Source organism: Oncorhynchus clarkii, chromosome 8 (assembly GCF_045791955.1).
Source record: "Oncorhynchus clarkii lewisi isolate Uvic-CL-2024 chromosome 8, UVic_Ocla_1.0, whole genome shotgun sequence".
Taxonomy (NCBI): domain Eukaryota; kingdom Metazoa; phylum Chordata; class Actinopteri; order Salmoniformes; family Salmonidae; genus Oncorhynchus; species Oncorhynchus clarkii.
In genome coordinates, this window is record NC_092154.1 from 12,411,401 (window position 1) to 12,483,489 (window position 72,089).

The following is a 72,089-nucleotide window of genomic DNA, read 5'->3' on the forward strand; positions in this document are numbered from 1 at the left end:
ACAACAATAAAATCAAGTGGACAAAGACATTCGATCAGGACGACGGGTTAATTTGTCCACAGCAGCACGTCTGAAGACAGAGAAAGACGAGGATGACAATGGCTGTTCCGTCGCTCACAGGTTAGTGAATGATCTTTCGGAATATACATTGGTAGACCTTATATCTCTCTGTCATGGTGAACACACCTGTTCAACACGGCAACAGTTGGGTATAATCAGACTCAATGTGGTCGATATTGTCACCACTTGGAAATGCCATTCCATTGTCCTCTACAGGAATTGTTAGCATATTTAACATTGAACTTCTTGTTTTAGTTAACTAGAAAACAAGATGCATTATTGGGTAGTCCTATCAAATAGGCTATGCATTCTATTCTCAGATCAAACTGTTCCGGTTCAAGCTAGTTTAAAACCAAAATGCATGTATTTTTCCATGCATTTGGCTTTTTTTGTTAGGTACCTGAAGGAATTAATGAAAACATTAAAATCAAACAAGCTAGCGCGGTTTAGCCTATTTCTAAACAAACGTGGCCATAGGAAAACAATTACTGACCATACCTATATTTTTACAATAAAATAACGAGAATTCGTGCACAGGCGCTATTCTTTGTTCTATGCCAGTTTTCTGTAAATAGTTTGGCTTTCCCAAGCCAATTGCGTCTTTCTTGCCGGGGGCGGAGAGAGGCGCTTCTCACTCATGTTACCCTCTGACGTCACTGATATTTCATTCAAGTATTTGTAGGCTTTGTGTTCTCCTATTTAACATTTATCTCAAATCACAGAGCAGCATATGTCGTTGAATGACTAACTCTTAAATAAACAACAGAAAATGTAGGCCATGTGATTCTTATAGTTCACACCACTTTCTAGAATGAATTTGCCAATGGGAATTTTCAGATATCTCTTAAATGTTTTGGGCGTTAGTCTACTCAAAGTAAAGATGTATCAGTTCAAAACTTTGATTTGAATTGTGGAAGCCTACAATTTATTAATTTAGGCTATTCAAGGAATTTCCGTTAAATCCTAATCCTAATACAGGAAATAGTTCAATTTGATTGAATTTCAAATAAATAACTATTATTAGAAAGAAAAGCTCGTTTAAAAACATTTTATTTAATCTAGATAGCTAGGGTTGGTTTGCTCAAACAAAACACCTACAAGTATGGGGGTTTTACAATCCTTATACTTTACATTTTCGTTTAATATAAATGTATCTTAACGAATGTTACAAGTAAGACAAGAAGGGACTTTCTTACATGAAACCAAGTAAAAATGTGCATATGATTGAAATGTTTCCCAGGTAGACAAAAGTAAATCACAATCTCATTGAAATAAACGCATGATTAGCTGGTAGGCCTATTGTCCTAAACAAATTAAATGAATTCAAATAGAAAAAAACAAAAAACATTTACCTTTTGCTTGTAAAATGCTGTTAGACTCCCCAACACACATTTCCTTCCAACAGCATGGCATGGCCTGACCTATAACTATGTCAACAATGTTACGTATTTCCTAGCAGTGGATATATAAAAGTGAGATATTGCTGTCTGGAATACATGTTAAAACGTCGAAATAAATCCCCCGCACTAAAAGAAGGGAGAAAAGGAGAGAGGAATTGAATAACCCCTTTGAACTCTATTGACAGAAATGCAGGGTATAGAGGAGGCAAACTTCCTTCCCTTTGGGAGCCTGGTTGGTGAGGTGTGGGGGTTGGGTGGGGTTGGCTAGGGTGAAGGAGTCCACCAAATCTCGGGTTGGTATGTTACTATTGAAAAAAAGCTGAGAAAGCTCTGGAATCTCGATTTGGGACTTGTTTACCTCCTGTGAATGTGTCAGTAAATGTAGGATAATTTTGAGCGGTGTAGGCTACTTCTGATCTGTTGGTTTGGCTATGGTTACATTCTTATTTCTCCGTTGACTTTAACTGGTTAAATGTCTTATTAATCACTTTGTTTATGTCCATAAGCCTTTATTTATGGTGAGAATCAGCTTTATTCGCAAATGACATTTACATGTTGCCTATACCAGGAATTTGACCTGTTGGAATGGTGCTGACAACAACAAGAATATATACAAAATAATTGACACAATCTACAGATTATATTTCTACTCTTTTATGCAGAATTGTAGCTTTTGTAATGTTGGCCTTATCAGGGTTTGTGAACCATATAGAATCCTAATGTTATTATTGTAGTCTTCAAATGATTGTCTATAGGTTAGCTCAGATATATCAAATACAGTGCGAGCAGGCCTATTAGCCTAGGATTGTGGGTGATAACATAGCTCTGTCCGATCAGAAAAAGCCATACTCGGGATGTGAGTGAGTCGATAACATCCGACACAAGTGGCCGGCCCTGTGACCCAAGCCATAATTTATGTTGCCACTGTGGAGGACTCCTCACCAGATTTTCAAAAACAGAATTTGCGCGGGGGTTGGGCGGGGACGGTCTGGGTGGGGGTAGGGGTAAACTCATGAATTCCGGAGGGTGGGCTCTTTGGGGTTGCTATGCTATTGGGTGGGTGGGGATGGGTTGTTGTTGATTCATTCCTTCCCAACGCGTTTTCCCCCTTTCACAAATGCTACCCGCCCCCTTCATTTTTATCAATGGAAATATTTGCAGTGTATTAACCATATTGATAGGTTACTACTCCAAATTAAATAAATATCCTATTTACATTTTAGTTATTTAGCAGAAGCTCTTATCAAAAGCGACTTATAGGAACAATTAGGGTTAAGTGCCTTGCTCAAGGGCACATAAACAGATTTTTCACCTACTCGGTTTGTGGATTTGATCGAGCGACCTTTCGGTTACTGGCCCAAAGCTCTTAATGGCCCCGCTAGGCTACCTGCCTTTACTTGACTCTAAATGTATCTTCCATTTATTTTGTATTCTAGATATTCAATTGAAGGCCTCCACTTGTTTGGTGTTTGCGTTCTACTACTCAATCTCATTCCAAAGGCCTGACATTGTCCTGGTTTACCACATTGGAGCATAGTAGTTTACGCAAGAGGAGGAACAGGGGGTTGGCCATGTGAACAAGCACTCAACCTAAATAAATTGTCTAAAATGCATATGTAACATTCTATCTTATTTTAATACTCAACGGCTAGAACTGACTTGCCTAGTTAAATAAAGTAAAAAAAAAAAAAAATGTTGGACTATAATCTGTATTAATTAACGATATGTTGAACGAATTAATTTTCCACCTTAGTAAACGTAGCAAAATATGTGTCCAGCAAACAAATGTAATCTATCAATTCAAATAAACGCCTCAATTCAATCTCAAAGAGATTTTCTATAGGTCTATTTTACCACATGCATCTCAGTGAATCGTAAGGGTTTAGGAACGTAGAAAATAAAATGTAGTACTAGTGTATAAAATAAGCAGAACAACAGATTTAATATTTACTACACCAAATGTTTGTTTGCATTCATTAGTTGTTTCACAGTCTTTATAGTTCCAATTTAGTGCATTCGCTGCTGTTATTCAAATGTCAGTTATTGCATTTTAGAAACCGATTTGGCTATTAAAAATTGTATGAAGCAGGCGAAAACCAGGCTGACCATTAGGCAGAAGGCTACTTGCCTTTCACACAACTCTTGGCCGAAGTTGTTACATTTGAAGCAAGATAACGCATCCTTCTTTAATAAAGGTGTGTTATTGTGAGGACACGGCTGACCACTTGGACCTAATCGGTTCCGAGCCAGTTTTCTTCGCTGCTCTACCGTCCCTAGATCAGTGGTAAAATTAGTAGCAAGAAAGCATGTAATTGACAAAGTCACGTGTCTAGTACTGGCAGAGGCACAGCCAGTAAGCGAGCGAATGAGAGAGAGAGCAAGCGCTCGAAGTGGAGTGAACGAGGAAAGGATTGAAGGAGAGAGACATGACAAAATATCAAAAGAGGGAAAGCACACTGTACCATGCGAGCTAAATTTGTGACCGCTGGAATTGAGGATGTCGGATTAATGGTGACTATCATAACCCGTTTTCGCAGAGGAAGCTTTTCGATTGGAACTTTCGAACAGAAGGTCCGCGGGGAAACATGGCCGAAGGTTATTCTCCAATTATTTGTAAAAAAAAAAAATTGTCCTTACTTTTTGGTATAGAGGGGGGCTGCGACGGGCTATTGTTACATATAACGTGTTATGTAGCCTACCGCCCACGATTATTGCCATGTGAAAATACATATTGGGGTCTTGTTGGAGCGGTTTGTCAACGATAAAGAGCGTATTGTGCCCAACATGGGCTTGCATGGTGAACCATGTGTGTACACCTGCCCTTGGAGTTCCATACAATGCTGGTTATTAACAGTGGTAGATGTAAGTAAATATGCTCCAGAAGTTACATCAGTGAGCATGCACGTGCAAGGGGGAATCGACCAAATCAATCGCATATCGCTGTGCGCCATGCAGTTAGAAGCCCCATAAGTATCCTGTTTTACACCGATTTGCGTGATGTTCAAATCATTCTACCATGCGCTAAAATCGTTACGTGGAGACGAATTATAGCAAAGATGAACATCACATCGTCAAGTGGCGGGGATTCCCCATCGCTTAGGCTATGGAGATTTCCAACCAACTGGGCTCCATAAAAGTTGTGTAAAGGTTACTACTAGGCCTAATAACTGCGCAGGCACGGCTATAGGTTAAATACATATGCCACATCCACACTCGTCTATCAATACACAGCCTACTGTAGCTTACTACTTTCATATGCCTTTTAGGAGGGGCGGGTAAAGGTGGCGGAGAAGACGAAGCCAAGTCGACGGAGCAAGAAGAGCGAATTCGGCCCCAGCTTCTGTCAGGAACAGGCCACTGCAAGTGGTTTAATGTTCGAATGGGGTTCGGATTTATATCAATGACCAGCAGCGAGGGGAGCCCCGTAGATCCCCCTCTGGACGTATTTGTTCACCAAGTAAGTTCCCCGAACGAGAAAACCCGTGTAGGTTGACATTGTGCTGCTATGGGCATTGGGCATCTATCTCCCTCTTTGGTGCAGTCCTTTACCCTGTACGCTGTAGTCTACTCCATCCACCCTGTTGATGGAAAGCAAGGAGTCAGTAGGCTTGATCAAGCAGCCTAGGCCAATTATTTCTAAATGAGAAATGACTCAATTGTATAGTTGTATTAACCTTTGTCCTTGCTTGGCAATAACATCACGTGTTATTGCGAAAGTGACTTTTTTTTGTAGGCCAGAGTTTTGGTTGCAACATGTGTAGCTTATCTTTTAATTGACCATTTGTCCAAATGTGTTCTTTTGTATCATCATGATGTTTCCCCACCATGTAGGTTACAGGGCACACAACAACATGCTGTGGTGTTTCCTTAGTGGCACTATCCCTCTCCGAACCCGCACTCTCCCTTGAACTGCACAGTACAATGCTTGTATGACACAGTTTGTAGTTTTTTTAATTGCCTCATTGACAGGGAGAATATGGTTGATGGCACCACCATATTGGAAACCATGCAAAAAGACACTTTTGACAGTTAAAAACACTCAGTTGATCACGTGTTCGTACAACTGTTTCTTTGAAAGATACTTTTGGTAGTGTATGAGGATACCTGCTTGTCAAACATCTCGTTCCAAAATCATGGGCATTGGTATGGAGTTTGTCCCCCCCTTGCTGCTATAACAGCCTCCACTCATCTGGGAGGGCTTTCCATTAGATGTTAGAACATTGCTGCAGGGATTTGCTTTCATTCAGCCACGAGCATTAGTGAGTTCGGGCTCTGATGTTGGGCGATTAGGCCTGGCTCGCTGTCGGCGTTCCAATTCATCCCAGAGGGAAGGGGTTGAGGTCAGAGCTTGGTGCAGGCCAGTCAAGTTCTTCCACACCGATCTTGAAAAAACATTTCTGTATGGATCTCGCTTTGTGCACGGGGGCATTGTCAAGCTGAAATGGGAAAGGGCCTTCCCCCAACCTGTTGCCACAAAATTGGAACCACAGAATCATCTAGAATGTAGTTGTATGCTGTAGGGATCTAGCCCGAACCATGAAAAACAGCCCCAGACCATTATTCCTCCTTCACCAAACTTTACAGTTGGCACTATACATTGGGGCAGGTAGCGTTCTCCTGGCATCCGCCAAACCCAGATTTGTCTGTCGGACTGTCAGATGGTGAAGTGTAGCAGTTTAACTTTAGTCTTTAGACTTTAGTCCGTCCCCTCGCCCCTACCTGGGCTCGAACCAGGGGCTCGAAACAGGGACCCTCCGCACACATCAACTAGCGAGTGACGTCACCGATTGAAACGCTATTAGCGCGCACCACCACTAACTAGCTAGCCATTTCACGGTTACAGAAGCATGACACATCATTCCAGAGAACGTGTTTCCACTGGTCATGAGAACAATGGCAGCGAGGTTAACACCACTCCAGCTGATGCTTGGTATTGTGTATGGTGATCTTAGGCTTGTGTGCAGCTGCTCGGCCATGGAAACCCATTTCATGAAGCTCCAGACGAGCAGTTCATGTGCTGACGTTGCTTCCAGAGGCAGTTTGGAACTCGGTAGTGAGTGTTGCAACCGAGGACACTTCAGCACTAGGCTGTTCCATTCTGTGAGCTTGTGTGGCCTACCACTTCGTGGCTAAGCTGTTGTTGCTCCTAGACGTTTCCACTTCACAATAACAGCGCTTACAGTTGACCTGGGGGGGTTGGGGGTTGTAGAGGAGAGTTGAGGAGAGAGTTGGGGGGTGGGGTGGGAGAGAGTGGGGGAGCTGGAGGGGAGAGTTGAGGGAGGGAGTAGTTGGGGAGTTGTGGGGGAGAGAGAGAGGGGGCTCAGTTGGGGGGAGTTGAAAAGGGGAGATTTGAGGGGAGAGAGGGTTGTTGGGGTGGAAAAAGAGGGAGGGAGTTGTGGGCGAGGGAGTTGTGGGGGATGGAGGGAGTTGGGGGGGAAAGAGGAAGGGAGTTGGCGGGAAGGAAGTTGAGGGAGGGAGTTGAGAAGGGGAGATTTCAGGGGAGAGAGGGTGTTGGGGTGGAAAAAGAGGGAGGGAGTTGGGGTGGGGGGGGGTTTGAGGGGAGAATTGAGGGGGAGAAAGAGAGGGGGCCGAGTTGGGGGGAGTTGAGAAGGGGACAGTTGAGGGTGTTGGGGTGGAAAAGGAGAGAAGGAGTTGGGGGGGATGGAGGGTGTTGGGGGGGGGAGGGAGGGAGTTGTGGGGGATAGAGGGAGGGAGTTGAGGGGGAGTTGTGGGGGATAGAGGGAGGGAGTTGAGGGGGGGTTGTGGGGGATAGAGGGAGGGAGTTGGGGAGGAGGAAGTTGAGGGGGGGGGTTGTGGGGGATAGAGGGAGGGAGTTGAGAAGGGGAGAGAGGGTATTGGGGTGGAAAAAGAGGGGGGGAAGAAGGAGGGAGTTTGGGGGATAGGGGGAGGGAGTTGAGGGGAGAGAGGGTGTTGGGGGGAGGGGGAGGGAGTTGGGGGGGTTTGGGGGATAGAGGGAGTGAGTGGGGGGGAAGAGGGAGGGAGTGGGGGGGTGAGGGAGGGAGTGGAGGGGAGGAAGTTTAAGGGGGTTGTGGGGGATAGAGGGAGGGAGTTGGGAGGGGGGAGAGAAGAGAGAGAAAGAGTTGGTGAGAGAGGGAGACAGAAATAATGAGCTGCTTCCATGTCGACCTTGGAGAAATCTTCCTGGGGGGGCCCAGGCATCGGGGTTCCTGTCCAATCACTTCCTCTGTGTGTGCATGTGTAATTCTTCATCAGCTGCTACTCTATCAATGAACGGCACACTCCTACACAGCCTTCTGTATGCAGTGTGTGTTATTTACATTTCCTATTTTATAGATGCAGCTTTTAGTAAAAAGAAACGGAAATGAGTCAGCTTTCTCTACTTCAGAAGGGATGCTACAAAGCAGGATCAAGGAGTAAACCAGCGAACTTGCATACATATTCTGTTCTAACTTCTTATATTGCAGAAAACTAAGCTTGAAATGGGCATCATCTAACTGATTTGACAAACAAAAATTCAGGTTTACTGTTTTTAATGAACCAGAAAATCTGTAGTCATTTCTGTTTGCTTATCAAAGGTATCTTGCTAACTTATTGATCCTGCTTTGTAGTACACCTGGTTCGTTGGCCATTCTTATGGGGGTAAGAATGGGGTTTTGGGATAAATGCTGAAAATAAGGTCTGAGGTTAACACAGGTTTAGGAGATCTTAAATGTTTTGTTCTATGAGATAATCTGTCAGTTTACCTGACATTTATGAATTATGACCTTTATGTACTTGTGTTGGATACATAAGTGCTTAGCTGATGAAGATTATCTCATGTCGCAACTCTTGCCGTGTTTACAGACATCCCCCAAACAAACAAAAACCGACCCTTGGAGAATGAGTTCCCCAACTGGTTGGGGATGGGCATGTGACACATTTAGACTGTTTGATGACTCGTGATTTTTTTGTTGTTGAGTACTCTAATAATGTTTTATTTTTCAAACACGAGGCCCTTACTGGAAAAAATGTGCACATTTACCTATATACACTGAACACATATATAAAAGCAAGATGTAAAGTGTTGAACCTGTTTCATGAGCTGAAATAAAAGATCCCAGAAATGTAGCATGTGCACAAAAAGCTTATTTCTCTCAAATGTTGTGCAAAAATGTGTTAACATCCCTGTTAGTGAGCATTTCTCCTTTTCCAAGATAATCCATCCACTTGACAGGTGTGGCATATCAAGAAGCTGATTAAACAGCTTGATCATTACACAGGTGCACCAATAAAAGGCCACTCTAAAATGTGCAGTTTTGTCACACAACACAATGCCACGGATGTCTCAAGTTTTGCAGGAATGTCCACCAGAGCGGTTGCCAGAGAATTTAAGATAATTTCTCTACCATAAACCGGCTCCAACATCATTTAAGAGAATTTGGCAGTACTTCCAACCAGCCTCAGACCACGTGTATGGCCTTGTGTGGGTGAGCGGTTTTCTAATGTCAATGTGAACAGAGTGCCCCATTGTAGGGTTATGGTATGGGCAGGCATAAGCTACGGATAACGAACACAATTGCATTTTAGCGATGGCAATTTGAATGCACGAAAATACAGTGACGAGGTCCTGAGTCCCATTTAAAAAAAACTGTCTGTGAACAACAGATGCATATCTGTATTCCCAGTCATGTTAAATCCATAGATTAGGGCCTAATTAATTTATTTCAATTGACTGATTTCCTCATATGAACTGTAACTCAGTAAAATCTATGAAATTATTGCATTGCGTTTTATTTTTGTTCAATATAGATTGCAACAATGTCTAATTTATCATAACCATTACAGATGACAAATCCTCATTGCTAAATTGCCCCATATTCGGTACCATTCAGAAGTTTGGACACACCTACTCATTCCAGGGTTTTTCTTTATTTTTCCTATTTTCTACATTGTGGAATAATAGTGAATGCTTAACTATGAAATAGCACATATGGAATCATGTAGTAACCAAAAAAGTGTTAAACAAGATTATTCAAAGTAACCACCTGAAGGTGTGTTGGGTCATTGTCCTGTTGAAAAACAAATGATTGTCCCACTAATCGCAAACCAGATGGGAAGGTGTAATGCTGCAGAATGCTGTGGCAGCCATATGATGGTTAAGTGTGCCTTAAATTCTAAATAAATCACTGACAGTGTCACCAGCAAAGCACCATCACACCACCACCTCCATGCTTCATAGTGGGAACCACACATGCGGAGATCATCCATTCACCTACTCTGCATCTCACAATGACTTGCTGATTGGAACCAAAAATGTAAAATTTTGACTCCTCAGACCAATAGACAGATTTCCACCGGTTTAATGTCCATTGCCTGTGTTTTTTTGGCCCATGCAAGTCGTCTTCTTATTGGTGTCCTTTAGTAGTGGTTTCTTTGCAGCAATTTGACCAGGAAGACCTGACTCATGCAGTCTCCTTTTAGCAGTTTCATTACAGCGCTTGATGGTGTTTGCAACTGCTCTTGAAGAAACTTTTGACATTTTCCGGATTGACTGACCTTCATGTCTTAAAGTAATGATGGACTATGGTTTCTCTTTGCTTATTTGAGCTGTTCTTGTCATTTTATGGACTTGGTTTTTTACCAAATAGGGCTATCTTCTGCATACCACCCCTACCTTGTCACAATACAACTGATTGAACTGATTGGCTCAAACTCATTAAGAAGGAAAGCAACTCCACAAATGAAGTTTTAACAAGGCACACCTGTTAATTGAAATGCATTCCAGGTGACTACCTCATGAAGCTGGTTGAGAGAATGCCAAGGGTGGCTACTTTGAAGAGTTTTAAATATAAAATATTGTTTGATTTTTAACACTTCTTTGTCAACACATGATTCCATGTGTGTTATTTCATACTTTTGATGTCTTCATTATTATTCCACAAAGTAGAAAATATTAAAAATTAAGAAAACCCCGGAATGAGTAGGTGTCCAAACTTTTGACTGCTACTGTATATTCCCTCAATAAAAAAGCAAGTGCAGGACTTCTAATGTAGTAACGTTGAAGCGATCTGACTAGTGTTACTTAGCTTCTTACTTCTGGTTGGCTAACGTTAAATGGAGCCTACCTCAGCAGGAGCACATTTTTTTTGTTGACTAAGTTCTCCTAACTTTGCTTTACACAGAGTAGGCTACTGAGACAGACGGTGATGTGGCGCTCAGTGGTGAGGCTGAGGCAGGCTGCAATGCATGCAGAGGAGAGAGAGGTTAATACACTGGTTCCCAAACTTGGGGTCCCCTAAGAGAATTTGTACTAGTTTTTATCAAGCATCTGTTTCAATATGAGATTTCCACATGGTCTGTCATCTGATCTCGATCGTCCCCTGGAGTTTGTTTACTCTTTACCCACCTTTTTTCTTTTATCACGACAAATCAAATCACAGTTTTATTGGTCACATACACGTGTTTAGCAGATGTTATTATGGGTGTAGCGAAATGCTTGTAAAACTACATTGCTGATATTAATATAGAATCGTAAATAAGATTGAAATAATTCATGTGAATGTGATTATACGATCATCTGTGTGCTCCTTTGATGTCTGTCTGTGCGGCGCTTGATTAGTAATGCCTAGTAATACAAGTGTGAACATTGTCATTCGATAAAAGAGATCTATTTACAGAGTTGATGATTTGATCCAATTCATCATTACAACTGATTGAACAGTCGCTGATGCTACACATTTCTCATATTTCCCCCCTTTCAGGGGTATAACATTACACTTGTACAGCTAATAGGCTAGGTGTTTGTAGATGGACTGAGGTGAATGAACCTACAGCAGCCAAGGTGATAATGGCTGGGGTCATTTTGGCTTGTTTTTGCTGTTCTCCAAATTAGCATTTTAAAGTGTTTTAATTCTATAGAAATGCAGTAAATGAGCTTCAACTTAAAACTTAAAAAAAATAATTGCCCAGTTCCGGACCTTACTGAAAGCCTACTTATGCCCCTGTGTGTGTGTGTGTGTGTGTGTGCGCGTGTCAGCGTTCCAACCCTTCGTAGCAACTATGTCATAAAACTCAAGTCAGGCAAGTGTGTGTGTGTGTTCTCGCGTGGGGGTTGTTCCATCCTCAGGCATTCTTTTTAAAAGAGGAATTTGTTTAAAGACAAAAAAGGGAAGGGGCCTGATTTGCTGTTCTCCCTCTGCTGGGGATCAAGTCTAAACGTTGAGCATGGTGTGCTGCTGTACTGGCCCTTCCTCCATCGGAAACCTCCAAGATTGTGTGTTTGCACGAGTGCATGTGTGTTTTTTTTGGTTAGTTGTTGCCTTTTCTGCTGTTCCTGCCTGTTCCACTACGTAATAATAGTTGAGCACTTTGAGATTTTTGGTTGTGTGTGTGTGTGTTTGCATGTGTTTGTGGCATAGCAGAGGTTAAAATGGGCCCCTAGTGAGATTAACCTCTGACCCATGTCACCGTTTGGCATTCAAGCTCCACCTCTCCCCAGTCCCTGCCACCCCTCCCCAGTCCCTGCCTCTAGATAGCCAGTATCAGGCTTTGTCTCTAGTGCCACAGCCACACACCATCCTCCTTCTCACCTCCCCCCTCTTTACTTCAACGCTTCAAAAAAACGCAGAAGAAGAAAGCAGGGAGGTCATGTGACTTCCTCTTGAGGGGTCGTCCATATATGGGGAATGTGATTGGTAATTGGAAGGATGGATTGTGGGAGTTAGATTAGAAATGGTGCTAAAAATGATTTTCTATTGACATGACAAACAGGAAAGTTGAAGAACAGACGGATTCCATTTTTTAGTAGGGGATCTGTGTTTGTATTGTCTAGAACACAGAGATGCTCCAATGATGGTTTGGTTTTGGCATTGCTTCTGAAGAAGCTTGGTGGATTTGAATGCGTATTTTATGTAACTATGTTTCTGTGAAATTGTATAAAAGGGACATTTTGAATTTCAATGTAATAATGTTTACTTTAGTTTGTTTACTTCAGGATAATATTTTTTTTATATGTGTATTTGAACACATGAAAATATATTTTGTTCTCAATGATCTAAGACCCTGGATCAAATGCTCTTTAACAGAATAGAGTTCTTGGTTTGGTTATTTTGTCATTGTCAAGTTGCATTTCCCTTGAAGTTATGGAAAGAAAATGGAGCAACAAACTGTTAAGACCATTCCATTTCCCAGCTTAGTTAGCAAGTAGCCACAGTATACTTTTTCTCTGCTTTTATTACCAATAGTTTGTTTACAGGGCTTACATTGATAATTCGTTTTGGTCATACATTTACTTATTGCTGAACCTGAGTACTAAATGCTGTTTTAATGCAACCAAAGCTAGCATTTAACTAGCATTCACGTTGCATTTAGCTAGCATTCACCTAGCATTTGGCTAGCATTTAGCTAGCATTCACCTTGCATTTGCCTAGCATTTAGCTAGCACTGATCACAAGCCTTTATGATTATGATCTCAACCCATCTGGTGGGTTTTATTTTTTTTGAAACAGAAAATAAATGATATACCAAAGGGCTAAAGATAATCAATGAGGAATATTAAACAGAAAGGGAAACCACAGCTTTTATAATTGTGTGTAAAAAGGTCAAGCCAGTAATTTTTCAATAGTTCTGAAATTTGATTTGATAATAGGCAACTTGTTTCCTAAACCATCTCTTGTCATACAAATCCAGTCGCTGTCTAAAGTTTGCTTTATGTGCTCAGATTGAATGGATCCAGCAGTAGGTTTAATTCGGGTTATTTCCAAGTTTTTAATCGTGAACATTGATCCATCTTAGTTTATAAACCGATGGTATTTAACTTTGTTTTATGAACACAAAGTATTGTCAATGAAACCAAATGAAAATTGTGATAGGACAGCTACAGGTAGCATGCTAACAGTCATTTGATTTCATTTTCCTAGTGGTTTTTGAAGAATACTCTTCAGAAATATCTGAATGTCTTCACTGCTTTATTTTATAATAATCAATATCGATATGTGTGTGTGCTGCATGGACCTGAAGTTGTTATTGTTAACGCTGTAAACCAGTCATGATGTAACCGGCTCAATCACCAGTCAAAAAGCAACCTTTTAGTGTTTAAAAACGTATATAGTTGAAATCGGAAGTTTACATACACTTAGGTTGGAATCATTAAAACTAGTTTTTCAACCACTCCACAAATTTCTTGTTAACAAACTATCGTTTTGTCAAGTCGGTTAGGACATCTACTTTGTGCATGACACAAGTCATTTGTCCAACAATTGTTTACAGATGGATTATTTCACTTATAATTCACAGAATCACAATTCCAGGGGTCAGAAGTTTTCATACACTAAATTGACTGTGCCTTTTAAACAGCCTGGGAAATTCCAGAAATTATGTCATGGCTTTAGAAGCTTCTGATAGGCTAATTGACATTATTTGAGTCAATTGGAGGTGTAACGGTGGATATATTTCAAGGCCTACCTTCAAACTCAGTGCCTCTTTGCTTGAAATCACAGGAAAATCAAAAGAAAATCGGCGAAGACCTCAGAATTTTTTTTGTAGACCTCCACAAGTCTGGTTCATCCTTGGGAGCAATTTGCAAATGCCTGAAGGTACCACGTTCATCTGTACAAATAATAGTATGCAAGTATTAACACCATGGGACCACGCAGCCGCGTTCTGTCTCCTAGAGATGAACGTACTTTGGTGCAAAAAGTACAAATTAATCCCAGAACAACAGCAAAGGACCGTGTGAAGATGCTGGAGGAAACGGGTACAAAAGTATGTATATCCACAGTAAAACGAGTCCTATATCAACATAACCTGAAAGGCTGCTCAGCAAGGAAGAAGCCACTGCTCCAAAACCGCCATAAAAAAAGCCAGACTACAGTTTGCAACTGCACACAGGGACACATATCGTACTTTTTGGAGAAACGTCCTCTGGTCTGATGAAACAAAACTAGTACTGTTTGGCCGTGATGACCATCGTTATGTTTGGAGGAAAAAGGGGGAAGCTTGCAATCCGAAGAACACCGTCCCAACCGTGAAGCACCGGGGTGGCAGCATCATGTTGTGGGGGTGCTTTGCTGCAGGGGGACTGGTGTATTTCACAAAATAGATGGCATCATGAGGGAGGAAAATGATGTGGATATATTGAAGCAAAATCTCAAGACTTCAGTCAGGAAGTTAATGCCTGGTCGCAAACGGTTCTTCCGAATGGACAATGACCCCAAGCATACTTCCAAAGTTGTGGCAAAATGACTTAACGACAACAAAGTCAAGATATTGGAGTGGCCATTACAAAGCCCTGACCTCAATCCTATAGAAAATGTGTTGGCAGAACTGAAAAAGCGTGTGCGAGAAAGGAGGCCTACAAACCTGACTCAGTTACACCAGCTCTGTCGAGAAATGGGCCAAAATTCACCCAAACTATTGTGGGAAGCTTGTGGAAGGCTACGTGAAACGCTTGACCCAAGTTAAACAATTTGTAATGCAATGCTACCAAATACTAATTGAGTGTATGTCAACTTCTGACCACTGGGAATGTCAACTTCTGACCACTGGGAATGTGATGAAAGAAATAAAACCTGAAATAAATCATTATCTCTACTATTATCCTAACTGACCTGGATTAAATGTCATGAATTGTGAAAAACTGAGTTTAAATGTATTTGGCTAAGGTGTATGTAAACTTCCGACTTCAACTGTATATTTAATTGGGGGGAAATCTATGTCCATAGCTTGATATTTAGCTCTATTCCCAAGTGGAAATGTCATATGTCTTAGATTTGATTGAAAGTCTTTTTAGACCGGGGTCCCCTTCATTAGGCACCAAACCGAAGAGAACGGACTGAAACACGGAGCAACTACCTGGATGCTCATTTTCCTTTTCTTTTTTTGTTGTTGTTGTTCAATTTTACCCCCTTTTTTCTCCCCAATTTCGTGGTATCCAATTGTTAGTAGCTACTATCTTGTCTTATCGCTACAACTCCCGTACGGGCTTGGGAGAGACGAAGGTTGAAAGTCATGCGTCCTCCGATACACAACCCAACCAAGCCGCACTGCTTCTTAACACAGCGCGCATCCAACCCGGAAGCCAGCCGCACCAATGTGTCGGAGGAAACACAGTGCACCTGGCATCCTTGGTTAGCGTGCACTGCGCCCGGCCAGCCACAGGAGTCGCTGGTGCGCGATGAGACAAGGATATCCCTACCGGCCAAACCCTCCCTAACCCAGACGACGTTAGGCCAATTGTGCGTCGCCCCATGGACCTCCTGGTCGCGACCGGTTACGACAGAGCCTGGGCGCGAACCCGGAGTCTCTGGTGGCACAGCTGGTGCTACAGTACAGCGCCCTTAACCACAGCGCCACCCAGGAGGCACCATTTTTCTTTTCTGTTGCAAAATGTTTTCAGTTGTGTGACCTAATAAACACTATCTAACTGTAGGCTTTATCACATTCCTGTTGTTTTTCAGTTCCAATTGAGAAACAATTATTTGTATTGAATTTATTTTGGGCAGCTGGGCTCCTTTCTCTTTTAATTCATGAAGGTCGGTTACATTTCATAATATTCACATTTAATACCAACGACAACAGCAGAAAACGAAACAAAAAAAATACATTTGAAAAAGTGTCCATTTCTCTGGCAGATGTCAAATGTCCATAAGGTGCCATTGTACTGTTCATTTTTGTTTGCGTCTAGTTTTCTTAGTTGGGTCTGATGACAGTTCTGCTTTTAATTAGTTACATTTATGACCATTGTTCTCCACAGTTTTGCGCTTCTCTCCAGTCCCGTACTGTACCTCAGCTTTACAGCAAAGCAAGAAGCAGGGCTGCTGTTTTGTTTATGTTCAAAAATACAACTCTATTTGCAATGTTGACCTGTGCTTCTTACCTTTTTTTTCCTTTACTAGGGCCCCCGTTTGCTGAAGTGAATTAAGGTTGTCACCCTACTTCTGCTAGTTCTTTCTTTCTCCCCAGTCACCTCACGTGGTTCTTCTCTTCTCCCCAGCCACCTCACCTTGGTTCTTTTCTTCTCCCCAGCCACCTCACGTGGTTCTTCTCTTCTCCCCAGCCACCTCACCTTGGTTCATTTCTTCTCCCCAGCCACCTCACCTTGGTTCTTTTCTTCTCCCCAGCCACCTCACGTGGTTCTTCTCTTCTCCCCAGCCACCTCACCTTGGTTCATTTCTTTCTCCCCAGCCACCTCACCTTGGTTCTTCTCTTCTCCCCAGCCACCTCACCGTGGTTCTTTTCTTCTCCCCATCCACCTCACCTTGGTTCTTTTCTTCTCCCCAGCCACCTCACCTTGGTTCATTTCTTCTCCCCAGCCACCTCACCTTGGTTCATTTCTTCTCCCCAGTCACCTCACCTTGATTCATTTCTTCTCCCCAGTCACCTCACCTTGGTTCTTTCCCGTCCTCCTTCCGTCCTGATAAACCCATAGCAGAATTATCTACTTCTTACCCAACCCCCCCCCCCCCCCCCCCCCCCATCAAATATGGTCCGCTCCATAATCAGTGTGCGCTAGCGGTTAGCGTGTTGTTAATTTGGGCCAGGGGGGAAATGGGAACACTCTTAAATGTTTGATGGGGGTTTGGGTAGAGGTTAGGGGGGTGTTGGGTAGAGGTCAGGGGTTAGTGGCTGTAATGAAAACGTGCGGAGGAGGGCGAGGGATGTTAGCGCGGTGAGGTTTCGTCTTTTGATGTTTTTTTTATTTTATATGCATCCTGTTGGGTCACGTCCATCTGTGACAATCGGGGCCAGCTTTGTCCACTTAGCACTTCCTGTGTGTAAAAAGATACTTAATGGCACCGCACCACATGGTCGTCACACACACACACAGTTGTGCGCATGGACACAGTCCCCCCCCCCCCCCCCCCCCCCCCACACACACTGCTTCCAATAGGCTACTTCACTCCGACCAGCAGCTCCATCCCATAATTAGCCCTCACACAGCTCCTTTCTCGTTCCACTTCCTGCATCGATTACCGCGACTGGTGATGACGATGGTTAGGCTATTTTCATCCAGGGCGCTGGGTTTATTATTTGCTTCCTTCGCAGTTTGCACACACTCGCATGCACGCTACGCATGTACACACACATTCTGGAGGTAGTCTTATGAGCGTAATAAGTACATAATCATTTTCTCCTCCCAGGTTGCTGTGAAAGACAATGTCTTCTCAGCGTTTCTTGTAATTTAACGATGAAAAATAGATGAGCACACAAACACCACTCTGAAACAGAACACACACACACTCGGTCCAAATCCTTATTATTTGTATGTGGAAATGGACAAAGCACATGGGTAACTCAGAATGGGCAGGCAGTTTTGGAGGTGTGTGGGGGTTGGTGTGTTCCCTGCCTCTTTCCCTGTCAGTGGGTCCTCTTCCTGGGGGGGGGGGGGACCTGCAAGGCTCCTGATCAAATGGAGGTTTTGTTCCTTGTCATTCCTGGTCCCCGCCAGGCCTGATCAGGAGTTGCTCCTCCATTGGAGCTGAACAGAATGTGCTAGAGGCATTTCTCTCTCGCCTCCCCTTCTCCCTCTCGCACAGCACACCCCCACCCTGCTCCAGGCCACTCCTCCATTTTGTTCTCTCTCTTTCTCTCCTCTGACCATGCCCTCTCTTGACCTCTGTGTGTAAACTGAAACCAGGCAGGACACCCGCCAGGTCACCTGAGAGGACACCCGCCAGGTCACCTGAGAGGAGGGCACTCGGGTTGCAGGTTCTGATTCTTCAGGTTTACACACACAGACACAGACACATATGTGCACGTACGTGCATGCAAACACACACACACATAGACACACACACACACGCACACACATATGCACGTACGTACATGCAAGCACACACAAACGCACATCTGGCATAATATGCATTCCTTTGTCCGGAATTTATTTTATTAGGGAATAACTCAATTTCATTCATCTGATTTAGTTCATAGTCGAGTAGCTTGAATAAAGTCCTGCGGCAATTTGTAATTACTGACACATTATTTTACACACGTAGATACTGTGGTTATATAAAAAGCCAATTGTATATCTTTACTATAATTTCCTAGATACTAGATATTCATTAAAGTATCTAGGAAATGTGAGTTGACATATTTCTAGTGGACAAAAGGACTTGTGTGCTTTTCTAACTGACAATCACTGGACCAGTGTTATGAAGGCTCAGGGGGTGGGGATGCGGGGACCACTGAACTTTGACCCGGAAACACATGCTGCTTTCATAAAATGATGACTGGCGCAGACGAGGAAGGCTCTCATTGATTGGCTGAGCCAGAGAATCAATGACTAGTCATAATTATGCCTTGAAAGAAAGAGAGAAGCAGTTCTGCTGAATTTTTATTTTTTAAATGCCCGTAACATTTTAGAATTTATAATATATATCCATCATAAAGTCGCTGGGATTGAAATAATTTATTAGCTATTTGAAGTTGTGGTTTTAGTTTGTTTTAATGCTGTTGTGATTTGTACCAAAATGTATAATCATCTCCTGAAGTGACCCACTACAGCTGAGACGAACATATAATACCCACCTTGGTTGTCATTAGCAACTTGTATGCATATTAATATTAATTCAGTTCACCATGACATCGCATTCTCTGTCCTTTTCTTTCCCCTCATCCCTTGTTTTGTCGTGAGTGTTTGCCCTGTTGAATAGAGGTGTAGAATCCTTGCTGTCTCTCATTCTATCCCTTGTTTTGTCGTGAGTGTTTGCCCTGTTGAATAGAGGTGTAGAATCCTTGCTGTCTCTCTCATTCTATCCCTTGTTTTGTCGTGAGTGTTTGCCCTGTTGAATAGAGGTGTAGAATCCTTGCTGTCTCTCTCATTCTATCCCTCACAGCATATCCAAAACATCCAGAACGGTCTCCTACTTTCAGCTAGCTGGAGTGAGCTAAGCTAATCACCTACTGCTTGCTAGCAGGAGACAGGGAATGATTTGAGTGAACGAAGGGATAAATGAACGAATGAATACATTGTGTGAAATCATGTATGATTGAGGAGTCTTTTTCACCCTTCGTGAAACGAGGTGTTTTAAATGATGAATGTGTCGATTCCCCTGTCTTTCGTAGTTATGGAGTTTTTCACCAATATTCTTTATAAAGAGTTTGTAGTGCTTTTAGTAATTTGGTTAGTAGTGTTGGTGATGTCTTTTAGTGATGATGTTCACGTCTTTATTGTCAAGAAGCACAACGATTTGTCCTCACCAAAATGACTAAATAATATCTATAGTAATAATCATGCATAGTGAAATCTCTGAACTACGGTGCTGATTTGACCACTTTGAATGAATTGGTATGATTTGATATATTTTGTAGTTTACAGTACTTTAAGTCAAATGTGACATTGTAATTTTCGAGACGCAGTTGTTGTAAGTATTTTAATTAACCATACAGTATTACATTTATTGATTCCAATGGGTTATCCCAAATGTGTCTTGTGTATAACAGAAGGATTTGTTTCTATGTTATGTGAAAACAATTAGTGTTAGAAATGATGCAAACTGGTATTTTAGATATATAAAAAAATATATATATTTAGAAAACTCACTGTATTAGAAATAATAAAATATATTGAAATAATTGAGTGGTTTAGAGATGTGAAGTATATAATTTACTTGGATCTTTGGACTGCCTTTTTGCCCCTCCCACTTGTCTTTTTATTTCAAGCAATAAATTAAAATGAATATTACTGTAGTGATTTTAAATAATTGTTAGATATCATCAGAATAAGGGTCTAAATATCATCTAGGACAGATAGTAGCTGTTATTTTCATGTATTAAAATCATTAGTAGATAATGAATTCATGTTGATTAGTCAGTAGAAAGCTTCAGGGTATGTGAGATGATAAACACACCATTATAAAGATATTCAAGCTTCTATAATAGCGTTATTGTGTTCATAATTCTAGGCAACATTTTGTGTGAAATATTAAATGGATTATAGCAAATATACACGTATAAATCTATTCCAAAAACGGGTTAATTCATAAAGAAATTCCTTGTTTCATCTTTGAAGAAATAAACTGTAATAACTTTAGTGCAGCTATTATTTCTGTCTTTCCTATTGGATTCCAGAGATAATATTTAACTAATAATATTTATATCAAAGATTAATACAAAATAAAGCTATACATTGGACCAGATGTATTATATTTTCATGAAACATGAACATGAAATGATTGGTAACACTTGTGGAACACTATGTGGATAATCCATCTGTAGGTGCTCTACTGACTATCAGTAACATTTCATTTCAACCAACTAACTATCTACTAACCCTAACCTTAACCCTTATCCAAATACTAACCGTAACCTTAGCAAGCAGTTCCTTATCAACAGATCAAACTAACAATCTGTCGAGGATTCTACAGATGGAAACTCCAGACCATACAAATAGTGTGACCAAATAGTTTTATATGCATGAACTTTAATGGTTTATAGTCCTATTTTGTCTTTTGAACTTGTTTACCACAGATAAACACAAGCAACATTTGCACTGTGGTAAATTACTTAGTAAAGATAACCCAAATAGTAGCCATTCTTCCCAACTGTACTCTTGTTTATACAATCATTCAGCCTCTCTTTCTCACTCTCGTGGCAACATGCTTGTTTGAATAGCTCTTCATTGGCCTGCATACTGTTGGCTTGCTCTGACACTCCTTCAACAGCATGTATACATTTTGATGGTGTGTGTGTTTGTTCCCCTCTGCTAAATTCGGTTATGCGTCGGGTGCGATCCGTAAAAGATACATGATATCAGTCATATTATGTTGTTGTCAAATCATACATCTTTGATTTATATGTAGCCTAGTGTTTACGTAGTAACCAGATGAATAATTCAGATGGAACTGATAAAGACATATTTCTTGGGTAGAGGGAAGTGACAGCATTGGGTGCGAAACCCTATTTACCCCCCCCCTCCCCCCTCCCTCCCTGTCAGAAGGAAACTGTCTAAGTGAGAACTAAAATGGGAGGGATGAGGAAGGGATGCACCTAAGCTACCAATTTTTCGATTTAATTACATTTTGTCATTTGATAAGGATGAACATTGACAATGACTGGAATTAAATAGTCGACATTCCAAAGGTTTGCTATAAATGCTAGCCCAAAAATCATTAATTGTAACAGTGCAGTGTTTCTAAAGAGGGGTGTTCTGGATGTAATTGTAATTACATGGTAATAATTCAGTATCTTTTAAAGGATGGTCTGGTCGGTATAATTCAAATTCCATGTGAGCATTTCTTAAAGGGCTGGTGTGTTGATTTTTTTCCTCCACAGAGTAAACTGGTAATGGAGGGCTTCCGCAGCCTGAAGGAGGGCGAGCAGGTGGAGTTCACCTTTAAGAAGTCCTCCAAGGGCCTGGAGTCCCTGTGGGTGATGGGTCTGGGTGGGGGACCGTGTGCGGGCAGCGAAAGGAGACCCAAAGGGAAGGTCCCGCCCCAGAAGAACCGCAAACCAAAGGGAGACCGGTGAGTACAAGGGCAAAGCATGCTGAGAAGGCTCCGATTGACAGGAAGTACATTGTGGATGGAGCTTTGCTGCACAGGATTTTTAAAACGACATGGGCAAAATGGCTGTCATTTTGGGAAAGACCATGGACCTCACGATATTATCACGATACTTAGGTGCCGATATGATATGCATTGAGATTCTCACGGTTCTATATGTTTTGCAATTTGATTCTACAATTCTATTGTGATTTGACGTTCCAAACATATTGCTCACTATATGTCTGCTGCAGAGAGACGAGATAACATGATATAATTAGTTTTGATCAGTCATGGAAATAAGTGCTGAAAACATGTTTGCTCACTATTTAAAAAGAACAACAAGATATAGGATATAGGTACAGCCGACTAGCTGTGTGGTTTTGTTTTTGAAACCAGGTTTGCTGTTCACTTGTGCTATAAAAGATGGAAGGGAGTTCCATTCAATCATGACTTTGTATACTACTGTACTTTTCCTTGAATTTATTCTGGACCTGTGGACTGTGAAAAGACCCCTGGTGGCATGTCTGGTGGGGTGTGTCTCAGTGCTGTATGCAAGTCACAATACAGATGTAACTGTATTGAGACCCCCGGCACTACTGCTACTGGAAACCAACATTAAAGTAACGTGGACAACAAAGAATTAAAAAGGCTAAACTGATTTGTTAACATTTAAAAAGTAATCTGTTGATTTACGCTCAAATTTTACTGATGAAAAAACAACCGTTTAAAAAAAAAAAAAACACGAAACATATTTTTGTTGTTGATGGGTATTAATATGGAAGAAAATGTTAGTATTAGCCTTACAAATCTGTATGTTTCTGCTTTCATCAGTTGGATAGTTATCAGGGGGCCTAGGTTGTAGATTTAACACAGATCTAAGTACATAGTGATTGCCATGGTTATTCAGCTTGAGTCATGCATTGAATAGGGCACTTTTCCCGCTATTCAAAGTCAATTTATCACCTTCCACAATCTTAAAATTGTGCCTGGGTAGGTTTGTGAATCTCAATGCATTTTACTGCAGGTATTATGAAAGGGGGTGTTTTGACTATATCTGAATACTGTCTGTGGTGTTGAGCTGGACTGTTACAAGACTTTCAGGAGTAGTGAACGTTAAATGTGAACTCTTTCCCGACATCAACATTTTTAACGTCTTGTTTAGTCCCTAAGGCTTATATGGAACTCGCTGAAATAGTTTGATGGTTGCTGTATCTGTGCTCTAACTCTCTGTCCCTCTTCTACTGAGAAAACATGCAGTTCCTCCTCCTCTCCATGTGTCAGAGCACCTGGTGCTGCAGTGAACACACAGAGACGGACTGGGATGGAGCTATATGTGGCTGCCATCGTGGGAGGCTACTTCACATAGTTCCACTGTACAGTGTACATTAAAGCCAAAATCTGGAGTTTGTGTATCCACTAGCAGTAAGATGAAGAATGGGGGCTGGAGAAATGTAACCTAACTACTCTCAAATTCATAAACGCAACTCAAGTTATTCTTAAATAATCAATGAATATAGGGCAGGCTGTCATCAAAGAACCATTGAACAAGGAAATATCACAGATTATTCCTTAATTTAAAAAAAAATTAAGCTGTGTGCCTTTAACGTTTGCAATCTCAAGGCTAATGTAATTCTTTCCCTACAGTGGATGTAAGATGGACAGTGCCTTCAGAAAATATTCATACCCCTTGGCTTATTCCAAATGTTGTTACAACCTGAATTCAAAAAGGATTAAACTGATTTTTTCTCTCTCACCCGTCTACACACAATACCCCATAATGACATGGAAAACATGTTTTTAGACATTTTTGCAAATGTATTGAAAATTAAATACAGATCTAATTTACATACAGGAAGTATTCACACCCCTGAATCAACACATGTTAGAATCCCCTTTGGCAGTGATTACAGCTGAAAATCTCTTAGAGCTTTACACACCTGGATTGTACAATATTTACACACCTGGATTGTACAATATTTACACACCTGGATTGTACAATATTTACACACCTGGATTGTACAATATTTACACACCTGGATTGTACAATATTTGCACATTATTATTAAAAAAATTCTTCAAGCTCTGTCAAGTTGTTTGTTCATCATTGCTAAACAGCCATTTTCAAGTCTTGCCTTAGATTTTCTAGCTGAGTTTTTAAGTTAAAACTGTAACTAGCCAGTACAGATCCAGGTTCGATCCCGGGCTGTGTCGCAGCCGGACGCGACCAGGAGACCCATGAGGCGCAATTGGCCCAGCATCATCCGGGTTAGGGAAGGGTTTGGCCTGCTGGGATGTCCTTGTCCCATTGTGCTCTAGCGACTCCTTGTGGCGGCCATGTGCATGCACACTGACTTCGGTTGCCAGCTGTACGGTGTTTCCTCCAACACATAGGAGCAACAATAAAATAACAGTTGCGAGGCTGGTACTGGTACAGAGTCAATGTGCGAGGTCACCGGTTAGTTGAGGTAATATGTAGGTAGAGGTAAAGTGACTATGCATGGATAATAAGCAGAGTAGCAGCAGCGTAAAAATTGGGGGTGGGTTGGGGACAAGGCAAATAGTCCGGGTAGCCATTTGATTAGCTGTTCAGGAGTCTTATGGCTTGGGGGTAGAAGCTGTTAACTTCTTTAGGACTGGGGGGCAGTATTGAGTAGCTTGGATAATAAGGTGTCCAGAGTAAACTGCCTGCTACTCAGGCCCAAAAGCTAGAATATGCATATAATTAGTAGATTTGGATAGAAAACACTGAAGTTTCTAAAACTGTTTGAATGATGTCTGAGTATAACAGAACTCACATGGCAGGCAAAAACCTGAGAATAAAATCCAACCAGGAAGTGGGAAATCTGAGGTTTGTAGTTTTTCAAGTCATTGCCTATCGAATGGGGTCATATTGCACTTCCTAAGGCTTCCACTAGATGCCAACAGTCTTTAGAACCTTGTTTGAGGCTTCTACTGTGAAGGGGGAGAGAATGAGAGCTGTTTCAGCCAGGTGTCTGGCAGAGTGCCATGAGCTCAGTCTCATGCGCACCCGTGAGAGTTAGCGTCGTTCCATTGCATTTCTAAAGACAAAGGAATTGTCCGGTTGAAACATTGAAGATTTATGATAAAAACATCCTAAAGATTGATTCTATACATCGTTTGACATGTTTCTACGACGTGTATTATAACTTTTGGGACTTTGTCTGAACTTTCGCCTGGACTTGCCCGCCTCGTGAGTTTGGATTTGTGAACAAAAAGGAGGTATTTGGACATAAATGATGGACTTTATCGAACAAAACAAACATTTATTGTGGAACTGAGATTCCTGGGAGTGCATGAAGATCATCAAGGGTAAGTGAATATTTATAATTCTATTTCTGACTTTTATGACACCTTTCCTTCTTTGGAAAATGGCTGTATGTTTTTCTGTGGCTAGGTGCTGACCTAACATAATCGCAAGGTTTGCTTTCGCCGTAAATCTGACACAGCGGTTGCATTAAGAAAAAGTTTATCTATATTTCCATGCATAACACTTGTATCTTTTATCAATGTTTATTATGAGTATTTCTGTAATTTGATGTGGCTCTCTGCCCTTTCACCGGATGTTTGTTTGAGACAATGCATTTCTGAACATAAAACAACAATTTCAAATGAGGTTTTTGGACATAAAGATAAACTTTATCGAACAAAACACACATTTATTGTGTAACATTAAGACCCGTGAGTGCCATCTGATGAAGATCAAAGGTTAGGGATTAATTTAATCGCTATTTCTGACTTTTGTGAGGGCTCTCCTTGGCTGGAAAATGGCTTTATGGTTTTCTGTGTCTAGGTGCTGACCTAAACTAATCATTTGGTGTGCTTTTGCCGTAAAGCCTATTAGAAATCGGACACTGTGGCTGGATTTACAAAAATATTATCTTTAAAATGGTGTAAAATACTATGTTTGAGGAATCTTAATTATGGAATTTCTGTTGTTTTGAATTTGGCGCCCTGCAATTTCACTGGCTGTTGGCGAGGTGGGACGCTAGCGTCTCACATATCCCAGAGAGGTTAAGAAGCCTTTAGGACCTAGACTTGGCGCTCTGGTACCGCTTGCCGTGCGGTAGCAGAGAGAACAGTCAATGACTACGGTGGCTGGGGCCTTTGACAATTTTTTGGGGCCTTCCTCTGACACCGCCTGGTATATAGGTCCTGGGTGGCAGGAAGCTTGGCCCCAGTGATGCACTGGGCCATACGGACTACCCTCTGTAGTGCCTTTCTGTCGGAGGCCGTGCAGTTGCCATACCCGGCGGTGATGCAACCAGTCAGGATGCTCTCGATGGTGCAGTTGTAGAACTTTTTGAGGCTCTGAGGACCCATGCCAAATATTTTCGGTGTCCTGAGGGAGAATATGCGTTGTTGTGCCCTCTTCACAATTGTCTTGGTGTGTTTGGACCATGATAGTTTAGGTGATATGGACACCAAGGAACTTGGGGCTCTCAACCTGCTCCTCTACAGCCCCATCGAGGAGAATGGGGGTGTGCTCGGTCCTCCATTTTCTGTAGTCCAGAATCATCTCCTTTGTCTCGATCATGTTGAGGGAGAGGTTGTTGTCCTGGCACCACATGGCCAGGTCTCTGACCTCCTCCCTATAGGCCTTCTCGTCGTTGTCGGTGATCAGGCCTACCACTGTTGTCATCAGCAAACTGAATGACGGTATTGGAGTCGTGCTTGGCCATGCAGTCATGGGTGAACAGGGAGTACAGGAGGGGACTGAGCACACTCCGCTGAGGGGCCCCTGTGTTGAAGATCAACATGGCATATGTTGTTACCTACCCATACCACTTGGAGGCGGCCCTTCATTGTCTCCAAGTGTTTGTGGAAAGCAGGCTGAACCAGGTTTTCCTAAGATTTTGCCTGTGCTTAGCTCTATTCCGTTTCTTTTTATCCCAAAGAACTCCCTATTCCTTGCCGAGGACAAGCATACCATAACATGATGCAGCCACCATCATGCTTGAAATTATAAAGAGTGGTTCTCAGTGATGTGTGGTGTTGGATTTGCCTCAAACATAGAACTTTGTATTCAGGACATGAAGTCAATTTCTTTGCAACGTTTTTTGCAGTTTTACTTTATTGCAAAAAGGATGCATGTTTTGGAAAAAATGTTTTCTGTACAGGCTTCCTTTTCATGCTGTCATTTAGGTTAGTATTGTAGATGAACTACAGTGTTGTTGATCCATCCTCAGTTCTCAGATCAAAACCATTAAACTCATGGTGAAATCCCCGAGCAGTTTCCTTCCTCTCCGGCAAAGGAGTTAGGAAGGACGCCTGTATCTTTGTAGTGACTGGGTGTAATGATACACCATCCAAAGTGTAGTTCATAACGTCACCATGCTCAAAGGGATATTCAATGTGAACGTTCGCCCCAGTCTGAGGTCCTGAGCGCTCTGGAGCAAGTTTTATTATGGGAAAAATGGAAGAAGTTTGGAACCACCAAGACTCTTCAATGTCTGTTTTTTTCTTTAGGCTTGCCATATCAAAGGGATTGAATACTTACTGACTCAAGAAATTTCAGCTTATCATTCTGAATTAATTTGTGAAAAAATCTAAAAACATAATTTCACTAACATTAAAGGGTATTATGTGGAGGCCAGTGACACAAAACCTAAGTGTAATACATTTTACACTCAGGCTGTAACACAACAAAATGTGGAAAAAGTCCAGGAGTATGAATACTTTCTGAAAGCAATGTATATCTGCATAGACCAAATCATTGTGTGATTGATATAGCTTTCTGGCTATCCAATCCCTCTCTTAATCAGGTGTGAAAATAAAGGTTTCCTCTTTAATAATAAAATCTGCCGAAAGGGTTCCCTGGATGTTTTACACCAGTGAATAATTCAGTGTATTTAGGATAATTGGGGCTACTTTGTGGTTGGTTATCTCCATGGGGATTTGGAAGGGGGGCTACTTTGTGGTTGGTTATCTCCCATAGTGATTTTTATCGTGTTGAGGATCAGAATCTGTGTTGGTAGGTAGCAGGTACTTAAGTTTGATTACACCTCTTGTTCTCTGCTGCTTACCGTATTCTTCCACAGGCTGGACAGAACTATAACTACAACCATACTTGAACACATCAGTGTATAAGTCCTGCGTTCCAATTATCTGTCCTTTTTCTTAGTGTGCACTTGTTCACTTCGTGGATTACAAGGAAAGGACCGTCAAAAGAAATATGGTGGAAACTCGTCACACTTTATTTGCATAGTCCAGATAGTCCGTGTATAGATGCTCTACAGATGGTTGATAGTATGATCATCTGTTGACGAGCAACTGCTTGATAAGGTTAGGAGTAGGTTTAGAGTAAGGGTTAGGAAAAAGGTTAAGTTCAGTGTTTTGTGTTAGTTAGTTGAAATGTTACTGACAGCCATGGGAAGATGAGGTTAAGTCAAAGTCAGAGAGGTTAGAGGTTCCAAAATCATTCAACGCAACAAGCTATTATAAATTTGGCTCGCACGCTGCCCACATTGTGGCCTTCCTGACTCTTAAGAGCCTGTGATAAAACTGAATCCACAGGTATTTTTTAGAAGCTATTGATCCTCTGTAGCTAAATTATGCAAAGTCTTATTTTATTTATGTTGGATGGTCTTTAGAGCATCTACAGATGGACTATCCAAATAAAGTGTCCCCGGAAACTCTGTTTAGCCTGTACTTTCACCAATCAAATGCTTTAAAATGCATGGGGAGGAGTGCACAAGTACAAACACTGAGAGAAGTGACATACAGTTCTTAGTTCTTCCACTAAAGTTTCCAGTTGATCTTATTAGATGCGAAACTGTTAGATAACCCTAACCTCAACTCATCATACATCAGTATAATGTTAGGGGTTTAGGATATGCTGAGAAGTGCTATGTTAGGGTGGCAGGTAGCCTAGCGTTTAAGACAGTTGGGCCAGTAACCGGAAGGTTTCTTGTTTGTAAATAAGAATTTGTTCTTAACTGACTTGCCTTGTTAAATTAATTAATCCCCTAGCCAACTAGGTGAAAAATCTGTTGATGTGCCATTTAGCAAGGCACTTAACCCTAATTGCTCCTGTAAGTTGCTCTGGATAAGCTAAATTACAAAATAAATAAAGATTTGCAGTTTAACGTTGACTCAAACGAAAGGAATATTTCACCACTCAAACCATTTTAAGTGAAACAGTAAACCAAAGTTGAAAATAGGTATAAATTACCTCTCGGCAATTGAGTTAGGATTTATATGGTCCTGTTTCAGCTCATATCTGTCAGAAGTTGTGGTTGCTATGGTTACTTTCTGGTACTCACTAAGGAGAATTGGGATTTGGTCATTTAACTGTTGCTTGTTTTGCTCAATTCAAATGAGGGTTGCAAACTTCTGAAAAACCCAGTCCTAAATCCAATAATAAATGGTGCAATCATTTTACCATCACCAATTTATCTTGGCATAAGGTATATTCATTGAAATATAAAGAGTTTATTCTCAACACTCAGAGTTAATTTAACACAAAAACAGTGTTTACTTTCAGTGTTAAATTTACACTGAGACATTTGCTGTCACCATGAATTCATAACGGAGTAAACCATATGATGCCCAGCAAATGTTTAGTCATTGTTTAGCCAGGGAGGAATATTGTGCATGGTGTGTCCACACTTCTCTGAGGAGGCAAGGACAAATGAGGCGGTCTAGGCTATATTTAAGTCCCAAATGACAGCCTATTCCCTATATACAGTAGTGCACTACATTTGACCAGATTCCTGGGTCAAAAGTAGTGCACTGAATAGGGAATTGGGGGCCATTTTGGATGCTACCATAGGCCAAGTATTACCGTGGTAACCACCACAAGCTCCTCAGTAACCCACAAGGTCCCGGTGAAGTGTGTCTAAACCATTTCATAGCTCGGTAAGAGCACATCATGGGAATATTGAGATGACGAGATCTTATTGCTTAACTAAACAAGATGTCTGAACCAAGGTCAATTCCTGTTTGGTTATTGAATTGGGTATGGAGTTTGTATCACGCAATTGTGTTTTCTATTCAGTTTTCTCAGGCAGTTAATTTGGAATTGAAATGTACTTGACCCTTGATCGGCACATTATGTTTTTTGAGAGTGAGGGACACAGAGTGAGGGACACAGAGTGAGGGACACAGAGTGAGGGACACAGAGTGAGGGACACAGAGTGAGGGACACAGAGTGAGGGACACAGAGTGAGGGACACAGAGAGAGGGACACAGAGAGAGACACAGACAGACAGACAGACAGACAGACAGACAGACAGACAGACAGACAGACAGCTCTCAATGGTTCATCTCAACATCCTTCGTTAAGTGCAGCATTCTTTAAAACATTTCTGCTGCTGTGCTCTTTATTTGTTATTTAGTGATTTGTTGGTCTTTTAACAGTGATCTTAAAGACTCAACGAAATGCACCAAGGCTAGCTTCTAATGCTCACCATCGATTGTGTCTGAGAATCAATGCAATAGAATGCCAACTGTTGTTTTCCCAAGCCATAATGTCTTTCACCAACTGTGTTCCATGCAACTTTGAGAAATCTCCCTATATGAGGATTGTAATTGAGGATGATATGTCTTTTATCCAACTTTAGAACTTTTGGTACTAATAAATAATATAAATATATATATTTTTCTTTTTTCCACAATTCCTGACATTTAATCCAAGTAAAAAAATCCCTGTTTTAGGTCAGTTAGTACAGATTAATGTGGTACCTTCAGGCATTTGGAAAATGCTCCCAAGGATGAACCAGACTTGAGGTCTTCAATGATTTATTTTCTGGGGTCTTGGCTGATTTCTTTTGATTTTCCCATGATGTCAAGCAAAGAGGCACTGAGTTTGAAGGTAGGCCTTAAAAAACATCCACAGGTACACCTCCAATTAGCCTATCAGAAGCTTCAAAAGCCAAGACATAATTTTCTGGAATTTTCCAAGCTGTTTAAAGGCACAGTCAACTTAGTGCATGTAAACTTCTGACCCCGGAATTGTGATATAGCGAGTTGTAAGTAAAATTCTGTCTTTCCAACAATTGTTGGAAAAATGACTTGTGTCATGCACAAAGTAGATGTCCTAACCAACTTGCCAAAACTATAGTTTGTTATTAAGACATTTGTGGAGTGGTTGAAACACTTAGGTTGGAGTCATTAAAACTTGTTTATGTAAACTTTCGACTTCAACTCTGTGTATATATATATTATAGTACCAGTCAAAAGTTGACACACCTACTCATTCAAGGGTTTTATTTTTTACTATTCTCTACATTGTTGAATAATAGTAAAGACTTCAAAACAATGAAGTAACCCATATGGAATCATGTAGTAACCAAGTGTCATAACTGAGATTCTTCAAAGTAGCCAACCTTTGCCTTGATGACAGCTTTGCACTCTTGCCATTCTCTCAACCAGCTTCATGATGTAGTCACATGGAATGCATTTCAATTAACATGCGTACCATGTTACTTCCGGCGCCGACAGAGATGGCCGCCTCGCTTCGTGTTCCTAGGAAACTATGCAGTTTTTTGTTTTTTTACGTGTTATTTCTTACATTAGTACCCCAGGTCATCTTAGGTTTCATCACATACAGTCGAGAAGAACTACTGAATATAAGATCAGCGTCAACTCACCATCAGTACGACCAAGAATACGCTTTTCGCGACGCGGATCCTGTGCTCTGCCTTACAAACAGGACAACGGAGTGGATCATATGCAGCGACCCAAAAAAACGACTCCGAAAAAGAGGGAAACGAGGCGGTCTTCTGGTCAGACTCCGGAGACGGGCACATCGTGCACCATTCCCTAGCATTCTTCTTGCCAATGTCCAGTCTCTTGACAACAAGGTTGATGAAATCCGAGCAAGGGTAGCATTCCAGAGGGACATCAGAGACTGTAACGTTCTTTGCTTCACGGAAACGTGGCTTACTGGAGAGACGCTATCCGAAGCGGTGCAGCCAACAGGTTTCTCCACGCATCGCGCAGACAGGAAAAAACATCTTTCTGGTAAAAAGAGGGGCGGGGGCGTATGCCTTATGACTAACGTGACATGGTGTGATGAAAGAAACATACAGGAACTCAAATCCTTCTGTTCACCTGATTTAGAATTCCTCACAATCAAATGTAGACCGCATTATCTACCAAGAGAATTTTCTTCGATTATAATCACAGCCGTATATATCCCCCCCCAAGCAGACACATCGTTGGCTCTGAATGAACTTTATTTGACTCTTTGCAAACTGGAAACCATTTATCCGGAGGCTGCATTCATTGTAGCTGGGGATTTTAACAAGGCTAATCTGAAAACAAGACTCCCCAAATTTTATCAGCATATCGATTGCGCAACCAGGGGTGGAAAGACCTTGGATCATTGTTACTCTAACTTCCGCGACGCATATAAGGCCCTGCCCCGCCCCCCTTTCGGAAAAGCTGACCACGACTCCATTTTGTTGATCCCTGCCTACAGACAGAAACTAAAACAAGAGGCTCCCACGCTGAGGTCTGTCCAACGCTGGTCCGACCAAGCTGACTCCACACTCCAAGACTGCTTCCATCACGTGGACTGGGACATGTTTCGTATTGCGTCAGACAACAACATTGACGAATACACTGATTCGGTGTGCGAGTTCATTAGAACGTGCGTTGAAGATGTCGTTCCCATAGCAACGATTAAAACATTCCCTAACCAGAAACCATGGATTGATGGCAGCATTCGTGTGAAACTGAAAGCGCGAACCACTGCTTTTAATCAGGGCAAGGTGTCTGGTAACATGACCGAATACAAACAGTGCAGCTATTCCCTCCGCAAGGCTATCAAACAAGCTAAGCGTCAGTACAGAGACAAAGTAGAATCTCAATTCAACGGCTCAGACACAAGAGGCATGTGGCAGGGTCTACAGTCAATCACGGACTACAGGAAGAAATCCAGCCCAGTCACGGACCAGGATGTCCTGCTCCCAGGCAGACTAAATAACTTTTTTGCCCGCTTTGAGGACAATACAGTGCCACTGACACGGCCTGCAACGAAAACTTGCGGTCTCTCCTTCACTGCAGCCGAGGTGAGTAAGACATTTAAACGTGTTAACCCTCGCAAGGCTGCAGGCCCAGACGGCATCCCCAGCCGCGCCCTCAGAGCATGCGCAGACCAGCTGGCCGGTGTGTTTACGGACATATTCAATCAATCCCTATACCAGTCTGCTGTTCCCACATGCTTCAAGAGGGCCACCATTGTTCCTGTTCCCAAGAAAGCTAAGGTAACTGAGCTAAACGACTACCGCCCCGTAGCACTCACTTCCGTCATCATGAAGTGCTTTGAGAGACTAGTCAAGGACCATATCACCTCCACCCTACCTGACACCCTAGACCCACTCCAATTTGCTTACCGCCCAAATAGGTCCACAGACGATGCAATCTCAACCACACTGCACACTGCCCTAACCCATCTGGACAAGAGGAATACCTATGTGAGAATGCTGTTCATTGACTACAGCTCGGCATTCAACACCATAGTACCCTCCAAGCTCGTCATCAAGCTCGAGACCCTGGGTCTCGACCCCGCCCTGTGCAACTGGGTACTGGACTTCCTGACGGGCCGCCCCCCAGGTGGTGAGGGTAGGCAACAACATCTCCTCCCCGCTGATCCTCAACACTGGGGCCCCACAAGGGTGCGTTCTGAGCCCTCTCCTGTACTCCCTGTTCACCCACGACTGCGTGGCCACGCACGCCTCCAACTCAATCATCAAGTTTGCGGACGACACAACAGTGGTAGGCTTGATTACCAACAACGACGAGACGGCCTACAGGGAGGAGGTGAGGGCCCTCGGAGTGTGGTGTCAGGAAAATAACCTCACACTCAACGTCAACAAAACTAAGGAGATGATTGTGGACTTCAGGAAACAGCAGAGGGAACACCCCCCTATCCACATTGATGGAACAGTAGTGGAGAGGGTAGCAAGTTTTAAGTTCCTCGGCATACACATCACAGACAAACTGAATTGGTCCACTCACACAGACAGCATTGTGAAGAAGGCGCAGCAGCGCCTCTTCAACCTCAGGAGGCTGAAGAAATTCGGCTTGTCACCAAAAGCACTCACAAACTTCTACAGATGCACAATCGAGAGCATCCTGGCGGGCTGTATCACCGCCTGTTACGGCAACTGCTCCGCCCTCAACCGTAAGGCTCTCCAGAGGGTAGTGAGGTCTGCACAACGCATCACCGGGGGCAAACTACCTGCCCTCCAGGACACCTACACCACCCGATGTCACAGGAAGGCCATAAAGATCATCAAGGACATCAACCACCCGAGCCACTGCCTGTTCACCCCGCTATCATCCAGAAGGCGAGGTCAGTACAGGTGCATCAAAGCTGGGACCGAGAGACTGAAAAACAGCTTCTATCTCAAGGCCATCAGACTGTTAAACAGCCACCACTAACACTGAGTGGCTGCTGCCAACACACTGACACTGACTCAACTCCAGCCACTTTAATAATGGGATTGATGGGAAATGATGTAAATATATCACTAGCCACTTTAAACAATGCTACCTTATATAATGTTACTTACCCTACATTATTCATCTCATAGGCATACGTATATACTGTACTCTATATCATCGACTGTATCCTTATGTAATACATGTATCACTAGCCACTTTAACTATGCCACTTTGTTTACATACTCATCTCATATGTATATCCTGTACTCGATACAATCTACTGTATCTGCCTATGCTGCTCTGTACCATCACTCATTCATATATCCTTATGTACATATTCTTTATCCCCTCACACTGTGTACAAGACAGTAGTTTTGGAATTGTTAGTTAGATTACTTGTTGGTTATTACTGCATTGTCGGAACTAGAAGCACAAGCATTTCGCTACACTCGCATTAACATCTGCTAACCATGTGTATGTGACAAATAAAATTTGATTTGATTTGAAGTTAATTTGTGGAATTTCTTTCTTAGTGTGTTTTAGACAATCCGTTGTGTTGTGAAGGCAGGGGTGGTATACAGATAGGGTTGCAATGGATCCGTTGTGTTGTGAAGGCAGGGGTGGTATACAGATAGGGTTGCAATGGGTCGGACACTTTCCCGAAAACAAAGTTAGCTTGTAACAGTGAACCTTTTTTTTGTGGGAAACACATAAAGCAATTCTAGGTCTTGTGGCATATTTTGGTTAAACTATCCCCAATTCAATGGAATTGCAACCCTCTGCCCTGCACAGTGCATTCTTCCATCACAAAGCAAAGTGAGAAGAATAAGAGCACCACATTGAAGCTTCCCAGCAACACCCGTTGGGGGTGTTGTTGTCATCATGTTTGGCAGTCTCCTGGAGGGGAAGGAGTGGCCATATCACAGTCTGCCGATATGGACAGCCCCATCCAGAGCATCCTCCTGGATGATGCGTTTTGGGAGAGCAGCCTGAAAATCCTGAAACCTATAGCAGTAGCCATTGCACGGATTGAGGGGGACAATGTCATCCTGTCTGATGTTCAGACTGCTTGCAGATGTAAGAGAAGACATATGTACTGCCCTGCCTTTTTTACTGTTGCTCCAAGCAGAGGAAACTGCAGTTCTGAAATACATCAAAAAGCATGAAGACTTCAGCCTGAAGCCCATACACGCCGCAGCGTACATGTTAGACCCCAAGTATGCTGTCAAAAGCATCCTGTCTGGTGCAGAGCTCAACAAGGCCTATGGTGTCATCACTACCGTGTCTCGCCACCTTGGCCTGGATGAGGGCAAGGTTCTTGGCAGTCTGGCGAAGTACACTGACAAGCAAGGGCTTTGGGATGGTGATGCATTATGGCAGTCTCATCAGCTACCTGGTGGAAGGGACTTTGTGGATCTGAAGCTCTTTCCCCTGTTGCCTCCATCATCCTCCAAATAACACCAACATCCACCACCTCAGAGTGGAAAATTTGAGGCTTTGAGCCTGACAACAAGCCATCCTCAACAAGGTTGGAAAGTGACAGTGAAGATGAGGCCTCAGAGCTGACTCTGACACCTCCAGAGGTGATATTTGATGATTTTTCACCTCTCGAGATGATAATTCTGGGAAGCTCACCTCTGGAGGTGATGTTGAGTCTGATGTTCACGAGGTGGACATTGAGGAGGTTCAGGGAGAAGACATGGAAGCCTGAGAGGAAGACAACCAAAGCTTTAGTTTCTAGACTATCATTTTACAGATGTATGTCAAAAATGTTTTTGGGAGATGCGATGGGATCATTGGGGATCATTCAATATTCCCTTTTGTTCAGTGAAATCATCCCATGTGAAGAGTCAACTCATTTAATAAAAGTTCAATCGATAACTAAATGTTTTTATTTATATTGGAAGGATGTAATAATTTGCATTTATGTCTCCTTATCATAAGGTAAAAGGTTTGTTTCTGTCTCCATATTTATTATATGGTAAATATATCCAATGCAAGAAACATCTACATTTAAGTGGTATTAATATTAATTTGCATATATTCCCATTAATTCCCACGGAATGTGTCCACCTCTGAATATTCCCCAAAATGTGCAACCCTATATACAGAAGATATACACTGGCATTAACATCTGCTAACCATGTGTATGTGAAGGTCAGTTAATCTAGAACATTTCAAGAACGTTGAAAGTTTCTTCAAGTGCAGTTGCAAACACCATCAAGAGCTGTGATTGGCTGTGCTATGATGAAACTGTCTCTATAGAGGACCGCGACTGCTGCAGAGGATAAGTTAATTTCATAGGGGCGGCAGGTAGCTTAGTGGTTAGAGCGTTGAACTTGTAACCGAAAGGTTGGAAGATTGAATCCCCGAGCTGACAAGGTAAAAATCTGTCCTTCTGCCCCTGAACAAGGCAGTCAACCCACTGTTCCTAGGCCGTCATTGAAAATAAGAATTTGTTCTTAACTGACTTGCCTAGTTAAATAAAGGTAAAATAAATTATAGTTTCCATCCTCAGAAATTGCAGCCCAAATAAATGCTACAGAGTTCAAGTAACAACTGTTCAGAGGAGACTGTGAATCAGACCTTCATGGTCGAATTGCTGCAAGTAAACCACTTCTACTAGACTCAGAGTAAGTGAACGGATCTCTGCATGTGATGTTCCCACGGTGAAGCATGGAGGAGGTGGTGTAATGGTTTGGGGGTGCTTTGCTGATGATTTATTTAGAATTCAAGGCACACGTAACCAGAATGGCTACCACACATACTCTGCGACTCACACAAACATGGCAGTTGGAACCAAAATTCTACCTTGTCACAACACAACTGATCAAGCGCATTAAGAAGGAAAGAAATTTGGCATAATCACCTTTAACAAGTCAAACCTGTTAATTGAAATGCATTCCAGGTGACTACCTCATTAAGCTGGTTGAGAGAATGCCAAGAGTGTGCAAATCAAGGTAAAGGGTGACTACTTTGAAGAATCTAAAATATAATATATAATTAGATTTGTTTAACACTTTTTTTGGGGTTACTACATGATTCCATATGTGTTATTGCATTTGGATGCCTTCACTATTATTCTACAATGTAGAAAATAGTAAAACAAAAAACCTGGAATGAGTAGGTGTCCATTTTGACTGTACTGTGTGTGAATATATAGAACAAAAATATAAATAGAACATGCAACAATAAGGAGGACCAAGGCACTCTTCATATAATTAAAATGCCTTTATTAGTATGGGATGTTCAATAGAAACAGAGTTTTAAAAATCTGACTCGTTTTGGCTGCATTGGCCTTCGTCAGGGTGTACAAAAAAACTATACGATGTCCTCTTTTGAACAGCTTTTCCAATTAGCCCTAATTAGAAGAGGGTGTGGTTACAGAATTGGACACACCTAGTAAGCAATACTATACACATTAAAAAGTGAAATACTGTAGCTATGTTATCATAAAGATACAACTCCAACCTAGAAGTATCAGGACACTTAAAGGTAGTTCTAACCTTAAATATGACTGGGATAAGTGTCAAGAATAAGAAAGCAATATATTCCATAGTACACTAGAACACAGCAAACATGAACAACAACAGTCTAAACATAGAGGGCAATTGAGGAAAATATCCTCTAGATGACAACAAATGGACCCATCACAACCCTACAGGAAGGGTGAGAAATCCATATCTTCATTTAAACCAGGTATTTAGTGGCCTGTAGTTTGTAAATCCAAAAACCTTCCCTTTGGTTTAACTGTTTAAGATGGTCCCCTTTTCAAATAGAGGCTGGAATATGATCAATACCCATAGCTTGTAGGGAGGCAGGGTTGACTTGGTGTAAGGACTTGTAGTGCCTTGCCATGGTGTAGTCTTCATTACCTACCCGTATGGCGTACTTGTGTTCCGCTAAGCGGTCTTGAAGGCGTCTCTTTGTCCTTCCAATGTAGAACACCTTGCACTGTGGACATTCTAATCTATAGATGACATGAGTGGTTTTGCAGTTAATTAAATGCTTGATGTAATACTCCATTTTGGAAGCTGTGTCAACAAAATACTTGTTCTGTGCCATATGTCTGCAATGGTTACATTTAAGAGCCCTTGGGTTTGTAGTCAAGCCAAGATAACTGTGGACTAATTTGTCATTTAGGGTAGGACATCTCTTAAAGCTTATGACTGGTGGCTCAGGAAAGACTTGGCGTAGTAGCGTATCACTTTGGATGATTCCCCAATTCTTTTAAATTATTATTTTAATGTTCTCTGCTTCAGTGCTATATTTTGTAACAAAATACACTCTCTGATGTGTCACGAGGCACTCACCTTCGCAACAAGTTCTCTGTCAAGTAATCCAGCCCTTATACCTGCATCTTTCAGGACCTGAATGCTGTAGCCTCGATTCAAGAAGCAGGTTTGACACTGTAGTCTGTTTCCTGATCTCAAATTCTGCGGACTCTTTGGAATTGGCCATATGGAATGTTCTCTTTTAGCCTTTTGGGGTGAAAGCTGTCTGCCCTCAGAATGGTATTCCCATCTGTAGGCTTGCACACATCTAAGATTCATGTGTGCAAACAACCCTTGTCATTTCTACTAATGTCGAGGTCCAAAAGATGAATGTTATCCTTGCTGTACTCCATAGTTAGTTTGATGTTAGGGTTGATGAATGTTACCCTTGCTGTACTCCATAGTTAGTTTGATGTTAGGGTTGATGAATGTTACCCTTGCTGTACTCCATAGTTAGTTTGATGTTAGGGTTGATGAATGTTACCCTTGCTGTACTCCATAGTTAGTTTGATGTTAGGGTTGATGAATGTTATCCTTGCTGTACTCCATAGTTAGTTTGATGTTAGGGTTGATGAATGTTACCCTTGCTGTACTCCATAGTTAGTTTGATGTTAGGGTTGATGAATGTTATCCTTGCTGTACTCCATAGTTAGTTTGATGTTAGGGTTGATGCTGTTAAGGTATTGGTGGAAGGAAATAAGTTCATCTTCTGAGCCGGACCAGAACAGGCAAACATCATCAATATAGCGTCCTCACCATATAATCCTGTCAAAGAAATGGTTATTAGAAGGATCCAAAATGAAGTCATTTACCCATTTACCCAAGTACAAACCAGCGTAGGAAGGGCTGTAGCTCCCATGGCACATCCTTTAACCTGTTTAATACGGTCCTGAAAGATAAAGATGTAATGATTAACTTCTTGGTGACAGGGGGCAGTATTTTCACGTCCGGATGAAATGCATGCCCAAATTCAACTGCCTGCTACTCATCCCCAGAAGATAAGATATGCATATTATTAGTAGAATTTGATAGAAAACACTCTGAAGTTTCTAAAAATGTTTGAATCATGTCTGTGAGTATAAACATAACTTATTAAGCAGGCGAAACCCCGAGGACAAACCATTCAGATTGTTTTTTATGAGGTCACTCTTCAATGGGTTTTCATTGGGAATCCAGATTTCTAAGGGACCTTCTTGCAGTTCCTATCGCTTCCACTGGATGTCAGTCTTTAGAAATTGGTTGAGGTTATTCCTTTGTGTAATGAAGAAGTACGGCCATCTTGAACGAGGGTCACTTGAAGTGTACTGTTAGATAGAGGCGCGTGACCAGAAAGCATGCTTCAGTTTGTTTTCTTCCTGTATTGAACACGGATCATCCCGTCTTCAATTTTATTGATTATTTACGTAAAAAAATACCTAAAGTTGTATTACAAAAGTAGTTTCAAATGTCTTGGCAAAGTATACAGGTAATTTTTTTGATATTTTGTAGTCACGTTGAGCAAGTTGGAACCGGTGTTTTTCTGGATCAAACGCGCCACATAAATGGACATTGTGGATATATATATCGACGGAATTAATCGAACAAAAGGACCATTTGTGATGTTTCTGGGACATATTGGAGTGCCAACAAAAGAAGCTCGTCACGAGCTGCTTGAAACTCCACACAACTGCTTGAATTATATTTTTATTTCTGCGTTTTGTGTCGCGCTTGCAGGGTTTAAATATGCTACTCTCATTGTTTACTGTTATGCTATCATCAGATAATAGCATCGTTTGCTTTCGCCGAAAAGCCTTTTTGAAATCTGACATGTTGGCTAGATTCACAACAAGTGTAGCTTTAATGTGCTATCTTGCATGTGTGATTTAATGTGCTATCTTGCATGTGTGATTTAATGTGCTATCTTGCATGTGTGATTTCATGAAAGTTTGATTTATTTGAATTTGGCGCTCTGCATTTTCCCTGGCTTTTGGCCTGGTGGGACGCTAGCACATATCCCAGAGAGGTTAAGAGTCCATTCAGTCAGTGAGACAATGAATTATGTAGGAGGCATCTCAGTCTTAGGTCAGGTACTCAAGAAATGGTACATAGCTGCCAAACCTTGTTCGTGTTCAATGGTGGTGTATAGAGACTCCACATCCATGGTGACTAAAAAGGAAGCTGTACCTATATTGTTCAATTCCTTCATTTTGTTCAACACATCTGTGGTATCTTGAAGATAGGCTGGGAGTGATGTCAGAAAAGGCTTAATAAAGTAATCAATGTACTTAGAGATGGGTTCTGTCAGACTTTCATTACCACTAATGACTGGTCTGCCTGGGGGATTTTCAGGATTTTTGTTGACATTTGGAAGAAGATAAATAGAAGCCATACGTGGACTGCCATTGAAAATAAATTTGAACTCATTGTCTGAAATGTAGCCATTCTCCTTAGCTTCTGTGGGGATCCCTTTCAATGCAGTTTTTAGGTCCTCTGTTGGGTTGAAGGTACGAGATTGGTAGAATTCATCATTGTCTAATTGACGGTAGGCTTCTGTCACATATTTGTCTTTACTCCACACTACTGTAGTACCACCTTTGTCTGCTTTTTTGTTCATTTTAGGACAATGATTCAACTGCATCCCTCTCTGTCTTAGAAAGATTACATTGTGGGGCCTCCCGGGTGGCGCAGTGGTCTAGGGCACTGGATCGCAGAGACCAGAGACTCTGGGTTCAAGCCCAGGCTCTGCCGCAGCCGGCCGGTCCATGGGGCGACGCACAATTGGCCTAGCATCGTCCGGGTTAGGGAAGGTTTGGCCGGTAGGGAAATCCTTGTCTCATCGCGCACTAGCGACTCCTGCGGCAGGCAGTGCAGGCTAACCAGGTCGCCAGGTGCACGGTGTTTCCTCCGACACAGTGCAGACAGATTAGGCCTTTCCTCCAATAGTCAGACAAGGTGATAGAATTGAGGTCAAGTTTGGTAAGCCTTTGTTTAAGTCCATTCTAGTATTCTCTGTGGATGTCATCTCATGGTAGGGATAATAATCATTTGGCTTTCTTCATGGCTTTCTTGCCTCTTGGGTAAAATCCATAGTTTGAGTTGTCCTCAAAAAAATTACTGTGGAGCTGCTTCCTCTAAGCACCACCCAAGTGCTATGCTTAATTAGTAGAAGGAGGAGGAAGGGAAGCGCTACTAAGGTACACAATAGTACATTTTGATAGACAGAAGGAGCTCTTTGGCCATCAAAAAGAATGGAGGACTAAGGCACTGTTCATATATATATATCTATTTATTTATTTATTTCACCTTTATTTAACCAGGTAGGCAAGTTGAGAACAAGTTCTCATTTACAATTGCGACCTGGCCAAGATAAAGCAAAGCAGTTCGACACATACAACGACACAGAGTTACACATGGAGTAAAACAAACATACAGTCAATAATACAGTATAAACAAGTCTATATACGATGTGAGCAAATGAGGTGAGATAAGGGAGGTAAAGGCAAAAAGGCCATGGTGGCAAAGTAAATACAATATAGCAAGTAAAACACTGGAATGGTAGATTTGCAATGGGAGAATGTGCAAAGTAGAAATAAAAATAATGGGGTGCAAAATAAATAAATAAATTAAATACAGTAGGGAAAGAGGTAGTTGTTTGGGCTAAATTATAGGTGGGCTATGGTGGGCTACAGGTGCAGTAATCTGTGAGCTGCTCTGACAGTTGGTGCTTAAAGCTAGTGAGGGAGATAAGTGTTTCCAGTTTCAGAGATTTTTGTATATATTTGTATATAATGAATTAAAATGTATTGATCATATTCCGGCCTCTATTAGAAAAGGGGACCGTCTTAAACAGTTAACCTCTCTGGGATATGTGCTAGCGTCCCACCAGGCCAAAAGCCAGGGAAAATGCAGAGCGCCAAATTCAAATAAATGACTATAAAAATCAAACTTTCATTAAATCACACATGTAAGATAGCACATTAAATCACATGCAAGATAGCACATTAAATCACACATGCAAGATAGCAAATTAAAGCTACACTTGTTGTGAATCCAGCCAACATGTCAGATTTCAATAATGCTTTTCGGCAAAAGCAAACGATGCTATTATCTGAGGATAGCACCTCCGTAAGCAAAGACAGAAAGCATATTTCAATCCTGCAGGCGCGACACAAAACACAGAAATAAAAATATAATTAATGCCTTACCTTTGACGAGCTTCTTCTGTTGGCACTCCAATATGTCCCATAAACATCACAAATGGTCCTTTTGTTTGATTAATTCCGTCGATATATATCCAAAATGTCCATTTAATGTGCTATCTTGCATGTGATTTAATGTGCTATCTTACATGTGTGATTTAATGAAAGTTTGAATGAAATTTTTTTTATAGTCATTTATTGATCCAGAAAAACACCGGTTCCAACTTGCTCAACGTGACTACAAAATATCTCAAAAGTTACCTGTATACTTTGCCAAAACATTTCAAACTATTTTTTTAACATAAATAATCAATAAAATTGAAGACGGGATGATCTGTGTTCAATACAGGAAGAAAACAAACTGAAGCATGCTTTCTGGTGACGCGCCTCTATCTAACAGTACACTTCAAGTGACCCTCGTTCAAGATGGCCGTACTTCTTCATTACACAAAGGAATAATATCAACCAATTTCTAAAGACTGTTGACATCCAGTGGAAGCGATAGGAACTGCAAGAAGGTCCCTTAGAAATCTGGATTCCCAATGAAAGCCCATTAAAAAGAGTGATCTAAAAAAAAAAAAATCTGAATGGTTTGTCCTCTGGGTTTTGCCTGCTAAATAAGTTCTGTTATACTCACAGACATGATTCAAATAGGTTTAGAAACTTCAGAGTGTTTTCTATCCAAATCTACTAATAATATGCATATCTTATCTTCTGGGGATGAGTAGCAGGCAGTTGAATTTGGGCATGCATTTAATCCGGACATGAAAATACTGCCCCCTGTCACCAAGAAGTTAAACCAAAGGGAAGATTTTTGGATTTACAAATTACAAGCCACTAAATATCCTGGTTTAAATGAAGATATGGATTTCTCACCCTTCCTGTAGGGTTGTGATAGGTCCATCTGCTGTCATCTAGTGGACATTGCCCTCAGCTATGTTTAGACTGTTGTTGTTCATGTTTTGCTGTGTTCTAGTGTACTATGGAATATATTGCTTTCTTATTCTTGACACTTATCCCAGTCATATTTAAGGTTAGAACTACCTTTAAGTGTCCTGATACTTCTAGGTTGGAGTTGTATCTTTATGATAACATAGCTACAGTATTTCACTTTTGAATGTGTATATTTTTGCTTACTAGGTGTGTCCAATCAATTTTGTAACCACTCTTTCTTTCAATTAGGGCTAATTGGAAAAGCTGTTCAAAAGAGGACATTGTATAATTTTTTTGTACTCCCTGACGAAGGCCATGAGCCGAAACGCGTCGGATTTTAAAAACTAAACTTTCTATTGAACATGCCATACTAAAAGGCATTTTAATTAATTATATGAAGAGTGCCTTGGTCCTCCTTTCTTTTTGATGACCAATTTACTATTTTGTACCTTAGTAGCGCTTCCCTTCCTCCTCTTTCTACTAGTGGAACATGCAACAATTTACTGAGTTACGGTTCAGAGAATGAAATCAGTCAATTGAAATGAATCCATTAGGCCCTAATCTATGGATTGCACATGACGGAGTACAGATCTGTATCGGTTGGTTACAGACACCTTAAAACAAGGTAGGGGTTTGGGTCAGAACCAGTCCGTATCTGCTGTGACCACAATTTGCCTCATGCAGCACAACACATCTCCTTCGCATAGAGTTGAACAGGCTTTTGATTGTGGCCTTTGGAATGTTGTCCCTTTCCTCTTCAATGTCTGTGCAAAATTGCTGGATATTGGCGGGAACTGGAACACGCTGTTATACACATAGATCCAGAACATCCTAAATAGGTGACATGTCTGGTGAGTATACAGGCCATGGAAGAACTGGGACATTTTCAGCTTCAAGAAATTGTGTACAGATCCTTGCAACATGGGGCCGTGCATTGTCATGCTGAAACATCAGGTGATGGCGGTGGATGAATGGCACAACAATGGGCCTCAGGATCTCGTCATGGCATCTCTGTGCATTCAAATTGCCATCAATAAAATACAATTGTTTGTTGTCCGTAGTTTATGCCTGCCCATAACATAACACCACCGCCACCATGGGGCACTCTGTTCACAACGTTGACATCAGAAAACCACGCCCCCACACGATACCATACACGCTGTCTGCACTAGATGACCTGGCCTCCACAATCACCTGACCTCAACCCAATTGAGATGGTTTGGGATGATTTGGACTGCAGAGTGAAGGAAAATCAGCCAACATATGTGGGAACTCCTTCAAGACTGTTGGAATAGCGTTTCTCATGAAGCTGATTGAGAGAATTCCAAGAGTGTGCAAAGCTGGCATTTAGGCAAAGGGTGGCTACTTTGAAGACCATAAAATATCAAATGATTTGTTTAAATAATATATTTTGATTTGTTTAACACTTTTTTTTGTTTGTTTACAACATGATTCCATATATGCTATTTTATAGTTTATGTCTTCACTATTATTCTACAATGTAGAAAATAGTAAAAAAGAAAGAAAAACCCTTGAATGAGTAGGTGTGTCCAAACTTGACTGATACTGTGTGTATATATACACTGCTCAAAAAAATAAAGGGAGCACTTAAACAACACAATGTAACTCCAAGTCAATCACACTTCTGTGAAATCAAACTGTCCACTTAGGAAGCAACACTGATTGACAATACATTTCACATGCTGTTGTGCAAATGGAATAGACAACAGGTGGAAATTATAGGCATTTAGCAAGACACCCCCAATAAAGGAGTGGTTCTGCAGGTGGTACCACAGTCCACTTCTCAGTTCCTATGCTTCCTGGCTGATGTTTTGGTCACTTTTGAATGCTGCCGCTGCTTTCACTCTAGTGGTAGCATGAGACGGAGTCTACAACCCACACAAGTGGCTCAGGTAGTGCAGCTCATCCAGGATGGCACATCAATGCGAGATGTGGCAAGAAGGTTTGCTGTGTCTGTCAGCGTAGTGTCCAGAGCATGGAGGCGCTACCAGGAGACAGGCCAGTACATCATGAGACGTGGAGGAGGCCGTAGGAGGGCAACAAATGTTGTTGACATGCACGTGGAGGCCACACACACTACTGAGCCTCATTTTGACTTGTTTTAAGGACATTACATCAAAGTTGGATCAGCCTGTAGTGTGGTTTTCCACTTTAATTTTGAGTGTGTCTCCAAATCCAGACCTCCATGAGTTGATACATTTGATTTCCATTGATCATTTTTGTGTGATTTTGTTGTCAGCACATTCAACTATGTAAAGAAAAAAGTATTTAATAAGAATATTTCATTCATTCAGATCTAGGATGTGTTATTTTAGTGTTCCCTCATTTTTTGAGCAGTGTGTGTGTGTGTGTGTGTGTGTATGTATATATATATATATATATATTAGATGAAACTGCTGGGTAGTGACAATAGTTTCTGGCATTTCAAAAGGATTTATGGTCTTTGTTATGCTGCCATCTAGTGGAGGAAAGTGCACTTGTACAGAAATCAAAGGGAATCCTGAATAAGGCCCCAATAATCTCCACCTCAGTACCAGTGGTGGAAAAAGTACCCAATTGTCAGACTTGTGTAAAAGTAGAGGTACGTTAATAGAAAATGACTCAAGTGAAAGTCACCCAGTAAAATACTACTTGAGTGAAAGTCTAAAAGTATTTGTTTTGAAATATATTTAAGTATCAAAAATAAAAGTGTAAATCATTTCAAATTCCTTATGAAGCAAACCAGACAACACCATTTTCTTGTTTTTAAAATGTACGGATAGCCAGGGGAACACTCAGACATCATTTACAAACAAAGCATTTGTGTTTAGTGAGTCTGCCAGATCAGAGGCAGTAGGGATGACCAGGGATGTTCTCTTGATAAGTGCATGAATTGGACCCAATTTCCTGTCCTGCTAAGCATTCAAAATGTATGGATTAAAAAGTACATTATTTCCTTTTAGGAATGTAGTGAAGTAAAAGTAGTCAAAAAGACAAGCAGTAAAATACAGACCCCAAAAATGAAGTAGTACTTTAAAGTACTAAAGTATTACTTAGTGTTACTTAAGTACTTTACACCGCTGCTCAGCCCATAGTACTGGGTTGATGTCAGGAAATTGCTTTTATTATTTTGGGTAACACTTTACATAAAGCTGACTGGTATACATTATTACATCTTATAAGAGTATGAGGCTTTATAATGTCTAATAATGTCTTGTTGGACTAGTAACCGAATGGTTGTTCTTAACTGACTTGCCTAGTTAAATAAAGGTAAAATAAATACGAAAATAATAATTAGGCTTGTAATATGTCACGTCTCTCAATGTAACACATTTTCATCATGACTTTGACGATAATAACAGATTAAGCCTAATGACAAGACTTGCTGTGTATTATAGCTCCATCGTAACACATTATACCTGTTGACTCCTATTAAAGCAGTATCCAATTATGACTTCATTCTTATGAGTCATTGAATGTTGTTTTCATACTAGTAGCAAATTATACTAGTAGCAAGTTATACTAGTAGCAAATTATACTAGTAGCAAGTTATACTAGTAGCAAGTTATACTAGTAGCAAATTATACTAGTAGCAAGTTATACTGGTAGCAAGTTATACTGGTAGCAAGTTATACTGGTAGCAAGTTATACTGGTAGCAAGTTATACTAGTAGAAAGTTATACTAGTAGCAAATTATACTAGTAGCAAGTTATACTAGTAGCAAATTATACTAGTAGCAAAAAATGTTTTATGTCCTTTACCTGTTTCTCCTTCTCTCCTCCTTTTCTCTCCATTCCCTCTGTCCTCTGTCCTCTGTCCAGCTGTTATAACTGTGGAGGTCTGGACCACCATGCCAAGGAGTGTGGCCTGCCCCCCCAGCCAAAGAAATGCCACTACTGCCAGAGCATCAGGCACATGGTGGCCCAGTGTCCCCACAAGGTGCTGGCGGCCCCCGCAGGCTTTCAGGACCCCCTGCACCCCTCTACCTCGGCCCACCTGTACCCCGCCGACGAGGAGGAGCGCTCGGGCTCGTCCCCCCTTGAGGGCCCCTCGCCCTCCCCAGAGGAGCTACCCCAGTCACACCGCGTTGGCCCCCAGAGGGGGAGGATATAGAGGGAGAGCTGTACCTCCCGACCCCTGACTCTTCTCACCCAAGGAACACCCCTTAACCCCCACCCCTAATCTACCTCGCACTTGTGGAAATAATAGGTCTATTTTTGGCAGGACCAGCGCAGCTATGGCAACGATCGTCAGGGGTACGGATGTATGTGACTGACTGGCTGTGGCAGCTATGACAACCATTGCTGGGGATATGGATGCATGTGAATGACTGTCTCTTTGTGTGTGACTGGTCTCAATCAGTGCAGCTCAAGAGACGATATGGTCTTAAAGAGAAACAAGGTTGGCGGTGAATCTGATGACTCTCTGGGTTAGATGACTCTCTGGGTTAGATGACTCTCTGGGTTAGATGATGTCATCCATAACTCTTTCTGTGGCAATTTCTGAATAGGACTCGCTTCTCTTTTAGATTTTGGTCCACCTGGTTCATATTTATATTATATAACCGTTCCAAAGGTCATGATGCGGCGATCCTTAAGCATTAAGGATTTTAAATAAGGCCTTGATGTAGGCCAGTGCTTCTTAATCCTGTGTATTTTAGTTGTATCCTTCGCATCTACACACTAGATTCAACTAATCAACTCACCACCAACTTTTTGATTAGAGTTCTACTTTTTTTTCTAAGAGTGCGGGATCAGGATTGGGTAACACTGATAGGCCCTGTATCAAAACAATGGAACCTCAACCAATCAGAAGCAAAATTATTATTTAATGTGGCCTATCCAATCAGTGTAGAGGAGATGACCATGGATACCAGAGTGAATGTCATACCTACCAGTAGCCTAACTGTCACTCCTAAACCACAGAATATTTTCTAGTTCAGTGGTACTGACAATTGACTGCAGAGTGCATAGCATTGAATCCAGGCATGTGTGCATACTTGCTTGTGTGCGAGTGGGGTTGTGTGTGTGTGTGTCGGCGTGTGTGTGTGTGTGTGGGGGGTTGTGTATGTGTGTGTATGTGGGGAGGGGGGGGGGGGGGGGTTGTGTGTATGTGTGGGGTTGTGTGTGTGTGCGAGAGACGCTGACCCTTTCATAAAACAACAGTGGCAGACGAGAAGTTTCATCTTTGAGATTAGGGGCCAACCTCTAGCTGGACTTGCTATTAACAATAATATTTCATATAATCCTACACATGCCTCATAAGAAACCATATAATCAATATCCACCGATAGGTTTGTTTCAAAACAGAAAAAAATACCATTATTTAATTGGACTAGATCTAGAGTTGGGTTGCTGGCAAATTAGTTGAACAGTTTATAAACTCACAATATATGTCAGTAATATATGTATGAAAGAATAGCATATTATTAAAATTTAAGTAATATTCTAACATAGTTTAAGAAAGCTCTGTATTGTGCGTAGGATTCTTTATTGTCAAGTTAACACAGCATTAAGTTAAAGCACCATCACACCCCTTGACCTGTGTGACATCACTATCTCCTCCTTTCACTCTACCCCTCTCTATCACCATCTATCCCCTCTCCTCCTTTGCCATCAAGTGCCTAAGGCCTGGAGGTTCTCCCTGACTTAATTAGGTAAAGCTCAGAATCCTAGATAAAGGCCCAGTAACAGTCAAGTCTACATACCCTCTAGATCTGTGTGATGTCACAATCCCCCTCAAAACGGGATTCCAAAACACCACTGCCGTGTTTCAAATAGTCCAGAGATTTACTAAGACAGGAAGGAGGGAGGCAGAAAAAACTCAAATGCTGGTTTTCGTATGACGTGAATCCTCTGCGACTTTCCAGTAGCGCGTATCCTAATGAAACGTGACAACTCTTCTCTGACCATATTGAATGTGAAAAGAACTTCTCTGAAGTGGCACTCCACCCAAAAGTTATTGTGGCTCACTTTGGGATTGTATCTTAATGTGCTGACAAATCAAATTACTTTGTATGATGATATCAAACTAGCTTGTGTTTTCTAAAGCTCTAAAACAAACGATGTAGGCAACCAACTGTTTTTGGTATACATTTCTGTACCAAAGAGCATGGCTTCATTTGAAGGCATTTTAAAAGTAGGAATTGTCGCTTTGCTGTTCCTGCTCCTGTGGAATTTCTAGGGACGATTGCTGAAAGTTCAACACTGAGGTTGTTTATGTACAGCTTTTTGAATGTGTGACATGCATCAAAATAAATCCAACAAGTGCACAACAACAGAGAGGAAGAGAATGACCAAACCACACAACGAGCACAGACCAAGGAGCACTCACCTGGATAATATTCCATTTTTGGTACAATGTTTTTTTTTATTTATTTTTATTTTTTTACCCACAATTCCTCTCAGGATGATAAACTGTTCTCAGGGAATAAAAAAATAATAATATTTTATTCTTTTGGGAATCATCCACCAAGTTTTAATGTTTCTGTACCTCATGTACTGATATTAGTTAACTACCTCTTGAGTTATGCATATTTGTGAATTTTTTTCATATGTTTTGTATTATTGATCTTGTATGAATAACTGTAGGACTATATTGTACTGAGGCTTTGTGAGTTTTTGAAGGGCCCTTTGTGTTGCCACAGATTTTTATCAGTCATTTCAACAAAAATATATATATTTTTTGTTTGTTTCCAGCAAAATCCTACCTCATTTCCTGTGTTTCCTCCTGGCCCCTCCTACCACCTCTGTGCAGTTTTTTGTTACAAGCCGGCGCTGTTGGCACAGGAGTCACAATGCCATTTCAATCAATCACATAACTGAAATAGTAGATCGGTTGTGACTATAACAATTGTTTTCACATGAAAGACAGTTTTTTAGGCCTTTTACTTGGGTTTGGGAGTGTTAATCACCACATCCAGGGTGAATTCTCTCTGCCAGCTCAGTCTGTGTGTGTGTGTGTCAGCTTTTCCGAGCATAAAATAGTGTTGACTTAGCTGCAGACAACAACCAGTGAGGAATCCTCCGTTTTGGGCCAGCTATATAGGCATGTCATTGGTCAAGTGTTTATACACCATTTTTATACTAACCTCATTTTAAAAGGATTTGACTTTGTTGTAAAATAAAAAAAACTTTTGTCATTGTTTGTAACCACTTGATAATGACCGGCATGAGGTGGACACAAATAATATTGTACTGCGTATACGCACAAGGAGATTGTGCCTATCAATGTTTTGTCTGAGTAGTCCCACCGCATTACCAAATAGCTATTTTTCTCTTTGGGTTCGTCAGTAAGTGACCTAAATGTCGGCCATTTTGACAACCTCCAAAAATCGCAAGTTGTGTTGGCTCAAGATCATTTCTTTTTGTAAACAACACTATGTAGTTATGAGTGGCATTAATAATACTTAACACGAAATATGTAGATTTTTATAGTAATAGTGACCTTGCATATGTAGAGATCTTTTTTTTTTAATGAATATTCTTATTTTTGGACTGAAAAACCAACTACTCTGAGATTAAAAGGACAGAGTTTTTTTGGTGAAGGCTGCAGTATTACAGTATAAACTCACCTCATAGTCTTACAGTTTGCAGTACATGGTCGACTAGTTTACGCCGAAATATGAACAAAAAGTACCAGAGTTTCTTCAAATCATTGTAACTACTGATTTGATTATTGTCTCATCTTGCTATCCTGTTCAGTATTTAACAGTCAGGTAGGGAATTATGTTGTGTGAATTGAGAACCTCTCATAGGCTCTGGTCAAATGCACGTACTAGCACTCCACTTTCAATACATGTCCAGTATGGTTGGAAATTGGAATATGTCCCACTTATAAAACACAACTGAAGACAGCGCATCATTTTTGGAGGAATCTGTGACAAAGGTGTTACGGTAGCTAGTAAAATAGCTTTTAGGAGCGGTCGGGGACTAACTGGAAATATTAACTTTAGCTAGCTAGGCCACTGTTGGCCAATTTGACTTAATTGTAGTTAGTTTGCTACAGCACTGTTTTTTGAGAGCAAACCTAACGCTGCCTCCAAAACTGACAGGGTGTAAACCACTACATCACGATGTTTGACGTCCCCACTTTCTTAGCGTGTACATGCCCAATACATCGGTTCATACTAGGTGGGATCAAGGTGCTAGTGTGGAATGTAAAAGAATACTGTCTCTCTAAAGTGGTTGTGTTCAGATTAGCTTTCTATTTGGGACTGAGGCACCATATGATTACTTGTCTAATAGGCTGCATTCAGGCGCATTGAGTCGAATGTTTCACACACTTGTGTATGATGTACTTGACTCCCATCTTCACTGTCAGCTGCCAAACCAGGTTGACACTTGATTGCCACATGCTTGAGAGTAGAGAGACCTAAATCAACAGTGACACGCTATTCCAGGTTCATAGGGTCTTTTCCTTCGATCCCGTTCAAGACCAAACCAGTTTGAAACATTATGATCCTGAATGCACCTGTTCTGTGTTATTTTCACCTTATTTGAACCAAAACCACTGCTTTCAGAAGCACTGCTTTCAGCTCAGTTTCAGAAGCACTGCTTTCAGCTCAGTTTCAGAAGAACTGCTTTCAGCTCAGTTTCAGAAGCACTGCTTTCAGCTCAGTTTCAGAAGCACTGCTTTCAGCTCAGTTTCAGAAGCACTGCTTTCAGCTCAGTTTCAGAAGCACTGCTTTCAGCTCAGTTTCAGAAGCACTGCTTTCAGCTCAGTTTCAGAAGAACTGCTTTCAGCTCAGTTTCAGAAGCACTGCTTTCAGCTCAGTTTCAGAAGCACTGCTTTCAGCTCAGTTTCAGAAGCACTGCTTTCAGCTCAGTTTCAGAACCACTGCTTTCAGCTCAGTTTCAGAACCACTGCTTTCAGCTCTGAGTTTCAGGCCTCGGTCTGTCTCTCGTGATTATTCTACTGGTGATGCCCCCCAAGTTCAGACTTTTACTTGATCAGATAAAGCCTAGTGTAGGAAGATTAATTCCAAATCGACCCCTTGTCCTTAATCCTTAGCCACTCCTAGGAGAATTGTATAGATGGATATTTGGCAACATTGCCACCTAGCTAATCTGAAAGTAAAATGAAGAGATCACCAGGGGTTGGAACCAAAAAAATGTTTTACAATCGTTTCGTTGTGAACAGAATTTTTTTTGTTCGCTTCCACTGTTCCGACTGCAAAAGAAAGTTCTGAACCGGTTCGAACCCCCAAAAGTACTGGTTTATATTGTTCCTTTCCATTCCTTTTTAAACCTCCGAAATCAACTTTTTTTTAATTTTTTTTTTACATTAAATAATTTCACCAATCAGTGTGGCTAGAGCAGCTTGCTGTGGAGTGGGCAAGCGACACTTGTTTAAGCCTAGACAGTGGATAGTAGTGCATGGGCGCTATCGGCTGCCTAGGCTATAGTTGTTTACATGCACAACCAAGTGTAGGGCAAGAGATGCTACTGAAATTTAGCAGAGAATTATACCTACGGAGCAGCGGCTTCTACAGAACAACTTTGAATCTTTGAACTTCTAGCTAACAAGCTTGTGTGTGCAGAGCGGAACCAGAATTAAAAACACATCTGACCTTTTTGTAGTTAGTAAATTTAATTTTAAACGTGATCACTACTGTATCTGTAACTAGCATTGAAACAATTAATCCATTCTTCTCTAATTATATATTTTTTTCTCTGAATCATCACGCTTGTAATGTCAGTAGGCTACATTAGCCTCGGAGGGGAGGGAGGGAGGGGCACGTTGCCTACACACACACAGTGATGCCAATTTAGCGATTTTGTTATTAGAATGAGCAACTTTTCAGACTAACCTGGCAACTTTTTTTTCCAAACAGCACCTAGCAACAAATTGAGCTACTTTTAAAAATGTATTTTGAACTTTAAGCAATTTATGAAAGGTGACTCAAACACTAAAATGCACACGTTCCCTCTAAATGACACAAAAACGTTTTTCTCTGTGTCACACTCAGTCACAACACGTGCCTGGCTGCAAAAGTGCATTGTGAGTGAGGTCAGCAGCAGGCGCTCAGCTCGTGCACAGGCAGCAGCAGGCGCTCAGCTCGTGCACAGGCAGCAGCAGGCGCTCAGCTCGTGCACAGGCAGCAGCAGGCGCTCAGCTCGTGCACAGGCAGCAGCAGGCGCTCAGCTCGTGCACAGGCAGCAGCAGGCCTGCAGCAATTTCAACAAATTGCAAATCATTGTTGGCTGACTGCAGCTGCAGTAGTACGGGTTTGACAAGCCAAACCCAATGAATATAGTTGGTCACGAATGTTTGATCTTGAAAAGAACTATCAACATGTCTCAATAAGAATTGTACAGCCAGAAGAACAGAAAAGAGGGAGTCTGTACCTGAACAAATGTCAAATCATATTTTTTTGCTGGGATGGCCAGTCAATTTGATTAACGTTGTTGTGTATTCTACGTAATGACATCACAATGTAATTTACCAACTTTTAGCAACAAATCAACCTGCCTCCAGCAACTTACCCTGAAAATGAGTTGGCAACACTGTACACTCACACATACTGGCAAAGATTTTCAGCTGGCAGGCAGATATTTGTATAAGCTTCTGAGTAAGATAGTGAGGGCTTTGGCATAGGTGCGTTGTTTTTTTGCGGGACTGAAAAAAAAATGCCCGCCACTTAAAATGACATTATTAACCGACTCCCATGCTTTTAAAATAACGATTCTGTTCCGGAACAGCATAGATCACTTTTGTTCCCTTTTATGATTTTGACCCTCAAATAATGTCTGTATTTTCCATTTGTCTGTTCTGATCCCTGAACCGGTTCCAACCCTTGGTTTCCACATATCCAATCCTCTGAAATCTACCGGAGTACCTAGGGTGTAGGGACTAGGGCGTAGGGACTAGGGTCGATTTGTAATTCAGCATGACTGGTTGTCATCCAGTATTGAGTCAGTTCTAGAGATCTGTAAAACCTTCAGAAACAAGACTTATCCATGTTGTGATGCTAAGAGGGGGACACTAAAGCACACAATGCCCTTTAGTGGGTGAATTAGGAAATTACTGACAATGATGGAAATTCACATACCTCAATAGCCATGGTGGCTGCTCTGTTCTTAGCCTGTTTTTGGGAACATTAATGTTTACTCATCCTTATATCATGTTTGATTCACAGAATGTCTATACACAATAAAACCTCAATAAAACCATACTGGAATAATGTGGATCTATGAGGAAATAGATAACACAATGCTTTAAACCTTAATGTTGTCAATATAAACCAATACCTTATTGTATTTCCAAGACAACATAATGCTTTAGAGATCGGTTTTAAAGGGGTATATATATACATATACAGTGCCTTGCGAAAGTATTCGGCCCCCTTGAACTTTGCGACCTTTTGCCACATTTCAGGCTTCAAACATAAAGATATAAAACTGTATTTTTTTGTGAAGAATCAACAACAAGTGGGACACAATCATGAAGTGGAACGACATTTATTGGATATTTCAAACTTTTTTAACAAATCAAAAACTGAAAAATTGGGCGTGCAAAATTATTCAGCCCCCTTAAGTTAATATTTTGTAGCGCCACCTTTTGCTGCGATTACAGCTGTAAGTCGCTTGGGGTATGTCTCTATCAGTTTTGCACATCGAGAGACTGACATTTTTTCCCATTCCTCCTTGCAAAACAGCTCGAGCTCAGTGAGGTTGGATGGAGAGCATTTGTGAACAGCAGTTTTCAGTTCTTTCCACAGATTCTCGATTGGATTCAGGTCTGGACTTTGACTTGGCCATTCTAACACCTGGATATGTTTATTTTTGAACCATTCCATTGTAGATTTTGCTTTATGTTTTGGATCATTGTCTTGTTGGAAGACAAATCTCTGTCCCAGTCTCAGGTCTTTTGCAGACTCCATCAGGTTTTCTTTCAGAATGGCCCTGTATTTGGCTCCATCCATCTTCCCATCAATTTTAACCATCTTCCCTGTCCCTGCTGAAGAAAAGCAGGCCCAAACCATGATGCTGCCACCACCATGTTTGACAGTGGGGATGGTGTGTTCAGCTGTGTTGCTTTTACGCCAAACATAACGTTTTGCATTGTTGCCAAAAAGTTAAATTTTGGTTTCATCTGACCAGAGTACCTTCTTCCACATGTTTGGTGTGTCTCCCAGGTGGCTTGTGGCAAACTTTAAACGACACTTTTTATGGATATCTTTAAGAAATGGCTTTCTTCTTGTCACTCTTCCATAAAGGCCAGATTTGTGCAATATACGACTGATTGTTATGGACAGAGTCTCCCACCTCAGCTGTAGATCTCTGCAGTTCATCCAGAGTGATCATGGGCCTCTTGGCTGCATCTGATCAGTCTTCTCCTTGTATGAGCTGAAAGTTTAGAGGGACGGCCAGGTCTTGGTAGATTTGCAGTGGTCTGATACTCCTTCCATTTCAATATTATCGCTTGCACAGTGCTCCTTGGGATATTTAAAGCTTGGGAATTATTTTTGTATCCAAATCCGGCTTTAAACTTCTTCACAACAGTATCTCGGACCTGCCTGGTGTGTTCCTTGTTCTTCATGATGCTCTCTGCGCTTTTAACGGACCTCTGAGACTATCACAGTGCAGGTGCATTTATACGGAGACTTGATTACACACAGGTGGATTGTATTTATCGTCATTAGTCATTTAGGTCAACATTGGATCATTCAGAGATCCTCACTGAACTTCTGGAGAGAGTTTGCTGCACTGAAAGTAAAGGGGCTGAATAATTTTGCACGCCCAATTTTTCAGTTTTTGATTTGTTAAAAAAGTTTGAAATATCCAATAAATGTCGTTCCACTTCATGATTGTGTCCCACTTGTTGTTGATTCTTCACAAAAAAATACAGTTTCATATCTTTATGTTTGAAGCCTGAAATGTGGCAAAAGGTCGCAAAGTTCAAGGGGGCCGAATACTTTCGCAAGGCACTGTATATATATATATCTATATCAATATCAATATCTCCTTGTATTTCCAAGACAACCCAATGCTTTAAACCTTATGTTCCAGTAGCAGATACCTCTGCATTTAGGTACGAGTACAGGTTTAGCTTTTGATTGAATAAACTTGACTTTTCTCTTGTTGGAGTTGTTCATTTTTTTTGGTTTTATCTCTGCCCTTAGTGGCTGAAGGGGTTCTCACCCCTGCCCCCTCGCTTGTGTAAGTTGAGAACCCAAGCACTGATTGATTTTATTGATACAAAAGTTGTATTTTATGTGCATATCACTCATTATTATAGCCTCAATATAAACATAATGCCTTTTTTTACCTCGGTGAATCTTGGATTTAAAAAAAAAAATATGTCTTGAATGTTTTACTTCATTTGAAAATAAACCTATTATGTTGGCATTAAACTCAATTGTGGGTTGGTTCTTTATAGTGAATAACAGGTTTGTTACAGGTCTAGGTAAAGAGACTTAATGAAGCTGATCCTATTGGTTCTTGTCTTATCAGGGGTATTAGTCAGATTCCATTGCAAAATGTTTTGAACAAGAGTTTCTATTGGACAAATTCAGGTAGGTCCCTCCCTGGGCTGGGTGGAATTTCTGCCATTTTGTGTACACCTATTCAATCCCTTTTCAGATCTAGGAGTAACTAGGGAGACGGTCTACCTTCCTATACAGTGTTAGCTAATGTTAGTTTAGCTACAGTGATGTAGTAGTGGAAAGAAAATGTTATTAAACAGATAGCTGTAAGTAAAATAGGCTAATGCTTCGTATACTGTCAATGCATTTTTCTGCATAAGGTGGGTGTGAGACCCAGTGAGGATTTTACAGTGAGGCAACTATACAGAACCAATTTTTTTTGCCAAGAGTGAGGCTTTTTTATTATCAAACGTGAAGATATAGCCACCAACATGTAGAAGTATTTACAAAAAGAATAAACGGGATCAAATAGAGCTCTTCAAAACCAAATCTAGCAGCGTGCCAACCTTACACCATCTCTGTTCCACAAAACAGTGAGAGAACAGGCTTATAGTAATACCCATGAAGCAACTGACCAATGGGAAACCCTTTCACATATCTGGTCAGTTAACATTCAACGGACATGAAATACCATGCATGTCCAGATTGTACTCTTAAGCCTATACTAGCACACATATCAATAACTGTGCTTAACCCATGCTTAAGAGAATACATATGACTGGGGATAGGAACGTCCCCCGGGATAAGCCACTACTGCACCACCCTACCATTAACTATGCGCTCCAGCGCGCCACATTTGCCCGTCAATTCTCTGAACAGGAAATGAACAGAACCCTCTTCAATAAACAACGAAATACAAGGTAAACTAATAAAAAAGGGAAACTAATCTACTTTCACGTTTTAATTAGTAAACAGAATGAATTACCAGAAATAACCTACATTATTGGGAGACTCACAACGAAAGGTTCCGGCATCAAACCAATTGCCAGTGCTCCCAACTCAAACTCTTAACACACAATTCTCTTTTTCAGGTGATCAACAACAATCAAGAGGAAATCTCTAACCCACATTATCACGAAATACATGTGCTTCTATAGTAATAATAATAAAATGCCTTAGATGATGTGATGGAGGACATGAGGACAATCTTCATAGTGGGTAACATTTGTGAAAATAAGAAAGGTGATTTATCAACTCTAAACTATAATTTCCAAAACAATATCTTACCTTGGTCATATTGATGCAAATATGGTTGTAGTGTGATGCATTTCAAAACATTTCTTTCAAGCACACTGACCAGTGGCAATCTTGACATTTTAAAGTTGTTTTGGTGTTGGTACCTTTTACGCTTCGAAAACACACCGACAGCGTCATTGCGTTTTGGTACACCAGAATTACAGTCCTTTCCAATGAATGCCTTGCAGCATTGCGTTGCAGAGGCAGTTGTAGTGCATTCTGTGTGGTGCATACGTTGGATTTATTATGCATCAAACTGAATGTATAGACGGCTGGACAGAAATGGTAGCAGAAGGTGAGTGTTGAACTTTTGTTGCACACACATCCAGATGATGATGCATATTATTTTTGGCAGTTCTATGCGTTGCAGTTTTGTCGCTACAGCTGGCAGCAGAAGATGAACCATTTCTAAAGATGTGCTTGGCTTTCAGCAAGCACACCTAATAAAATGACATTGTCCATGTGAAAGCTTAATTGATGGTGAGAATCCTTTACCAAGTTCAGCTGGTTCAATAAGCTTGCCATGTTTTGGCTTTCAGGGAGGGCACAAGTATGAATATGTTAAACTTGTTACACAGGGTTTTTCTCTTTCTCCCTTCATATCAAATTGCAGGTGAAGATTAGCCTGACTACCCAACCCCATCGCTCTGGCCAAGTGCAATGCCCGCTAAAGTTTCTTATCCACGATAAGTCAGGATTTGTTCTTCACTCCAACAACTTTCTCAAATGCGAACACATTCAAACCGCTCTGATTGGTCCCAGAAACGGATGCGCTGGGCCAGAGCCACTTCGGTAAAGCGGTGTTTAGAGACTATCCAATCGCTGATGACTTGTTTTGTCCAACACCTTTCAGTTTGGAGAAAGGACTTCTAGGTAGCGGCCTTCACAGGTCCAAAACGTTGGACCTGTTCCGAATTGGACCGTTCCCATCGGGATGCGATATGCATAAATAAATAAAAATGTAATATAGAGACGCGCTCCGTGTGAGGGAAGCCGCAGGATATATATTTTTAAGCTACTTTATTAACTGGAGCTGATAAAGCTTGAGGGAGTGCAGGTAGGAAGTGGTGATGCTCTAGCAGGGGCCGTGCTGTGTGTGTAGGCTATTGTGAGTGACACGGGGTGCAGGGAGGAAGTAAGGGAAGGAGAGACATCAACCAACCAAGCCAACTCACACAATAGTAGACTAATAGCTGCCGTAGCTCGGTCATTTATGACCTGTTGGCTCTTGGTCGTTGTAGCCTATCCTTCTCCTTTAACTTTTAATTCCATCTTTAACATCTTTCATTGATTAGTTCTCCTAACCTTTGCCACTTTGATGACTTAAGTTTGGCCAACAACAAGCTACATGCTCCACCAGGGCCGGATTAAGAAATCATAGGCCCTGGGGCTTCGTTTTTTGTATTTAATAGACTTCCCGGCACACCATCATTTTCTGTAAACAAATCAGTGCACCAAGATGCAATTTGATGGTAAATTTACTGTTGAAGAAGAAGGCCATCTATAATAAAGCACTAATGACATTTTCGATGTTGTGCAGGTTACAGTCGAGCAGAGCTGACTGGTCTTGAATTCAAACCAACAGTAGCCCAGGCCAATGAAGCCACATTATTATAGGTTACAGTCGAGCAGAGCTGACAAACTGAGATCAATCTGGCCTTGAATTCAAACCAACAGTAGCCCAGGCCAATGAAGCCACATTATTATAGGTTACAGTCGAGCAGAGCTGACAAACTGAGATCAATCTGGTCTTGAATTCAAACCAACAGTAGTCCAGGCCAATGAAGCCACATTATTATAGGTTACAGTCGAGCAGAGCTGACAAACTGAAATCAATCTGGTCTTGAATTCAAACCAACAGTAGTCCAGGCCAATGAAGCCACATTATTATAGGTTACAGTCGAGCAGAGCTGACAAACTGAGATCAATCTGGTCTTGAATTCAAACCAACAGTAGTCCAGGCCAATGAAGCCACATTATTATAGGTTACAGTCGAGCAGAGCTGACAAACTGAAATCAATCTGGTCTTGAATTCAAACCAACAGTAGTCCAGGCCAATGAAGCCACATTATTATAGGTTACAGTCGAGCAGAGCTGACAAACTGAGATCAATCTGGTCTTGAATTCAAACCAACAGTAGTCCAGGCCAATGAAGCCACATTATTATAGGTTACAGTCGAGCAGAGCTGACAAACTGAAATCAATCTGGTCTTGAATTCAAACCAACAGTAGTCCAGGCCAATGAAGCCACATTATTATAGGTTACAGTCGTGCAGAGCCCCCCCCCCCATTTATTGCCAGTCTACATAATTTACACGCCAGAAGACATTAGCTGAGTCTTTTTTTAATACCACACTAATGACTGTCTACTCTGACACTGACAAACTGAGATCAATCTGGTCTTGAATTCAAACCAACAGTAGCCCAGGCCAATGAAGCCACATTATTATAGGTTACAGTCGAGCAGAGCTGACAAACTGAAATCAATCTGGTCTTGAATTCAAACCAACAGTAGTCCAGGCCAATGAAGCCACATTATTATAGGTTACAGTCGAGCAGAGCTGACAAACTGAAATCAATCTGGTCTTGAATTCAAACCAATAGTAGTCCAGGCCAATGAAGCCACATTATTATAGGTTACAGTCGAGCAGAGCTGACAAACTGAAATCAATCTGGTCTTGAATTCAAACCAACAGTAGTCCAGGCCAATGAAGCCACATTATTATAGGTTACAGTCGAGCAGAGCTGACAAACTGAAATCAATCTGGTCTTGAATTCAAACCAACAGTAGTCCAGGCCAATGAAGCCACATTATTATAGGTTACAGTCGAGCAGAGCTGACAAACTGAGATCAATCTGGTCTTGAATTCAAACCAACAGTAGTCCAGGCCAATGAAGCCACATTATTATAGGTTACAGTCGAGCAGAGCTGACAAACTGAGATCAATCTGGTCTTGAATTCAAACCAACAGTAGTCCAGGCCAATGAAGCCACATTATTATAGGTTACAGTCGAGCAGAGCTGACAAACTGAAATCAATCTGGTCTTGAATTCAAACCAACAGTAGTCCAGGCCAATGAAGCCACATTATTATAGGTTACAGTCGAGCAGAGCTGACAAACTGAAATCAATCTGGTCTTGAATTCAAACCAACAGTAGTCCAGGCCAATGAAGCCACATTATTATAGGTTACAGTCGAGCAGAGCTGACAAACTGAAATCAATCTGGTCTTGAATTCAAACCAACAGTAGTCCAGGCCAATGAAGCCACATTATTATAGGTTACAGTCGAGCAGAGCTGACAAACTGAAATCAATCTGGTCTTGAATTCAAACCAACAGTAGTCCAGGCCAATGAAGCCACATTATTATAGGTTACAGTCGAGCAGAGCTGACAAACTGAGATCAATCTGGTCTTGAATTCAAACCAACAGTAGTCCAGGCCAATGAAGCCACATTATTATAGGTTACAGTCGAGCAGAGCTGACAAACTGAGATCAATCTGGTCTTGAATTCAAACCAACAGTAGTCCAGGCCAATGAAGCCACATTATTATAGGTTACAGTCGAGCAGAGCTGACAAACTGAAATCAATCTGGTCTTGAATTCAAACCAACAGTAGTCCAGGCCAATGAAGCCACATTATTATAGGTTACAGTCGAGCAGAGCTGACAAACTGAGATCAATCTGGTCTTGAATTCAAACCAACAGTAGTCCAGGCCAATGAAGCCACATTATTATAGGTTACAGTCGAGCAGAGCTGACAAACTGAGATCAATCTGGTCTTGAATTCAAACCAACAGTAGTCCAGGCCAATGAAGCCACATTATTATAGGCTACAGTCGAGCAGAGCTGACAAACTGAGATCAATCTGGTCTTGAATTCAAACCAACAGTAGTCCAGGCCAATGAAGCCACATTATTATAGGCTACAGTCGAGCAGAGCTGACAAACTGAGATCAATCTGGTCTTGAATTCAAACCAACAGTAGTCCAGGCCAATGAAGCCACATTATTATAGGCTACAGTAGGCTACTAAATGCAATTTCCAGTGGGACACTGACTCACCTAATGATGAATATGAAGCCCTAGGCTACTACTCCCGGTGATGGCTGATGCGCTCCTTTTGGCAATGCCCTAACTCAGCATGAGCTACTAAAAATTGTGTGGTTGAGAAATTATTTTCTTCTATTGGTTCTACAGACTGATTAGTCTTCTGATTTTCAGCAGTAGGCATTTGCCTTCCAAACTGTATGTTTTTCCCGTGATTGCATTTTGAAATGCACAAGGCAAACAGAAAGCCTCAACCAACCATAGAAATATAATCCATAAATGGCAATTCCAATTCAAGTCAAGACTGGTAGCCATTGCTAGTTTATCCATTAGATTAAAACTCAAATTGTCAGGGTAAGAGGTTCCAAAACCTTTCTATGGATTATATGTCTATGGCCCACAATGCAACAAGCTGTATATTTGGCGTGCATGCTGCCCAAACTGCGACATTCCCGACTGTAGGCTACCGGTAACTGATCAAATAAAGGAAACACTTGGTAAATGAGGGATACGATATGTTATGGTGTGCAGGGTTTTCACAAGGATAGAAGAAAACAAAAACACACACATGCTCATGCGCTCCCGAGTGGAGCAGCGACCTAAGGCACTGCATCTTCAGTGTAACAGGCGTCACTATAGTCCCTGGGTCGAATCCAGGTTGAATCACATCCGGCAGTGATTGGGAGTCCCATAGGGTGGCGCACAATTGGCCCAGCGTCGGTACAGGTTTGGCCGGGGTAGGCCGTCATTGTAAATAAGAATTTGTTCTTAACTGACTTGCCTAGTTAAATAAAGGTTAAATTAAAAACACACACACACTGTTCTGCTGTTCCTGCACTAGAGGGCAATAGAGTGCTGTTGTTACATTCTCTCTCCCACTCTGAAGGACACAGTAGCCAAGCCAAAGTGATCACCCATAGACACTTCGTAGAGTGTTTCTATGGTCAGCTTCCATTTAATAGGTGAGCTGCTTTGTCTATTTCTGCAGTCCTCAACTGTGTCCCTGCTTGGTCTGAGGGCTGCTTGGTCTGAGGGCTGCTTGGTCTGAGGGCTGCTTGGTCTGAGGGCTGCTTGGTCTGAGGGCTGCTTGGTCTGAGGAGGGGAAAGGAGAGAAGAGGAGGGTAGCAGATTACTGCAGCCTCTCTCTAACCCCCTCTCTCTCTCTCTAACCCCCTCTCTCTCTAACCCCCTCTCTCTCTCCCGCTCTATCTCTCTCTCGCTCTCTCTCTAACCCCCCCCCCCCCCCCCTCTCTCTCTCTCTCTCTCTCTCTCTCTCTCTCGCTCTATCTCTCTCTATATATTTCTCTAACCCCCCTCTCGCTCTATCTCTCTCTCTCGCTCTCTCTCTCTCTCTAACCCCCTTTCTCTCTCTCTCTCTCTCTCTCTCTCTCTCTCTCTCTCTCTCTCTATATATATATCTCTCTAACCCCCCCTCTCTCGCTCTATCTCTCTCTCGCTCTCTCTCTCTCTCTCTAACCCCCTCTCTCTCTATCTCTATCTCTCTCTCTCGCTCTATCTCTCTAACCCCCTCTCTCTCTCTCTCTCGTTCTATCTCTATCTCTCTCTCTCGCTTTCATAACGCTATCCCTCAGTCCTAAGCAGCATGTTGCCCTTTGTAGTTATGGCTACAGGCTGTATGTTTTAACCTTTCCAGTGAGGTACCGGGAGCCCGCTCACAGGGAATACAAGATAAATTGCATTTATCAGTGACTCTACCTCACGCGCGTAGCTACATCTGGCAGCACACTAGCCTCTTATTTTTAGAAGTCCACCTTGAATAATATATGCGTCATTAGTCTCCACTTTGAATAATCATAATAATCATATTCAGGAGTGTGTTCCCAGTCCATGTTTCCTCTTTCATCCGAACATAAAGGTTGTTAAGGAGTCATTTGATGGACAATTTCGACATAAAAACCCAGGCTCCGAAAGGAAAGATACTAATTTGTGCTAGATTCCATGTTGAAAGAAGGATGAAAGAGGCAGACTAAAAGAGGAGAGAAAGACAAGGTTCTACATCTTCTCTTCATTTGGATCCCTCTGAGTAAAGGGAAATTACTCTAAAGCAGAGGACAGGATGAAAGAGTGGAGCTTCGACTAGGCCTAATGCATTCCTCTAACACTGGGATGGATAGAATAGTGTGTGAGTGAATCACAAAAATTTAAAAAAATGGGGGCTGGTATTGGCTAATAAAGAATCCAATGCAACCTCTTGCATCTTGTAACCCCCCCGGTTCGATTCCAGGCTGTGACAGAACCGGCTGTGATTGAGAGTCCCATAGGGTGGTGCACAATTGGCCCAGTGTCGTCTGGGTTAGGCCTTCATTGTAAATAAGAATTTGTTATTAAATTTTAATACTTTAGCAGACACTTTTAATGCATAGTAAAATGTTTACATTTTAGTTGATGTGACCCCAGCGGGAATCGAACCCAAACATGTGCATGTGCCTCTCTCTTCCCAACTGAGCCATCAGGCAGTAGCAGTGCACTGATAACTTTGCTATTTGAAAGTAAGTTTTTTAATTTAATTTAAATAAAATCAGTTAATGAGGATCAGGCTTCTGTGGGATAGATATTTAGGCAGAGTGTGGGGGGGGATCAGGTATCTGTGGTATAGATATTTAGGCAGAGTGTGGGGGGTCAGGCTTATGTGGTATAGATATTTAGGCAGAGTGTGGGGGGGGATGGACAGGCTTCTGTGGTATAGATATTTAGGCAGAGTGTGGGGGGTCAGGCTTATGTGGTATAGATATTTAGGCAGAGTGTGGGGGGGATTAAGCTTCTCTGGTATAGATATTTAGGCAGAGTGTGGGGGGGATTAAGCTTCTCTGGTATAGATATTTAGGCAGAGTGTGGGGGATCAGGCTTCTCTGGTATAGACATTTAGGCAGAGTGTGGGGGATCAGGCTTCTCTGGTATAGACATTTAGGCAGAGTGTGTGTGTGGGGGATCAGGCTTCTGTGGCATAGCTATTTAGGCAGAGTGTGTGAGGGGGGAGGGATCAGGCTTCTGTGGAATATATATTTAGGCAGAGTGTGTGGGGGGAAGGATCAGGCTTCTGTGGTATAGATATTTAGGCAGAGTGTGTGGGGGGGAGGGATCAGGCTTCTGTGGTATAGACATTTAGGCAGAGCGTGGGGGGTATCAGGTATCTGTGGTATAGGTATTTAGGCAGAGTGTGTGTGTGGGGGGGGGGGGGGATCAGGCTTCTGTGGAATAGGACAGATGGCGGACAGATGGCGCCGACAGAGATGGTTGCCTCGCCTCGGGTTCTTAGGAAACTATGCAGTATTTTGTTTTTTTAATATATTATTTCTTCCACTGTTACTGCAGGAAATCATTGGATATAAGAGCAATGTCAACTTATCAACATTACGACCAGGAATACGACTGGTCTGTTTGGACCACCACCCAGGACATTGGATTGGATCACAGTAGGCGACCCAAAACAACGGCGCTGCAGAAGGGAGCGGTCTTCTGGTCAGGCACCGTAGTTCGGGCACATTGCTCACCGCTCTCCACATACTACTCGCCAATGTCCAGTCTCTTGACAATAAGGTAGACGAAATTCGAGCAAGGGTTGCCTTCCTGAGAGACATCAGAGATTGAACATTCTCTGTTTCATAGAAGCATAGCTCCCTCGGGATACATTATCAGAGTTGGTACAGCCACCTGGTTTCTTCACGCATCGCGCCAACAGAAACAAACATCTCTCTGGTAAGAAGAAGGGCAGGGGTGTATGCCTTATGATTAACGAGTTGTGGTGTGATCATAACAACATACAGGAACTCAAGTCCTTTTGTTCACCTGACCTAGAATTCCTTACAATCAAATGTCTACCGCATTATCTACCAAGAGAATTCTCTTTCGATTATAATCACAGCCATGTATATCCCCTCCAAGCAGACATCTCGACGGCCATGAAAGGACTTCATTGGACTCTATGTAAATTGGAAACCACATATCCTGAAGCTGCATTTATTGTAGCTGGGGATTTTAACAAAACTAATCTGAAAACAAGGCTCCCTAAATTGTGTCAGTATATCGAATGCGCGACCCGGGTAGGCAAAATCCTGGATCATTGTTACTCTAACTTCCACGACGCATACAAAGCCCTCCTTTAGGAAAATCTGACCACGACTACATTTTGTTGCTCACAGCCTATAGACAGAAACTAAAACAGGAAATGCCCGTGCTCAGGTCTGTTCAACGCTGGTCTGACCAATCTGATTCCACGCTTCAAGATTGCTTCAATCACATGTACTGGGATATGTTCTGTATAGCCTCAGACAACAACATTGATGTATACGCTGATCCTGTGAGCGAGTTTATTAGCAAGTGCATCGGTGATGTTGTACCCACGGTGACTTTTAAAACCTTCCCCAACCAGAAACTGTGGATTGATGGCAGCCTTCGCGCAAAACTGAAAGCGAGAACCACTGCTTTTAATCATGGCAAGGCGATAGGAAACATGACCGAATACAAACAGTGTAGCTATTCCCTCCGCAAGGCAATCAAACAAGCTAAGCGTCAGTATAGAGACAAAGTAGAGTTGCAATTCAACAGCTCAGACACCAGACGTATGTGACAGGGTCTACAGACAATCACAGATTACAAAAAGAAAAACAGCCCCATCGCGGGCACCGGCGTCTTGCTCGCAGACAAACTAAACTTTTTTGCTCACTTTGAGGACAATACAGTGCCACTGACACGGCCCGCTACGAAAACCCGCAGACTCTCCTTCGCCGCAGCCAACGTGAGTAAAACATTTAAACGTGTTAACCCTCGCAAGGCTGCAGGCCCAGACGGCATCCCCAGCCGCGTCCTCAGAGCATGTGCAGACCAGCTGGCTGGTATGTTTACGGACATATTCAATCAATCCCTATCTCAGTCTGCTGTTCCCACATGCTTCAAGAGGGCCACCATTATTCCTGTTCCCAAGAAAGCTAAGGTAACTGAACTAAACGACTTTCACTCACTTCCGTCATCATGAAGTGCTTTGAGAGACAATCAAGGATCATATCCCCTCCACCTTACCTGTCACCCGAGACCCACTCCAATTTGCTTACCGCCCAAATAGGTCCACAGACGAAGCAATGACAATCACTCTGCACACTGCCCTAACCCATCTGGAGAAGAGGAATACCGATGTAAGAATGCTGTTCATTGATTACAGCTCAGCATTTAACACCATAGTACCCTCCAAACTCGTCATTAATCTCGAGACCCTGGGTCTCGACCCCGCCCTGTGCAACTGGGTCCTGGACTTTCTGAAGGGCTACCCCCAGGTGGTGAGGGTAGGAAACAACATCTCCACCCCGCTGATCGTCAACACTGGGGGCCCACAAGGGTGCATTCTCAGCCCTCTCCTGTACTCCCTGTTCACCCATGACTGCGTGGCAATGCACGCCTCCAACGCAATCATCAAGTTTGCAGACGACACTACAGTGGTAGGCTTGATTACCAACAACCACGAGACGGCCTACAAGAAGGAGGTGAGGGCCCTCGGAGTGTGGTGCCAGGAAAATAATCTCACACTCAACGTCAACAAAACAAAGGAGATAATCGTGGACTTCAGAAAACAGCAGAGAGAGCACCCCCCTATCCACATCGACTGGACAGTAGTGGAGAAGGTGGAAAGTTTTAAGTTCCTAGGCGTACACATAATGGACAAACTGACACAGACAGTGTCGTGAAAAATCTGCAACAGCGCCTCTTCAACCTCAGGAGGCTGAAGAAATTTGGCTTGTCACTAAAAACACTCACAAACTTTTACAGATGCACAATCGATAGCATCCTGTTGGGCTGTGTCACCGCCTGGTACAGCAACTGCTCCGCCCACAGCTGTAAGGCTCTCCAGAGGGTAGTGCGGTCTGCACAACGCATCACCGTGGGCAAACTACCTGCCCTCCAGGACACCTACACCACCCGATGTCACAGGAAGGCCAAAAAGATAATCAAGGACAACAACCACCTGAGCCACTGCCTGTTCACCCCGCTATCATCCAGAAGGCGAGGTCAGTACAGGTGCATCAAAGCTGGGACCGAGAGACTGAAAAACAGCTTCTATTTCAAGGCCATCAGACTGTTAAACATCCATCACTAATATTGAGTGGCTGCTGCCAACATACAGACTCAAATCTCTAGCCACTTTGATAATTAAAAATTGGATATAATAAATGTATCACTAGTCACTTTAAACAATGCCACTTTAGATACTATTTACATACCCTACATTACTCATCTCATATGTACAGTGCCTTGCGAAAGTATTCGGCCCCCTTGAACTTTGCGACCTTTTGCCACATTTCAGGCTTCAAACATAAAGATATAAAACTGTATTTTTTTGTGAAGAATCAACAGCAAGTGGGACACAATCATGAAGTGGAACGACATTTATTGGATATTTCAAACTTTTTTAACAAATCAAAAACTGAAAAATTGGGCGTGCAAAATTATTCAGCCCCCTTAAGTTAATACTTTGTAGCGCCCCCTTTTGCTGCGATTACAGCTGTAAGTCGCTTGGGGTATGTCTCTATCAGTTTTGCACATCGAGAGACTGAAATTTTTTCCCATTCCTCCTTGCAAAACAGCTCGAGCTCAGTGAGGTTGGATGGAGAGCATTTGTGAACAGCAGTTTTCAGTTCTTTCCACAGATTCTCGATTGGATTCAGGTCTGGACTTTGACTTGGCCATTCTAACACCTCGATATGTTTATTTTTGAACCATTCCATTGTAGATTTTGCTTTATGTTTTGGATCATTGTCTTGTTGGAAGACAAATCTCCGTCCCAGTCTCAGGTCTTTTGACTCCATCAGGTTTTCTTCCAGAATGGTCCTGTATTTGGCTCCATCCATCTTCCCATCAATTTTAACCATCTTCCCTGTCCCTGCTGAAGAAAAGCAGGCCCAAACCATGATGCTGCCACCACCATGTTTGACAGTGGGGATGGTGTGTTCAGGGTGATGAGCTGTGTTGCTTTTACGCCAAACATAACGTTTTGCATTGTTGCCAAAAAGTTCAATTTTGGTTTCATCTGACCAGAGCACCTTCTTCCACATGTTTGGTGTGTCTCCCAGGTGGCTTGTGGCAAACTTTAAACAACACTTTTTATGGATATCTTTAAGAAATGGCTTTCTTCTTGCCACTCTTCCATAAAGGCCAGATTTGTGCAATATACGACTGATTGTTGTCCTATGGACAGAGTCTCCCACCTCAGCTGTAGATCTCTGCAGTTCATCCAGAGTGATCATGGGCCTCTTGGCTGCATCTCTGATCAGTCTTCTCCTTGTATGAGCTGAAAGTTTAGAGGGACGGCCAGGTCTTGGTAGATTTGCAGTGGTCTGATACTCCTTCCATTTCAATATTATCGCTTGCACAGTGCTCCTTGGGATGTTTAAAGCTTGGGAAATCTTTTTGTATCCAAATCCGGCTTTAAACTTCTTCACAACAGTATCTCGGACCTGCCTGGTGTGTTCCTTGTCCTTCATGATGCTCTCTGCGCTTTTGACGGACCTCTGAGACTATCACAGTGCAGGTGCATTTATACGGAGACTTGATTACACACAGGTGGATTGTATTTATCATCATTAGTCATTTAGGTCAACATTGGATCATTCAGAGATCCTCACGGAACTTCTGGAGAGAGTTTGCTGCACTGAAAGTAAAGGGGCTGAATAATTTTGCACGCCCAATTTTTCAGTTTTTGATTTGTTAAAAAAGTTTGAAATATCCAATAAATGTCGTTCCACTTCATGATTGTGTCCCACTTGTTGTTGATTCTTCACAAAAAAATACAGTTTTATATCTTTATATTTGAAGCCTGAAATGTGGCAAAAGGTCGCAAAGTTCAAGGGGGCCGAATACTTTCGCAAGGCACTGTATATACTGTACTCTATACCATCTACTGCATCTTGCCTATGCCGTTCGGCCAGCACTCATTCATATATTTATATGTACATATTCTTATTCATTCCTTTACACTTGTGTGTATGAGGTAGTTGTTGTGAAATTGTTAGATTATTTGTTAGATATTACTGCACGGTCGGAACTAGAAGCACTCGCATTAACATCTGCTAACCATGTGTATGTGACCAATAAAATGTTATTTTATTTGATATTTAGGCAGAGTGTGTGTGTGGGGGGGGGGGGGGGTGTAGGGATCAGGCTTCTGTGGTATAGATATTTAGGCAGAGTGTGGGGGAGGGGTGGATCAGGCTTTTGTGGTATAGACATTTAGGCAGAGTGTGGGAGGGTCAGGCTTCTGTGGTATAGACATTTAGGCAGAGTGTGGGAGGGTCAGGCTTCTGTGGTATAGATATTTAGGCAGAGTGTGGGGGAGGGGTGGATCAGGCTTCTGTGGTATAGACATTTAGGCAGAGTGTGGGAGGGTCAGGCTTCTGTGGTATAGACATTTAGGCAGAGTGTGGGAGGGTCAGGCTTCTGTGGTATAGGCATTTAGGCAGAGTGTGGGAGGGTCAGGCTTCTGTGGTATAGATATTTAGGCAGAGTGTGGGGGAGGGGTAGATCAGGCTTCTGTGGTATAGACATTTAGGCAGAGTGTGGAGGGTCAGGCTTCTGTGGTATAGACATTTAGGCAGAGTGTGGGAGGGTCAGGCTTCTGTGGTATAGACATTTAGGCAGAGTGTGGGAGGGTCAGGCTTCTGTGGTATAGACATTTAGGCAGAGTGTGGGAGGGTCAGGCTTCTGTGGTATAGATATTTAGGCAGAGTGTGGGGGAGGGGTGGATCAGGCTTCTGTGGTATAGACATTTAGGCAGAGTGTGGGGGAGGGGTAGATCAGGCTTCTGTGGTATAGACATTTAGGCAGAGTGTGGGAGGGTCAGGCTTCTGTGGTATAGATATTTAGGGTTAGGGTTAGGGGATAGGGTTAGGGGTTAGGGTTAGGGTTAGGGGTTAGGGTTAGGGTTAGGGTTAGGGGTTAGGGTTAGGGTTAGGGGTTAGGGTTAGGGTTAGGTGTCTCTATTGGGTGCACACGTTTGCGAGTCTAATAAAGACATCATTTTACAATCTTTTAACATTTAACAGTAAAAATGTATTACCCATCTTCATCTGATTGTCAAACAAATCACTTCAAAAAGTAGGCTACCTGTGCATGTTCGTCCACTCCAAAATAATCCAAACACCATTTGGTGAATGGAAATAAACATCTGTTTATAAAACACAAACAGTGTGCCTAATGACATTCAGCGATCGCCATTGATTAGGCCTACATTGATTAGGCCTAGATCGATTAGGCCTACATTAATTGATGCGCCTTGCTGACAAATTCATATTTTTTGTAGCCTGAAATGTCGGGACTCCTGAAATGTCGGGACTCCTGAAATGTGTCTGAAACTGTCCCGGGAAAAACAGGATGGTCACCAACACACAGGTCAATTTACTTGACTAAGCTACGATGTTTAGGCCTGTTACCATCAACATCGAATAGGCCTACCGGTAGCCAGTGATGTAGTGTTAACAACTGATGGCCAGCAGCAGTGAAAGAAGTTACGCTCGCTATACTTTCAATGCATTTTTCTGAAAAAGGTGGGTTAACTGTATTTAGTTAGCGTTTATCCTCCGCTAGGCCTACTCCAACGCCGGTCATTTTACAAACATGAACACACACAGAACAGGTAGCCTACATTCAATACCATACACGAGTTGAATCA

At 41.9% G+C, this 72,089-nt stretch overlaps 1 protein-coding gene across 1 annotated transcript; it reads left to right on the forward strand.

Annotated features, from left to right (window-relative positions):
- The first annotated feature begins 4,045 nt into the window (after positions 1–4,045).
- Positions 4,046–47,816, forward strand: LOC139415694 (lin-28 homolog B (C. elegans)). Its single transcript, XM_071163813.1, has 4 exons — positions 4,046–4,055; positions 4,727–4,917; positions 21,693–21,883; positions 47,525–47,816. Exons 1-4 carry the CDS (start codon positions 4,046–4,048, stop codon positions 47,814–47,816), a joined length of 684 nt encoding a protein of 227 aa, XP_071019914.1.
- The last annotated feature ends 24,273 nt before the right edge of the window (positions 47,817–72,089 follow it).

Excerpts from the sequence above, each read along its gene's own strand:
- LOC139415694 (XM_071163813.1), top strand. Across the intron at positions 4,918-21,692 it reads TGGACGTATTTGTTCACCAA|AGTAAACTGGTAATGGAGGG; the intron begins GTAAGTTCCCCG and ends TTTCCTCCACAG. Across the intron at positions 21,884-47,524 it reads CGCAAACCAAAGGGAGACCG|CTGTTATAACTGTGGAGGTC; the intron begins GTGAGTACAAGG and ends TCCTCTGTCCAG.